This window comes from Antennarius striatus, chromosome 1 (genome assembly GCF_040054535.1).
Source record: "Antennarius striatus isolate MH-2024 chromosome 1, ASM4005453v1, whole genome shotgun sequence".
NCBI lineage: Eukaryota > Metazoa > Chordata > Actinopteri > Lophiiformes > Antennariidae > Antennarius > Antennarius striatus.
Window position 1 is genome coordinate 2752157 of NC_090776.1, and position 71382 is coordinate 2823538.

General features: G+C 42.6%; 3 protein-coding genes and 1 long non-coding RNA gene across 4 annotated transcripts in view; 3 read left to right on the forward strand and 1 right to left on the reverse strand.

Moving 5' to 3' along the window:
- The first annotated feature begins 13396 nt into the window (after positions 1–13396).
- Positions 13397–27143, forward strand: LOC137600218 (zinc finger protein 408-like). Its single transcript, XM_068321718.1, has 9 exons — positions 13397–13502; positions 14646–14922; positions 17040–17098; positions 17861–18024; positions 20114–20691; positions 21320–21529; positions 22346–22469; positions 24966–25199; positions 25991–27143. The coding sequence occupies exons 2-9, from the start codon at positions 14650–14652 to the stop codon at positions 26623–26625; spliced, it is 2277 nt and encodes a 758-aa protein (XP_068177819.1). The 5' UTR covers positions 13397–13502; positions 14646–14649; the 3' UTR covers positions 26626–27143.
- Positions 25122–29554, reverse strand: LOC137600221 (uncharacterized). The gene is made up of 3 exons (XR_011036915.1): positions 29514–29554; positions 25945–26143; positions 25122–25239 (listed from the first exon to the last, which is right to left on the reverse strand). It is a non-coding gene; the product is annotated as an uncharacterized lncRNA (long non-coding RNA).
- Positions 29555–32471: 2917 nt separating this feature from the next.
- On the forward strand, positions 32472–38649 carry LOC137595400 (alpha-2Db adrenergic receptor-like). Its single transcript, XM_068315483.1, has 3 exons — positions 32472–32627; positions 32740–33574; positions 36884–38649. Exons 2-3 carry the CDS (start codon positions 33257–33259, stop codon positions 38024–38026), a joined length of 1461 nt encoding a protein of 486 aa, XP_068171584.1. The 5' UTR covers positions 32472–32627; positions 32740–33256; the 3' UTR covers positions 38027–38649.
- A 32287-nt stretch (positions 38650–70936) lies between these two features.
- The window catches only part of ctsd (cathepsin D), a 4969-nt gene continuing 4523 nt past the window's right edge, over positions 70937–71382 (forward strand). Inside the window, exon 1 of the mRNA XM_068313982.1 lies at positions 70937–71096. Within this exon, the coding sequence (XP_068170083.1) occupies positions 71035–71096 (62 nt within the window). The 5' untranslated portion in view covers positions 70937–71034. The remainder of the gene's footprint in view (positions 71097–71382) is intronic.

Consider the following 71382-nt stretch of genomic DNA (forward strand, 5'->3'; position numbering starts at 1 on the left):
GGTGAGCTAGAACAGTTAGCTAGTTCAGGTTAGCTAGTTCAGGTGAGTTACAACAGGTTAGCTAGTTCAGGTGAGCCAGAACAGTTAGCTAGTTCAGGTGAGCTAGAACAGTTAGCTAGTTCTGGTTAGCTAGTTCAGGTTAGCTAGTTCAGGTTAGCTAGTTCAGGTGAGCTAGAACAGGTTAGCTACTTCAGGTTAGCTAGTTCAGGTGAGCTAGAACAGGTTAGCTAGTTCAAGTTAGCTAGTTCAGGTGAGCTAGAACAGGTTAGCTACTTCAGGTGAGCTAGAACAGGTTAGCTAGTTCAGGTGAGCTAGTTCAGGTGAGCTAGAACAGTTAGCTAGTTCAGGTGAGCTAGTTCAGGTTAGCTACAACAGTTAGCTAGTTCAGGTGAGCTAGAACAGGTTAGCTAGTTCAGGTTAGCTAGTTCAGGTGAGCTAGAACAGGTTAGCTAGTTCAGGTTAGCTAGTTCAGGTGAGCTAGAACAGGTTAGCTAGAACAGGTTAGCTAGTTCAGGTTAGCTAGTTCAGGTTGGCTAGTTCAGGTGAGCTAGAACAGGTTAGCTACTTCAGGTGAGCTAGAACAGGTTAGCTAGTTCAGGTTAGCTAGTTCAGGTGAGCTACAACAGGTTAACTACTTCAGGTTAGCTACAACAGGTTAGCTAGTTCAGGTGAGCTAGTTCAGGTGAGCTAGTTCAGGTTAGCTAGTTCAGGTGAGCTAGAACAGGTTAGCTACTTCAGGTTAGCTAGTTCAGGTGAGCTAGAACAGGTTAGCTAGTTCAGGTGAGCTAGTTCAGGTGAGCTAGAATAGTTAGCTAGTTCAGGTTAGCTACTTCAGGTGAGCTAGAACAGGTTAACTAGTTTAGGTTAGCTAGTTCAGGTGAGCTAGAACAGGTTAACTACTTCAGGTTAGCTACAACAGGTTAGCTAGTTCAGGTGAGCTAGTTCAGGTGAGCTAGAACATTTAGCTAGTTCAGGTTAGGTAGTTCAGGTGAGCTAGAACAGGTTAGCTAGTTCAGGTTAGCTAGTTCAGGTTAGCTAGTTCAGGTGAGCTAGAACAGGTTAGCTAGTTCAGGTTAGCTAGAACAGGTTAGCTAGTTCAGGTTAGCTAGTTCAGGTTAGCTAGTTCAGGTGAGCTAGAACAGGTTAGCTACTTCAGGTGAGCTAGAACAGGTTAGCTAGTTCAGGTGAGCTAGTTCAGGTGAGCTAGAACAGTTAGCTAGTTCAGGTTAGCTAGTTCAGGTGAGCTAGAACAGGTTAGCTAGTTCAGGTTAGCTAGTTCAGGTGAGATAGAACAGGTTAGCTACTTCAGGTTAGCTAGAACAGGTTAGCTAGTTCAGGTGAGCTAGTTCAGGTTAGCTAGTTCCGGTGAGCTAGAACAAGTTAGCTAGTTCAGGTGAGCTAGAACAGTTAGCTACTTCAGGTTAGCTAGAACAGGTTAGCTAGTTCAGGTGAGCTAGGTCAGGTGAGCTAGAACAGTTAGCTAGTTCAGGTGAGCTAGTTCAGGTTAGCTACAACAGTTAGCTAGTTCAGGTTAGCTAGTTCAGGTGAGCTAGAACAGGTTAACTACTTCAGGTTAGCTACAACGGGTTAGCTAGTTCAGGTGAGCTAGTTCAGGTGAGCTAGAACATTTAGCTAGTTCAGGTTAGGTAGTTCAGGTGAGCTAGAACAGGTTAGCTAGTTCAGGTTAGCTAGTTCAGGTTAGCTTGTTCAGGTGAGCTAGAACAGGTTAGCTAGTTCAGGTTAGCTAGAACAGGTTAGCTAGTTCAGGTTAGCTAGTTCAGGTTAGCTAGTTCAGGTGAGCTAGAACAGGTTAGCTACTTCAGGTGAGCTAGAACAGGTTAGCTAGTTCAGGTGAGCTAGTTCAGGTGAGCTAGAACAGTTAGCTAGTTCAGGTTAGCTAGTTCAGGTGAGCTAGAACAGGTTAGCTAGTTCAGGTTAGCTAGTTCAGGTGAGATAGAACAGGTTAGCTACTTCAGGTTAGCTAGAACAGGTTAGCTAGTTCAGGTGAGCTAGTTCAGGTTAGCTAGTTCCGGTGAGCTAGAACAAGTTAGCTAGGTCAGGTGAGCTAGAACAGTTAGCTAGTTCAGGTTAGCTAGTTCAGGTGAGCTACAACAGGTTAGCTAGTTCAGGTGAGCCAGAACAGTTAGCTAGTTCAGGTGAGCTAGAACAGTTAGCTAGTTCTGGTTAGCTAGTTCAGGTTAGCTAGTTCAGGTTAGCTAGTTCAGGTGAGCTAGAACAGGTTAGCTACTTCAGGTTACCTAGTTCAGGTGAGCTAGAACAGGTTAGCTAGTTCAAGTTAGCTAGTTCAGGTGAGCTAGAACAGGTTAGCTACTTCAGGTTAGCTAGAACAGGTTAGCTAGTTCAGGTGAGCTAGTTCAGGTTAGCTACAACAGTTAGCTAGTTCAGGTGAGCTAGAACAGGTTAGCTAGTTCAGGTTAGCTAGTTCAGGTGTGCTAGAACAGGTTAGCTAGTTCAGGTTAGCTAGTTCAGGTTAGCTAGTTCAGGTGAGCTAGAACAGGTTAGCTACTTCAGGTGAGCTAGAACAGGTTAGCTAGTTCAGGTTAGCTAGTTCAGGTGAGCTAGAACAGGTTAACTACTTCAGGTTAGCTACAACAGGTTAGCTAGTTCAGGTGAGCTAGTTCAGGTGAGCTAGAACAGTTAGCTAGTTCAGGTTAGCTAGTTCAGGTGAGCTAGAACAGGTTAGCTAGTTCAGGTTAGCTAGTTCAGGTTAGCTAGTTCAGGTGAGATAGAACAGGTTAGCTACTTCAGGTTAGCTAGAACAGGTTAGCTAGTTCAGGTGAGCTAGTTCAGGTTAGCTAGTTCCGGTGAGCTAGAACAAGTTAGCTAGTTCAGGTGAGCTAGAACAGTTAGCTAGTTCAGGTTAGCTAGTTCAGGTGAGTTACAACAGGTTAGCTAGTTCAGGTGAGCCAGAACAGTTAGCTAGTTCAGGTGAGCTAGAACAGTTAGCTAGTTCTGGTTAGCTAGTTCAGGTTAGCTAGTTCAGGTTAGCTAGTTCAGGTGAGCTAGAACAGGTTAGCTACTTCAGGTTAGCTAGTTCAGGTGAGCTAGAACAGGTTAGCTAGTTCAAGTTAGCTAGTTCAGGTGAGCTAGAACAGGTTAGCTACTTCAGGTGAGCTAGAACAGGTTAGCTAGTTCAGGTGAGCTAGTTCAGGTGAGCTAGAACAGTTAGCTAGTTCAGGTGAGCTAGTTCAGGTTAGCTACAACAGTTAGCTAGTTCAGGTGAGCTAGAACAGGTTAGCTAGTTCAGGTTAGCTAGTTCAGGTGAGCTAGAACAGGTTAGCTAGTTCAGGTTAGCTAGTTCAGGTGAGCTAGAACAGGTTAGCTAGAACAGGTTAGCTAGTTCAGGTTAGCTAGTTCAGGTTGGCTAGTTCAGGTGAGCTAGAACAGGTTAGCTACTTCAGGTGAGCTAGAACAGGTTAGCTAGTTCAGGTTAGCTAGTTCAGGTGAGCTAGAACAGGTTAACTACTTCAGGTTAGCTACAACAGGTTAGCTAGTTCAGGTGAGCTAGTTCAGGTGAGCTAGTTCAGGTTAGCTAGTTCAGGTGAGCTAGAACAGGTTAGCTACTTCAGGTTAGCTAGTTCAGGTGAGCTAGAACAGGTTAGCTAGTTCAGGTGAGCTAGTTCAGGTGAGCTAGAATAGTTAGCTAGTTCAGGTTAGCTACTTCAGGTGAGCTAGAACAGGTTAACTAGTTCAGGTTAGCTAGTTCAGGTGAGCTAGAACAGGTGAACTACTTCAGGTTAGCTACAACAGGTTAGCTAGTTCAGGTGAGCTAGTTCAGGTGAGCTAGAACATTTAGCTAGTTCAGGTTAGGTAGTTCAGGTGAGCTAGAACAGGTTAGCTAGTTCAGGTTAGCTAGTTCAGGTTAGCTAGTTCAGGTGAGCTAGAACAGGTTAGCTAGTTCAGGTTAGCTAGAACAGGTTAGCTAGTTCAGGTTAGCTAGTTCAGGTTAGCTAGTTCAGGTGAGCTAGAACAGGTTAGCTACTTCAGGTGAGCTAGAACAGGTTAGCTAGTTCAGGTGAGCTAGTTCAGGTGAGCTAGAACAGTTAGCTAGTTCAGGTTAGCTAGTTCAGGTGAGCTAGAACAGGTTAGCTAGTTCAGGTTAGCTAGTTCAGGTGAGATAGAACAGGTTAGCTACTTCAGGTTAGCTAGAACAGGTTAGCTAGTTCAGGTGAGCTAGTTCAGGTTAGCTAGTTCCGGTGAGCTAGAACAAGTTAGCTAGTTCAGGTGAGCTAGAACAGTTAGCTAGTTCAGGTTAGCTAGTTCAGGTGAGCTAGAACAGGTTAGCTACTTCAGGTTAGCTAGAACAGGTTAGCTAGTTCAGGTGAGCTAGGTCAGGTGAGCTAGAACAGTTAGCTAGTTCAGGTGAGCTAGTTCAGGTTAGCTACAACAGTTAGCTAGTTCAGGTTAGCTAGTTCAGGTGAGCTAGAACAGGTTAACTACTTCAGGTTAGCTACAACGGGTTAGCTAGTTCAGGTGAGCTAGTTCAGGTGAGCTAGAACAGGTTAGCTAGTTCAGGTTAGCTAGTTCAGGTTAGCTAGTTCAGGTGAGCTAGAACAGGTTAGCTAGTTCAGGTTAGCTAGAACAGGTTAGCTAGTTCAGGTTAGCTAGTTCAGGTTAGCTAGTTCAGGTGAGCTAGAACAGGTTAGCTACTTCAGGTGAGCTAGAACAGGTTAGCTAGTTCAAGCGAGCTAGTTCAGGTGAGCTAGAACATTTAGCTAGTTCAGGTTAGCTAGTTCAGGTGAGCTAGAACAGGTTAGCTAGTTCAGGTTAGCTAGTTCAGGTGAGATAGAACAGGTTAGCTACTTCAGGTTAGCTAGAACAGGTTAGCTAGTTCAGGTGAGCTAGTTCAGGTTAGCTAGTTCCGGTGAGCTAGAACAAGTTAGCTAGTTCAGGTGAGCTAGAACAGTTAGCTAGTTCAGGTTAGCTAGTTCAGGTGAGCTACAACAGGTTAGCTAGTTCAGGTGAGCCAGAACAGTTAGCTAGTTCAGGTGAGCTAGAACAGTTAGCTAGTTCTGGTTAGCTAGTTCAGGTTAGCTAGTTCAGGTTAGCTAGTTCAGGTGAGCTAGAACAGGTTAGCTACTTCAGGTTAGCTAGTTCAGGTGAGCTAGAACAGGTTAGCTAGTTCAAGTTAGCTAGTTCAGGTGAGCTAGAACAGGTTAGCTACTTCAGGTTAGCTAGAACAGGTTAGCTAGTTCAGGTGAGCTAGTTCAGGTGAGCTAGAACAGTTAGCTAGTTCAGGTGAGCTAGTTCAGGTTAGCTACAACAGTTAGCTAGTTCAGGTGAGCTAGAACAGGTTAGCTAGTTCAGGTTAGCTAGTTCAGGTGTGCTAGAACAGGTTAGCTAGTTCAGGTTAGCTAGTTCAGGTTAGCTAGTTCAGGTGAGCTAGAACAGGTTAGCTACTTCAGGTGAGCTAGAACAGGTTAGCTAGTTCAGGTTAGCTAGTTCAGGTGAGCTAGAACAGGTTAACTACTTCAGGTTAGCTACAACAGGTTAGCTAGTTCAGGTGAGCTAGTTCAGGTGAGCTAGAACAGTTAGCTAGTTCAGGTTAGCTAGTTCAGGTGAGCTAGAACAGGTTAGCTAGTTCAGGTTAGCTAGTTCAGGTTAGCTAGTTCAGGTGAGCTAGAACAGGTTAGCTACTTCAGGTGAGCTAGAACAGGTTAGCTAGTTCAGGTTAGCTAGAACAGGTTAGCTAGTTCAGGTTAGCTAGTTCAGGTTAGCTAGTTAAGGTGAGCTAGAACAGGTTAGCTACTTCAGGTGAGCTAGAACAGGTTAGCTAGTTCAGGTGAGCTAGTTCAGGTGAGCTAGAACAGTTAGCTAGTTCAGGTTAGCTACTTCAGGTGAGCTAGAACAGGTTAACTAGTTCAGGTTAGCTAGTTCAGGTGAGCTAGAACAGGTTAACTACTTCAGGTTAGCTACAACAGGTTAGCTAGTTCAGGTGAGCTAGTTCAGGTGAGCTAGAACAGTTAGCTAGTTCAGGTTAGGTAGTTCAGGTGAGCTAGAACAGGTTAGCTAGTTCAGGTTAGCTAGTTCAGGTTAGCTAGTTCAGGTGAGCTAGAACAGGTTAGCTAGTTCAGGTTAGCTAGAACAGGTTAGCTAGTTCAGGTTAGCTAGTTCAGGTTAGCTAGTTCAGGTGAGCTAGAACAGGTTAGCTACTTCAGGTGAGCTAGAACAGGTTAGCTAGTTCAGGTGAGCTAGTTCAGGTGAGCTAGAACAGTTAGCTAGTTCAGGTTAGCTAGTTCAGGTGAGCTAGAACAGGTTAGCTAGTTCTGGTTAGCTAGTTCAGGTTAGCTAGTTCAGGTTAGCTAGTTCAGGTGAGCTAGAACAGGTTAGCTACTTCAGGTTAGCTAGTTCAGGTGAGCTAGAACAGGTTAGCTAGTTCAAGTTAGCTAGTTCAGGTGAGCTAGAACAGGTTAGCTACTTCAGGTTAGCTAGAACAGGTTAGCTAGTTCAGGTGAGCTAGTTCAGGTGAGCTAGAACAGTTAGCTAGTTCAGGTGAGCTAGTTCAGGTTAGCTACAACAGTTAGCTAGTTCAGGTGAGCTAGAACAGGTTAGCTAGTTCAGGTTAGCTAGTTCAGGTGTGCTAGAACAGGTTAGCTAGTTCAGGTTAGCTAGTTCAGGTTAGCTAGTTCAGGTGAGCTAGAACAGGTTAGCTACTTCAGGTGAGCTAGAACAGGTTAGCTAGTTCAGGTTAGCTAGTTCAGGTGAGCTAGAACAGGTTAACTACTTCAGGTTAGCTACAACAGGTTAGCTAGTTCAGGTGAGCTAGTTCAGGTGAGCTAGAACAGTTAGCTAGTTCAGGTTAGCTAGTTCAGGTGAGCTAGAACAGGTTAGCTAGTTCAGGTTAGCTAGTTCAGGTTAGCTAGTTCAGGTGAGCTAGAACAGGTTAGCTACTTCAGGTGAGCTAGAACAGGTTAGCTAGTTCAGGTTAGCTAGAACAGGTTAGCTAGTTCAGGTTAGCTAGTTCAGGTTAGCTAGTTAAGGTGAGCTAGAACAGGTTAGCTACTTCAGGTGAGCTAGAACAGGTTAGCTAGTTCAGGTGAGCTAGTTCAGGTGAGCTAGAACAGTTAGCTAGTTCAGGTTAGCTACTTCAGGTGAGCTAGAACAGGTTAACTAGTTCAGGTTAGCTAGTTCAGGTGAGCTAGAACAGGTTAACTACTTCAGGTTAGCTACAACAGGTTAGCTAGTTCAGGTGAGCTAGTTCAGGTGAGCTAGAACAGTTAGCTAGTTCAGGTTAGGTAGTTCAGGTGAGCTAGAACAGGTTAGCTAGTTCAGGTTAGCTAGTTCAGGTTAGCTAGTTCAGGTGAGCTAGAACAGGTTAGCTAGTTCAGGTTAGCTAGAACAGGTTAGCTAGTTCAGGTTAGCTAGTTCAGGTTAGCTAGTTCAGGTGAGCTAGAACAGGTTAGCTACTTCAGGTGAGCTAGAACAGGTTAGCTAGTTCAGGTGAGCTAGTTCAGGTGAGCTAGAACAGTTAGCTAGTTCAGGTTAGCTAGTTCAGGTGAGCTAGAACAGGTTAGCTAGTTCAGGTTAGCTAGTTCAGGTGAGATAGAACAGGTTAGCTACTTCAGGTTAGCTAGAACAGGTTAGCTAGTTCAGGTGAGCTAGTTCAGGTTAGCTAGTTCCGGTGAGCTAGAACAAGTTAGCTAGTTCAGGTGAGCTAGAACAGTTAGCTAGTTCAGGTTAGCTAGTTCAGATGAGCTACAACAGGTTAGCTAGTTCAGGTGATCCAGAACAGTTAGCTAGTTCAGGTGAGCTAGAACAGTTAGCTAGTTCTGGTTAGCTAGTTCAGGTTAGCTAGTTCAGGTTAGCTAGTTCAGGTGAGCTAGAACAGGTTAGCTACTTCAGGTTAGCTAGTTCAGGTGAGCTAGAACAGGTTAGCTAGTTCAAGTTAGCTAGTTCAGGTGAGCTAGAACAGGTTAGCTACTTCAGGTTAGCTAGAACAGGTTAGCTAGTTCAGGTGAGCTAGTTCAGGTGAGCTAGAACAGTTAGCTAGTTCAGGTGAGCTAGTTCAGGTTAGCTACAACAGTTAGCTAGTTCAGGTGAGCTAGAACAGGTTAGCTAGTTCAGGTTAGCTAGTTCAGGTGAGCTAGAACAGGTTAGCTAGTTCAGGTTAGCTAGTTCAGGTGAGCTAGAACAGGTTAGCTAGAACAGGTTAGCTAGTTCAGGTTAGCTAGAACAGGTTAGCTAGTTCAGGTGAGCTAGTTCAGGTTAGCTAGTTCAGGTGAGCTAGAACAGGTTAGCTAGAACAGTTAGCTAGTTCAGGTTAGCTAGTTCAGGTGAGCTAGAACAGTTTAGCTAGTTCAGGTTAGCTAGTTCAGGTGAGCTAGAACAGGTTAGCTAGAACTGATTAGCTAGTTCAGGTTAGCCACAACAGGTTAGGTAGAACAAGTTAGCTAGTCCAGATTAGTTTGAACAGGTTAGCTAGAACAGATTAGTTCCTTCAGGGATTGCACCCTCCTCTCACTAGAGCTTCTCTTCAACTGTGTCTGCATAGCATCTGCATGGCACCGCCTTCTCAGAGTGAGTATCCAATCACAGGACACGCACAGGTGACCGTGAAGCTAGCTAGAAGGCCTTAGTTTCGCCAACACGTGATCTGATTGGCTATCCCATCTGTTTATTAACTATACGTTCCAGTTCACTCACAGTGCAGGGAGACCTGCATTCTAGATTCTGAAGGTCCTGGGCAGATTTCATTCAACCTGGCAACACAAGCTAGCTGAATTCTGATTGGATAAAACTTCTCTAATTTAAAAATAGAACACTGACCCAGTGTTGGCCTATGTCATATTATATCCAAATGCATAATTCTATATTTATACGTATATTTGAATATATTTATTTCAGAAAAATGCATTCAAATATAATTTAAGGGACAGTTAAGTTAATTTTAAGTGACATATATGTTATTCATAATTGTGAAAAATAGAAGAAAAAATACATTTTAGGTGTGTAGTATCATCCTTAAAATCTCAAAAGCTTAAAATCTGCGCCGCAGCAGCTTCCGCATTCAGTGGTCACGTGGGCGTCATACGTCACTGGGGCCAAACATAGCTTAACAGCCATAAGAAACAATATAATTCTAGACGCGATTAACACCAAACATATCATGGTTACCTGCACGGTGAACGGTTGTGTCAACAGAACAGCAAAAAGACGCGAAGACAAGGACCTGTCGTTCTGTAGAATACCCTCTGGGAAGGTATCACGCTAAAAATGCGAACGCGCTAGCCAGTCAATGGGATTGCCCATATCATGTTAGCATTGAGCTAACCGCCTTTTATTACTATTGGACTGTGTGGAATTAATAACAACCGTAGGTGTCTGAAACACCTTGGCTGTGAGCGTTCTTCTTCAGACATGACACCTCTTATCTATTTATTATAAAGATGCAAAAAGAATCCTGGGGCGGCACAATGTCACAGCAGCTGCACAGCAAGATGGCTCTCGGCTCGAGTCAAAGTCAAAAAGTCAAAGTCAGCTTTATAGTCAAATGTACCATATATGCACGATATACAGTACAGCACAGACAAAACAGGCAGTACAACACAGGCAGTACAACACAGGCAGTACAACACAGGCAGTACAACATGGACATAAGACAGTACAGCACAAAGTATGAGATGAAACACGAAGGAATGGTAAACATCTCTATACACTCTTTAATCCCGTAGGGGAAGTGTCGTGTGCGTAGTCCCTGAGTTGATGGGGGGAGAGAGAGAGGTAGTCAGGTGCTGGGGGGAGGGCAGGGTAGTGTGAGAGTAGAGTTCAAGGCTATGGCAGGGGGCAGAGCAGGGAGGGAGTTGAGCCTCCTGACCGCCTGGTGAAAGAAACTGTCCTTGATCCTGCTGGTTCTGGCCCCAGACTCTGCAGTCTCCTACCTGATGGCAGCAGCCTGAAAAGGCTGTGAGAGGGGATGGGGGGTGGGATCACCTGCAATGCTGATGGCTTTGCAGGTGAGGCGGGTGTTATAAATGTCTGTGAGGAAAGGGAGAGAGACACCAGTGATCTTTTCAGCTGCTCTCACGATGCGCTGCCGGGTCTTACGGCAGGAAACGGTGCAGGCGCCATACCACACGGTGATGCAGCTGGTCAGGATGTTCTCGATGGTGCCTCTGTAGAAGGTCAGCACGATAGGGGGTGGGGCTCTTTCTCTCCTCAGTTTGCGGAGGAAGTAGAGGCGTTGTTGGGCTTTTTTGGCCAGTGATGCGGTGTTGCGGCCCCAAGACGGGCCCCTCGGAGATGTGCACACCCAGGAGCTGCTGACCCTTTCCACTGCAGCACCGTTGATGGCTAGTGGAGCATGCTGGATGTTTGATCTCCCGAAGTCCACAACAATCTCCTTCGTCTTCTCCACATTCAGATGGAGATTGTGGTCCTTGCATCACATATCCAAGGTGGCTCACTTCATTTCTGTAGGCTGTGTCATCGTTGTTGTTGATGAGACCCACCACAGTTGTATCACCTGCAAACTTTATGATGAAGTTGGAGCTGGAAGTTGGTGTGCAGTCGTGGGTCGGCAAAGTGAAGAGGAGGGGGCTCCGTACACAGTCAGTACACAGTACTCAGTCCCGTTCTGTGCTGAGTTTGCGTGGTCTCCCCGTGTCTGCGTGGGTTCTCTACAGGTTCTCCGGCTTCCTCCCACCTCCAAAAACATGCAGCTTTGGTCAATTACAGTATTTTCCGCACTATAAGGTGCACCTAAAAGCCTTTAATTTTCTCAAAAACTGACAGTGCGCTATACAGTCTAGTGCACCTTATATATGAAAAACGGTTTTAAAATAAGCCATTCATTGAAGGTGAGCCTTGTGGTGCAGAAAATACTGTAATACTAAATTGCCCGTAGGTGTGAGTGTGTGTCATTTATTCTCATTTATTTTACAGCAGTTATGAAGTGGTAAAGAGTGAGTAGAAAGTTTTGGACCAATTTTGTTCACACAGTGTAAAAGCATGAACCTTAAATTACTCTTCATCATTTCCGAAGGGCCACCGCCCAGATGACAAATGTGTCATGTTGCTGGTGTCTGCCTCTGAGAGGACTCTGAGTCATCGTGGCGGCAGCGCAGGTAAATGACTCATGGGAATAATACAATTATGTTCAATTTGTTTTGCTCAACGGGGCGGGTTGTGCGTGTCGCCAGCGTTCCCTTGTGACTGAATAAGGCCCCTTAAAGGATCGTCCGGATCACCGAGTGGCTCCTGTGAGCAAAACTGTGGAAGTAACATTTTCCATTCTATCAAATCAGAAACACGACCTGCATGTCAGACGCGCCGGGGTTGAAGAGACGCGTGAGGTGTGAGCTAAATACTAAACACATCAGGAAAAACTACAGCTGCATCCAGAAGACAGTTAGCTTAGCTTAGCATGAAGTCTCGAAGCGAGTGTGAACAGAATCCACCTATCAGCATCTCTGATGACCGACGGGTCAACATTTATTTCATGCTCGTGTCAAGCTGTAAATCTGATTCGTTTAATTGCTGGAGAACGTGCTTCCACCTCCACTTACTCTGAACTGACATCCTCTCACCTCCTCTTTTTATCTCTCTGTGTGTGGGGGGGTGACTTTATCAGGGCCGTGGGAGTTGGGACACCTGCTACCAGCCAATCTTTATCATTCCGATCTGCTCCAGATACCGGGATCCTACTGTACCTCCACACTCCACCAGAACACAGGCTACTTTCACATTACCCGGCTGAAGTGACATAAGATGTTTGTTTTGTTCCAAATATTGGACTCACTCTGATTTGTGGTTCTAGATTGGGTGCGTATATGATTCATAGCGATGCAGCATGAATGAGGACCACCAGACTGAAAATCATTGAAACGTCTGTTGAGAGCCGTCGCCATCGTCCAGCGTCAAGATGATCGCAAACAATGCAGAGCATCGAATGTATGCAGAATGTCTTGCATACATTCTATTACTCGTATGCCCATGTAGGTTTGATAAATGTGACATTTTTCATGCTTTTTTTTTGTCCCTACAAACATGTGAGATAGGTGGAGTGGGGAATCTAAAGCAGACCCTCCCGACATGCGAGCCACCGGTGGTGTTTACTTTGCAGGGCAGCAGTGCACTCCTGTGATTAGTTATGTGCTTCAAACCTTCGGAACATTTTGTCTTTGTCATGAAGTCCTACCGATCACCTCTCATTTGCTTTGAAATGCCCGGCACGTTTGTCAGACATGATTCAGTCAGGCAGTCTTGATCTCAGTGTCACAAATCCAAAAGGGCAATTATAATTTCAGATACCGTGTTCAAGGAAAATATTTACCATTAATTATGTACTGGAAATCCAACCTATTTTTTTATTTTTGTTTTGTCAAACTAACAGACCAGAACAAATCTGTATTTTAAAAGCGTAGTTTTGTTTTTTTTTCCTTCTGGACCATGTGCTTCCTATTTTCCCATAACATTGGCAATGAAAAGCAAATTAAAAGTCTATGTTTGAACATTACATTCTTTTATGTTATTTAGATGTATGTTGATCCTGTTAAACTTGATCCACTCAATCAGAAAATCTGGTGTCACCAAAGGCTGAAAGTTAAGGATGACAGTACCTTTTTTCTTGAACATATTGGTTGTAGATTTAACGTGACATGATTCTTTCTTTCTTTCATTTTTTTTTTTTTTTTGCAGTACAAAGACGGACTTTTTTCCATTCAAATTCAAATTTACCGGCTTCGCAATCCGTGAACGTCAAAAGTTTCTGTGACCTGGATCCTCTTTCATTTTTTATAATGCGAGTATTTTTATTTTGGCAGTTTTATGAAGTGTATGTCTCATCATTGAAATATCAAGGCACCTTTGCATTTTTATTTCAGATGTTTGTGTTATAATCATTTTCTTTGTTTTTAACTTCTGAGTACTTTTGCGGAGTAATATTTTAATTTATATATTATTTCTATTTCTTGTTGCTTTTGTTACATTGAGTAGATTTTGGATCAATGACATAAAACGTTACTTCTTTGGACCTACAAATAAACAATAAGAATACTTTTCCATACATATTAGTCCTACACAAGGGCAGCTGTGGCTGCATATATAGTCTGCCATCACCAAGTATGACTGAGGAGTGAATGAATAATGGATCCGATGTAAAGCGTCTTTGAGTGTCAAGAAAAGTGCTGGATAAATCAAATTCATTATTATTATTATTATTATTATTATTATTATTATTATTATTATTATTATTATTATTATTATTATTATTATTATTATTATTATTATTATTATTATTATTATTATTATTATTATTATTATTATTATTGTTAACGTATACGCACGTTTGAACAAACATACAGTATTAAACCTGTTGCGTTTGACCGGTACCAATGTTCCACAGCTGTCTGTTTCCCGACGGACCGTGAATTGCACGGACTTCCGCTGGTACCTTTACTTGCTGGATAACGATAGCTATCGCAGAGTTTATAGACAATTTATTAAACTGATAGCAATCCATAAAAACATCGACTACATCCAAAGTATGTACACAGTTACTATCATTATTATAGTAATTCGTATAATAATCAAGATTATACATTTTATTACTATAATTATTCATTTTACGAGCGCTAGCTTTGACTCCTGTCGATCATAACAGAAACTGGATTTAGCGAGCATTTAGCTAACCTTTGTTTTTACATGACGCAGCGTAGAGCTAGCATGCTACGTTAGCATTCTACGTTAGCATGCTACGTTAGCATGCTACGTTAGCATTGTGTTGTTGGCCAGAAATGCATTTGCCCTGCGTTAGCGAGCCATTGGTAGCAGGCTGCTTCTTGAATATTTATTTTTAATATTAATTACACATAAACGTAGAATAAGAAGATACAGAACAGAGGACCCACTAAAGGCAAAAGGGGTTAATTAATAGTGCTTCACAGAGACATACACTGAATTAAAATAAGACATTAAGATAATTAAAAAGAAATAATACTTTTAAGAGCATAAGGGGTCATTAAAAGACAAACATTAGAGCAAAATAGCAAATTAAGGGAAAACACTAAATGCAAAGATGAGAAAATTAACATTTAATTGTACACATAATAATACAATAATAATAATAATACACAATAATGTAATGGATTATTACTATTATTTCAGATGTTTCTGTGTAGATACAGCATTTCAGGTTTCATTACTCGATGCCACCTGTATCCCACCACATCGTTTTATGTGACCCTCAAGGGGTATAATAAGTCAGAGTGTACTTTGACCATAAACTACATTTCCCACAATGCATTGATTCAGCCCATTTTAACGTTGATAAAAATGTTTCGAACAAAGTTAATTTCCTAAATTGTATTTTAATGTAAAATTTCTTTATTCACTTGGATAGTTTGATCCTTGATTGATGGACTTTGTGAATTTCATAACCTGACAAATTAAAAATATTTGTTATAACAGAGAAACAACCAAATATTTTTTTCTGTGTGACTGTAATGTTTATAACTTGATTAAGTAATAAATTCAGAGTTATTCAACATTAAGAATTAGTTACTTTTATTTTACATTACATTCATAAGTTACCTGTACATCTGGCCCTTTGAGGCCAGCCGTTATGCTGATTTATGTTACTTTATGATCTTCATTCTGCTTTAACCTGCTTTCCCTTCTCTCTGCAGGTCGATGGCCCGTCCGGCTCCTTCCCCCCCATCTGCTCTTGCCTCAGCTCTGTGCTCATTGCTTCCCCGTGGCTTCGCCGTGGGCCCTTCACGGGTCTGCGAGGGCAGACCGGGCCTCTGGTGGGTCGGCCGCTCATTGGAGGCTGGATCTCTGCTGGGGAGGGACGGTGACACAGGGTGGGCCTCTAAGAATCCCACTGACCTGTTAACTCGTAGCCCGGAGGATGAACTGACGGTGAAGTCTGCAACATGCTGGAGCCACACCGAGGCTGGAAAGGTGAACCGGATTCACGTTTTAAGAGGAGAAACGTTAATGCACGACGTAGCAACAACTACTACTAATATTTTTAATAATATTTTAAGTGCTTTTTTTTTCTTTATTTCACATTTGTAAATATTGTAACTTGTAGCCTCAAGAATGATCAAAAATGGATCCCCAACCTTCGAGCAAACGTGACTTTTATTATTGCAGAATCACATGCGTAGAGCCCTTTATAGCAAAGACTTTTCTTGTCTGATGCAACAGAAAACTCACTTTATTTATATTTATAGAAGCCAGTTTAAATTTAGAATGTTTCAGCAGAGGACTTGATAAGCAGGCAGTGCAATAATGATTCAAATTTGGATTCACGAGGCAGAAGTCAAGCATCAATTCACCCCGAGTTAAGTCCCGAGCATCGTGTGCGACTGATGCAAAGATACGTCTTTTGTTCAGCATTGAGATTCTCCGGCTTGTTTACTTCATTTGTCTCGGTTGCAGACGTGGGGGTGGGGGGTGGGTGGGAGTGGATAAACGCGAGTCACTCCGCGTAATTAAGCGCCAGCTCTGTGGAAAGATAATGAATTGGTTCTTATCGTTTCCACCAAGAGGAGAGGTGAGAGAATGAGTCGCTGCAGCTTCATCGGATCAAAGCGCGCACCAGTGAATATTATAAAGCAGTCAATAAGCATTCAAAGCACAACCGTCCTCTCATCTTCATCTACATTTTTGCACCTAGAGAGCATCTGACCTCATTTTTTCAGGCACGCAGATATTAAAACATCTGGCGCCGGAATTCACAAAAACATCCCGAGGATCAAAATTGCATTAAATTGATCATTAAATTGCAGATTAGCTCCTATTGCTAAAAGATGTTTGTTCATGCTGTGATCCACAGTTTTTTGATCTAAAATGAAATAGTTGCTTTCCTGTGGCAGCGGAATTATCAGAGAAATGAGTTCCGACCGACCTCCTCCAGGTGGACAAATTTGAGAAAACTAAAATCTTCAAAAATAGGTGACAAAAGACAAAAAGAATGTTGGGGAAAAAAATCTTGTGTTTGTAAAAATGTCTTCCATGATCCTCACTGAGGTCAGAGCTCTGCCTTTCAGACCTGCATGAAAAGGGAAACGAGAAATCTGCCTCATGTGTTTTGTTTTGTTGGAAAATTACAGCTAGATCAAAAAAAATTGTTCATATTTAGGAAATGTAAATCTCGTTAGTCCATCCTTTATATTATTTTGTCAGTTTGTCCCCAGTTTGTTGCCGTACCTGCATCTCAATGACTCTGAACTGATTTGTCTTGTTAGCAGATGATCCTCTATGCAGATGACTCACAACTATTTCTCACAGTTTCTCATTCATTCCCACCTGCATGTCTTCCCTGTCTAAAACAAATATCGATGTGTTTCTGTTGAGCACTGTCAGAACGTCGTAAGCATCACACACACACACACACACACACACACACACACACACACACACACACACACACACACACACACACACACACACACACACACACACACACCTACACACACCTCCGCGTGTGATCGAACAGATCTGATCTTAGTCCTCTAAATTACGTAACGCAGCGCTCAGGATTTGTGTCAGTTGTTGTCAGACGCTTTGAGAAAAGAAGAAATAATTAATAATAAACATGTGAATAATAATCACATGTGATTATTTAGATCACCTGTGACAAAATCGAAGCCCAGGGGCCAAATGTGGCCCGCTGCATCATTTAATGTGGCCCCGCAAGGGCATAAAAGGTCACACAATGTAGTAATTCAGCCCATTTTAACTCTGACAAAAAACGTTTTGAACAAAGTTAAGGTCCTAACTTGGGTTTGATGTCATTTTTCTTTATTCATTGATAGTTTGATCCTTGATTGATGGAGTTCTGTGGGTTTAATAACAAATTAAAAGGATTTATGTTAGAACAGAGAAAGAAACAAACATATTTGAAATGTTTGTAACTTGAATAAGTATTTAACATTAAGGACTAGTTAAATTTATTTTACATTACATTGAGTTACATTTAGTTACATTTATTAGTTACATCTGACCCTTTCATGACAGCCATTGGCAAAAGATCCATCTATAATTAACGTTTTTTCTGTTTTGGGCTGTAGCTACTGAAGGAGATCGCCGCAAATAAAGAGGATTTACCCCAAACGACCGTCTGGATGAAGTAAGTTTTTGCCCCCAACAGAAAGACATGCATTTGCCAGTGTTGGCCTGTTTTGTCTTAGAGTTGAACTTCAGTCTCTATTCTTACCGATCTTGATCCTGAAGAAAACCACCAATGATTCTAGATGGTGGGTTTGGTTTTTAATGCGAATGGAGAGTTCTTAGTCCACAAAATCTTCCTGGAGCTTCACAGCAAAGCCCGATTCAAGTTTCAGGACGTCATCCATGTCCTCAGGAGACCCCAGAAAAGATCTTCTCAGGCTGAAAGTCTTCATCAGCTAAAAAGCGATGCCCGACGAGATCAAGGGAAACTCTAACCCTCCGTACACTTCAGTCCTCCAACAACTAACGGAACTCGCGGCACTTCCTGTCTGCTGTGTGATGCAGGTAAACACTCAGGTGTGCAGAGATCGCTGCTGCTGTTTGATCTCATCCAGAAGTCCATTTATTCTTCTTTTGAGCTTTTCTCAGCCGCTTTAATCTCAGAGGCTACAGTCAAGAATTCATAAAAAAGGATGGAAATGACACGTCTGCAAAATAATTTGCAATCTCTCGGCTTCTGGGCGCCCATATATGGAGAGTTATTACAGTTCTTGGTACCTCATTACTGGATAGTGTCCCGTTTCTCCGCATCTGAGATTTTTTTAACCCTTTGGCTGCTTGTTATGTCAAAGGTGCAGGACTGATTAAATGCAAATTCTAATGCAACGTATTTAGACTGAGTACATCTTCCTCTCTGTATTTGTGCTCCCTTCTCCCTCAGATTTGCCTGTCAGGTGCAAAACCAATCCCAGGAGAATGTGTCGGTGCAGCGCGCACAAGGAGAGGCGTGTCTGCGTGTGTGTCGGGACGTCGCCCCGGGAACGGAGCTGCTTTTGTCCGCGGAGAAGACAGACGGACATGACGGACGGGCTGCTGGGGGTTCAGGTAACACTAAGTTTCCGCCCCAGGGCAGGGGCAGGGATGGGGATGTGAGCACGTAGCGTTCAGGTTCCTTGAAATGAACATAAATTTTGGAACTGATTATTGATCAGATGATGGTATCAGATCATCTCTGATCGTGAATGTGTGTGTTCAGCGTATTAAAATAACCAAACGCTGAGTCACAGCAGCGCTCTGTGAACAGCAGGCGGCCGGATCTCACGTCGTTTCCCCAAATTGAAGATGTTTTGGGCTAATTGTTTTCTCCGCTTCGGATACCGAGAAGTTTTTACGTAAATGTTCTCCCCTCACACGTTTGACGCAGTTTGGATTTGTGATCTTTAATTTATGAAACGTATTCTCTAATAATAATGAAGTTAACGATGCAGTGTTAGCTGCATTAATGTCTGGCAGACAGGAGGAGTTCATTCACCCACACTCTCCACCTGGAGGCGCTAGAGGGACGTTTAACTCGACGACAGATAACCCCAGGAGACCTTCTTTACCTCCAGGCATCAGGATTAAAGTCTGAGTTACAGTGAAGAAATAAGAAATAGATTCTAACGCCGGCTTCTCTGAAAGGACCAGAGCTTCATCAGCCGGAATGAAGATGAAGAAGAAGAAGAAGAAGGCTGGAGATGAATAATGAGACGATTAATAATTTCATCCTCCAATTCAAACCGGAATCCATCAGTTAATGGAAAAAGAAAAAAACCCCCACTCATAAACAAGGGAACAAAATGTTTTAGTTATGTAGAAATAATTTGAGAATCTTTAATATACCTGGATTACGGAGCGTTTATCCGCCGTGATGGATGGGACAGTGAGGGACGTTCATGTAGAAAATACCCAGCAGCAACAGACTGCGGCTGGATATCTTCTTAAACTCTGCCCTTGTAGAGTGCCGAGTTAAAAATATTGAGCGTATAAATCATGAATGCATCTCCAAAAAACAATTATGAAACCGAAATGAAAGATAATAAGATAAGAAGCAATTGATCCCTGTGGGGAAATTACGTTGTTTTGTGAGGCAAATGTGAATTAGATTCAAAAAAGGATAAGGAAGGAAGCGGACGTTTAAACAGCAGGTGAAAATTTTAAAATAATGGAAACTAGAATAAAAAGAATGAGCCAAAACAAAGCAATTAAATAGAGCTAAAGAGAATATTAATATTACATTGAAATCCTTCCAGAGGAAAAACAGAAACGCCGTTTTTTTTCTTTTACTGAATTAGTTTAGAAGTCGGTACAAGCTGTACGTACAGATCACGTAGACAATGTTAGCTTTAATAAATCGATGAGGGGGAAAAACGGTTAAAAACACACTCATCATCTGCACGCCCACCTTCTGATTGAAGCCTTAAAGGACATTTATGCTCATCGACACATGATAAATATTAACGGACGCGACAAATAAAAGTGAAGAACCTCCACATGTCGGCCTGCAGACCCCTGGAGGTCAACTCCGCCTCTGCTTCCACTTCCTGTTAATCTACTTTTACGTCATGGCCTCTTCATTCCGTTGTTGACTCTTCGCTGCCATCTTGTGGAAAAGTGACTCCCAACGGAAAGGACGAGTGGAAGGATGAGGGCTGACATGGAACGAGCTGCAGCTCCGTGGATGTCGATGCTAATCCAGAAGAAGGAGGGCAGTTTTAGTTTTTTGGGTTTTTTTTAAAGATGAATCACGTTTAGCCAAAGTTACTGGAGTTAGGATTTTGTTTGGCGTCTGCAAAAGATTGAGATTCTGCAATTATCTGATGGTTTGCATCCCTTCTTTATTTTTTAAAATCTGTTAACAGTTATGGAAAAAAATAAAATCACCGTTTCATCTTCCAATGCAGCTGACTGAATGAACATTTCACAATCTCTAGGACAACAACAATAACAGCAGATGATGATAATGATGATGGTGATGATGGTGATGGTGTCCTCTGGTGGTGTATCTGAGCCAGCCGAGTCATTCCGCAGCAATAAAAATCCACATAAAAGCACGTTCTGACATTTTCAGAGCCATCAATCAATTTACGATTTCAATCTGTGGCACTTTATTTATTTATTTATTTATTCATTTATTTATTGTCATGTCGAACAGATGAGAAGCTGGAACACAAAAAGCACGAAGAGGCCGTCGTTACCGACAAATTGATTCGTGAAGAAAAGGAAGAGGGGAGGCGGGACGATCAGAAGAGCGAACGCGATGAAGAGGAAGTCGGGAAACCAGTCGGATGCATCCAGGGGGGTCACGTGACCAAACGCTTGGGGAAGAGGAGAGGCGAGGAAATCACGGGCGGGATGGCGAACGCGTCCGACAATCAGACGCCAGCGGGCGGCGTTCCGTCCACGGACGCCGCGTCCGTCCGCTGCAGCTCCCGTCTGGCTGCCAAACCGCGACGCGTTCACTGCCAGGCCGGCCGGGTAAAGCAGCTACCCGCCTGTCGCGGCCCCCCCACCAGAGTGATCCACACCTCCATCCGTTCTCAGACTGCTTCTGCGACCGGGGGCGATGCTGAAGTCAGAGAGAGGCGGTACCGCTGTTCCCTCTGCGGGAAGAAGTTCCTCCAGATCGGCCACTTGAAGAAACACCAGTTCAGCCACACGGAGGAGAAACCCTTCAGCTGTCAGGAGTGTGGGAAAAACTACACGTCTGCAGAGAGCTTCAGGGCGCACCAGGTAAGGAGGTCACGCAGGTGTGGGAGGAGCTTTCCTGACACCCTTCATTCCTCCCAGAGCTGCAGGGCCGCCACGTAAAATAAAATTTTGTGGATTAAGAAACTTTAAAGTTTCCGTCAGCGCAGGAGTCACGATGTAAATAATTTTTTTGGGTTGAACTAATCCTTTAAGCTTTTCCCAATATCTCGCTTTTATTTATTTATGTGTCTCATTTTAAACTGTCTTAAAACTAAATAAACACAAAGTTCATTTTTTAAACAATAATTTTATCATTTGAAGTGCCGCTGTCCGACAAACTCTGATGAGGAGACACTTTTCTTTTTATTACCATCCAACATGAAGAACACGTTCCATTCTCAATTCTTTTCTGATTATCTCTCTCTTCTTTTTTAGCAAAAGTCTCCCTCGTTTTTCAGTCCTGATGCTGAATAGCGACTCGTCAGAAAAAGCTTTTGACAAACCAACAATGGGTGTGAGGGCACTGGCAGTTTTTTTTCTCCCTTTTCTGGCTTCCTCCCTCTCGGCTGCTCGTTCAGTTTTCGTGCAGAGTAGCAATTTGTTCATCCCGAAAGAATAGAAACAATAGATGGTAATAGCACATCTCAAATAATGCTGCTTGTATTTATAGATGAGTCACCGGGGGGAGCGCCCGTTCTCCTGCCCCCACTGCGAGAAGACGTACGGCCTGAAGCGGGACCTGAAGGAGCACCTGGTGCTGCACACCGGGGAGAAACCCTACGTCTGTGAGCTCTGTGGGAAAGCCTTCGCTCGTCGGCCGTCCCTCCGCATCCACCGCCTCCTTCACTGCAGCAGGGTGGTGTACACCCAGGCCCCGAAGGTAGGGCTGGTCTGGACTGGTTAGTACTGGTCAGCACTGGTCAGTACTGGTCTGTACTGGTCAATGCTGGTCAGTACTGGTCAACACTGTTTAATAATGGTCAATACTGGTCAGTACTGCTTAATACTGGTTAGTACTGGTCAACACTGGTCAATACTGGTCAATACTTGTCAGCACTGGTTAATACTGGTCAATACTGGTCTGTATCGGTCAATACTGGTTAAAACTGGTCAATACTGGTCTCTACTGTTCAGGTCTGGTCAATACTGGTCAGTAATGGTCAATACTGTTGTTTGACTTGTCCAGTCGGTGTGTACCTGTACCGACAGGTGAGCATGTGCATCCTTTGGCTAGAAGGGAAGAGCATCATTTTCATCGGGTTGCTTTTCTATTTCTTGACACGTCTTATATATTAAAATTTTATTATATATATTTTTAAAAAATTAAATTAATTTTTTTTAAAATTCAAATAACCTTTTGTTGTTGTTGTTGTTGTTGTTGACCGGTGAATTTTAACTCGTCATCAGTCGTATAAAAAAATCCTTGAAGTATCGTTTCCTCAAAAAAATTGGTTTTCTGAATAAAAACGTTTTGAACAGAACCTCAACTCGCAAAGTTATGTTTCCATCTCTGTAAACTTCTGCCCCAATTTAATAAATCTTACACGTACGATTTTTTTTAAATTCTCATGCAGGTCTTGCTTTTTCTCCTTGAACAGCAGTTTGAACAGTTTGAGAATTAAACTGGGGATAAAGAAAAAAAAAAGAAGAAGAAAACAAACGCCGTGCAGCATGTAATTGCGTTCTGCTCTTGCAGGTGCAGTGTAGCGTCTGCCCCAAGCTACTGGCCAACTCCGGCTCACTGAGGAACCACATGAAGGTCCACACGGGTGAAAAACCTCACATTTGCCAACACTGCGGGAAGCGCTTCAGTCAGAAAGGTACCAGCAAACGTTTAACGCCAGCCAGCCGTTAAACCGTCAGCTTGACTTCCTGAAAGTCATTTTACAACCCAGTATTTGTGGAAAATAAATGAATATATTACATTACGTTGATCTTACATCAAAATCTTATTGTGTTGTCGAAGATCTTTAAATAAAAAAAACTTTCAAATTTGAATAGCTGACGGCGATAATCTCCAGGTGTTAAGTATTAGAAGCGAACAGCTGGTGATCATCAATCTCACTCCAGCCCGGCCTCCGGCCCGCGGCGGCTTTTCTTCTCATTCAGCGTCTGAGACTCATTCGTCTCAAGTTTCCCCAACAAGAGAGTCAAATAATTGAAGGGTGTGATGAATCAGCCATTTATCCGCTGAGATGAATTGTAATTCAGCCTCTTGTCTGGGATCAGTGTTCTTACTGGATAAGCGCCTCCATGTGTTCTAGAGAACTGGGTCAGTTTATCCGGAGCAGCTCGGATGTTGTTTTTCATGTATTGTGTCCCTCAGGGGTCAAAATTCGGACCAGCTCATTTTGAAAGTGGACGGCGGCGAAACGTCTGAAAATAAAATTTGGTTTTCTCCAAAAAAATAAAAAATATAATGTTAACGAAAAGCCCCGGAACAAACAGCGCTAACTGTAGGCTGATCAATTCAATCAGAACTAGCATTTCCAGGTGATCGGTGCTGAATTGTATCAACGATATACGTGAATGTCGGTTTGTAGACAGTTTATATTTTTTGACGTATGTATTTTTTCGCGTATTTTACAGCCGGAGGAAATCATTATGGTCTTTCAAAACCGCTGTTGGAGCTCATTTGTAACAAAAGCCTTCAACATTCTGAAGAACTCTATTTTATTTATGATGCTGCCCTCAGTCCCACACGGCTCTGTTGTAAATGTGTGTTGCGGTTTTTTAATCATGCATGGATTTACGTTTTATGAATCTTTTACTCCACGTACCGATCAGCCTGTTTTATCTTTGCGTCTTTATTTGTTGCGAAGCACTTTTGTATCATTGGTTTTAATAAGTGCTATACAAATAAAACTTTATTATTACGCTGGTTTTCCCTGAAGCATAAGTAAAATAATTTCTTCTGACATTAGTGGAGGCGTTCTTTATTGCAGATGCGCTGGGTTGCCTCCACTATGCGAGCTACAGGGATCCATGAAGGAGATGTATTCCTGACCTTGGGGACGCATATGAAGTGCATCGCTATCGTTAGCTAACTGCAGTCACTCAGCCAGACTTCTGGCCGCTGCTTTACTGCTTCACCTCACGCCATGATGGCCATTATTTCTTCTATTCCTGGTCAGACTCATGGATGCTCTCAGGCTCATTATTGTAAGAGTTTGTTGTGCGAACATACCAACACATTTACAGCAGCTTCTGTGTCAAAATGAGCATTGGATTCAATATTTTCTCATCAATAAAACTCATTTATGTGACGTCAGGTCTTTTTCCAGGTGTGTCTATAAATATCTGCAGGTATTTTGATGTATTTGTTGTTCAAAAGCGACGTTTTACCACACAGTGATTCAACTCTCACCGGCAAGTTCCCTCTTTTAAAGATAAGCAACTCATTTTTCAAACTAGTGAAGCATTCAGGAGAGCAAAATAGTTCTCTAGTTATCGCCCAAGGGTCGCTTTACAATATTAATTGGAAACGCCACGCTGTTCTCTGTCTGCACAAACCAAGGTTTTGCCAGTTTATTACTTGAAAGATGCCCAAAATTTTGTTTCTTTCCTGATAAGATAACTTTTACCCTCTAGATGCAAACGCAGAATCGTTTCTTATGTTTACATTTTTCATTTACTATAAGGCGCACCTTAAAGCCTTTAATTTTCTCAAAACCCGACAGTGCGCCGTACAATCCAGTTTTCCTTATATATGAAAAAAGCTTTAAAATAGGCCATTCATTGAAGGTGCGCCTTATAGTCCAGTGCGCCTTATAGTGCGAAAAATACTGTATTTTTCTTAATATTGCACTAAAAGCCTAGGATTACGGACCCATGTTTGTGACCCATCGTTTATTATAGCATTTTATCCGTTAGATTTAACTTGATTCTGCCTTTTCCTACCACAAAAAAACCCCCCAGAATATAATCAATTTGTTCCAACATTTGAGTATCATCTATTCCAGAAATCGAACAAATCGGATTTTAGATCATTTGACGAAGCTGGGAGTGTTGTTTCCTAAACCAACGATACCCCCGAGACGAACGCACGAAGATGAAATTGGTATCGATCCTGTCTTCTTGACCTTCTGCGAAAAAAGTCAACGTTTTTTCTTAAATGTCGAAGTATTCCTTTAATTACGCGATGCTTCCGTAAATCGCTGTCGTTGCCGCTTTGGTCCGTAAAACCACGATCCGTGTCGTCATTTGTTGAAGCTCTAATCTTCACACATTGTCGGGGAAGATTGAATATTCCCTGAAACTCAAGCTGCAACCGCAACCTCCATCAACAAAGTCCAATCTCTTCCTGTTTGTCTCAGGAAATCTGGAGTGTCATCTGAGGATTCACAACGGGGAGAAACCGTATTCCTGCTCCGAGTGCGATCAGAGTTTCTCCCAGAAGCCAGAGCTCAGCCGGCACATGTTCACCCACACGGGTGGAGGTTTCCTCTGCAGCTACTGCGGGAAATCACTGAGGGATCCACACAGCCTGAAGTCCCACGAGAGGCTGCACACCGGAGACCGACCCCATCGCTGTCCTGTCTGCGGAAAAGGTCAGGACGCCGCATTGAAATTTATTAGTCGCGTAAACCCCTGGGAGACGGAAAGCATCGAATCAGACATGTCTTGAAATCTGGGAAAAAAATAGAACATTTTAAGAAAATAAATTTAAATTTACTGAATTAAAATTAAAATTTACTGAAGTAAACAAACAAGGAGAACGCGTGGTTGTCATAATAAAACACAGAGGCGGAGTCTGACCAGCGAGAGTTACTGGAAACAAACCAGGTGTTCCCAGTTAAATTTCCCGTGACCAATTTTTTCCTGTAATTTTGATCTTTTTTTTTTAAAGAATAAAAAAATATTCAGCATGAAATTAAGATAATTAGAAGCCATTCGGGGGCAAGAAGCACATGTGGATCAGTTCCCGTCCAACCAGCCTCACTGGTCCCTCTTTGTGGGCTCCAGATGTTCTGTTACCCACAAACCACCTCAGAGACGTATTGTGTTATTGTCACGTTAGCGGCGAGACACTCACATCATGTCGCTGACACGTTTTCTTCTTTTAATTTATTGGATTATTTATTTTAAACGTTGACAGGATTTCATATCAGTGGATTTTTGGACTCCTACTCTCTATTTCACAATTGTTTTGTCATTTAGCGCCGTATAAATAAAAAAAATTGAATCTAGTGACGCTATTTCTTGTGATGATGAAGATAATGAAGCGATGATGGTAGCTAATGTAGCTAATGTTAGCACGTCTGCACCTGAAGGGAGGTTTTTTGATGACTTTACCTGAGTTTGACTTCCAGACAGGTTTGAATGTTGGTTTCCTCCTCAGGCTACACCTTAGCCACCAAGCTAAGGCGACACATCAAGTCCGCTCACCTGATGGAGAAACCCTACAGTTGTCACTGTGGCGCCTCCTACACCGTCAGACAAAGCCTCCTGAGGCACCAGGCTCGACACAGGCCTGAAGGGGGCGCTCAGGAGCCTGGGGGAGGACATGGAGAGGAGACCAAGAAAGATTTAGGTTTAGGCTGCGGTCACCTGAAGCCGACCAGAGGCCGACCCAAGAAGAACTCAGCCCCTCGAGGGGAAGGAGACGAGGAGACGGGGCGGGTAAAGCCGAGAAGGGGACGGGGAAAGAGGGAGGAAAGGGATTCGAGGCGGGGCGGGAGGAAAACAGGAAGGGGCGGGGCCGAGGAAGAGGCTTCAGGTGAGCTTCAACACGCCGTCCTCTACGTCCACGCGGACGACCTTTCCGCGCCGAGCTGCGGCCCCCTGCTGCTCTCCTCGGAGACCCCGCTGCCGGCGGCGACGGAGGAGGAGCTGGTGGAGGTGGTGATGTCGGAGGGCGCGGAGCAGTGCATTGTGGTCCACGGGGAGGAGACGGTGGGAGAGCTGCTGATATTACAGGAGGAGGGGGGCGGAGTTTGCTCGGTGGCGCAGACGGTGGAAATCAACACGTTGTAGAGTGAAGTCATTTCATTACCTGCGTTGACTTTATGTGTTTTTGTTCAAATGGTCCTCCTTCAACTCACCTCAGCTACGTTTCTTTCACTTTATTACTATTCGTATTCCCAGGTTGCCTTTGAACAGCCGCCGCAGAACAGACGTGAACTCATTAGACTTAATTAGCTCCTGGAGGGAAGAGCAAAACCAATAGCAACGGTGATGTTTCCCAGTCGCACGCTCCAGAAGCACAAGTCCTCCTCGTTAATTAGATGCCGACGTGGTTTATTGTATCCCGGTTTAATTGCTGTGAGCACGTCTTCAGTGACGGTCGGATGTCAAACACGACATCCGACGATGTTCATAAGGAAATTGGAACGCTTCGATTCCACTGGAAATATCCCAACAATGTCGATCATGAAGTTGAAGTTCCCCTCCAGACACATTTTAATGTCTAACAGGACGGAGACGTGGTCACCGCCACAGAAGATGATTTTTATACATAACTGTACCAAGTATGAGCACATATTAAAAGTATATTTTACACAAAATGAAAATTTTGTCATTCTTCTACCCCAGGCTGACGGGAAAAAATTTTTTTAGTTCATAAATAATTCTTGGAGCTTCACAGTTTCCTAAACAATCGAAGAAGAAGGACTCCTGACTCTACGTACAGGAGAACCTGGAGATACATATCTTCATTTAAAATAACTGAAATCATTTTAATCCATCAGCCTTGTAAAAAAAGCCGCAAACTATCTAAATTACGATAAAAACATACATTTCTATCAACCAATAGACATGCAGACTTTACCTGTGTATAATTAATTATATATAAGTTACGTAAAAAATGATTAAAAAAATGAAATGAAACGCAAAAGTCACAAAAACACACAAGCTACGTCTTTACTCCACCAACGAGAACGAGATCCGGCCTCACTGATGTTGTGAACAGAGCGACAACTCGTATCTCAAATGACTTGTATCTCAAACAACTTGTAAGTCGAGGTTCTACGCTACGTCTGACTGCACCTTCCACGAAGAGATTTTTAAAAAAATACCCCGAAGCCAACATCTCAACAGGACAGTCAGGGATGAGGGCTGGATTTTCACCATTCTGAGTCGATTTATGCTCATTTCTGTACTTGAAACGGGTCAGCATCTGTTGTCAGTTGTTTAGGAGAGTGCTACAACTATGTTTTGCTGTGATGTTCCAAAAATGTTGGGTTGGAGTAAAATTTAAGACCATTCCGGCAAAAAACAACCTGCTGAACAAGCGCGGTTTGCAGAATTTGCCTGATGGTGAAATGTTATAGAAGAACAAAAGCTAACTGTACCAAACTGCAGAGTTTACTCTTTTTGTTTTAAACCCTCCCTCGTCGACCTGGAGCGATCCTTTCACGTATGAACCCAGGCGGTACAAAGAAACCAAGAGCTTCATTATCAGCCTGATGTTATTTAGCGCGGCAGTAATGGTTAGGCTTAGTCACGTTGTTAAAAACGGAACGCAAGATTGAAGAGCTGCTAGACGCCTGACTCACGGAGGGAGGACGTAACGCAGAAACACTTTTCTCAAGCGTGAGCAACTCATGCTGCTCGTACACAAAAGACAATGTTTGTGGCTTATTTTGTCCATCTTCCAGTCAAAGAACAGAAAGTTGCAGTAGAAGTTTGTGCAAAATAAAGCTTTAATATCTGAAATCACAAATTGGCCTGTCAGGGTAGAATCTGAATTTTTATGTCTTTTCAATATTGATGGAAAAACCTCTGAATAATGTGCTGCCATCGGATTCTATCGGCGTTGCTTTGGGTATAAGGGCCTCCACTAATAAAAAAATTCAATGTCATGCCTGCCGATGGAACGTCAGATGAAGCTTCTCCATTGGTTTCTTGAACCAGTGTGCAAGTTCTTGAGTTTGGCCAGTCTGGTAGCCAAAACGAAGTAGCTTCTGTCGTCAAACTGCGGCAAATTGGACATCCTTTACATCTGTGGTGTCTCCAGAAGATGCAAAAACTTCTACAGTCTTGCTTTGAAACTGAGATTTTTCCAGATTACACAAATAAGCAGCATGTGCACCCAACGGGGTAAAGAGTCCAGAGACGCTGTCACCATCACACACCCAACGGGGTAAAGAATCCAGAGACGCTGTCACCATCACACACCCAACGGGGTAAAGAGTCCAGAGACGCTGTCACCATCACACACCCAACGGGGTAAAGAATCCAGAGACGCTGTCACCATCACACACCCAACGGGGTAAAGAATCCAGAGACACTGTCACCATCACACACCCAACGGGGTAGAGTCCAAAGACGGCAGAAAATTTCCAGTCCTAAAGTCCTAAAGATCAGCAAAAGTTGCATCAAATTCAAACATGGTAGCCTCGAACGTCCTCGAACCGCTGACCCATCTGGAGTGAAACGTTTTCTGGACTGTCTTTTCGGGATCTGATGACGGATCGTTTTTGCATCTCCCCGTCAGAAAACTATCGAATTTCCCTCAGGAAACCCCCCAGACGTCCAGCCGTACCGTCGACTTGCGTGATGAACTGAACCTCTTCCTCTTCCTGGTTTATATTCTGCCGCTGAGCCTCCGCGGTAGTTGATATTCAAACGCTGTGTTCCTCGTGTGGTTTCATTAGCATTGTTCTCTTAATTTCCCCATTGGGGCTCTGAGAGTTAAAACAGCGAGAACCTCCTGTGACATGTGGAACATTTTTTGATAGCCTGAGAGAAACAGGCTCGTTGTCACACGTTTTCCACGCCTGCCCTTCACTTTCTGTTCAACTGGGTTTAGTCTTTGTGTTTATCTCCTGTCTTTACGATCCTCATTCCTCTCCGTCTCTCTGCGAACTTCTTCCTACCTCCCCCCCACACCCCCTTCCATCAGAGGGTTAGATATGACTCACCCAGAGGGTCCACAGACGTCAGCCCTCTCCTCACTCCCCAGGCAGTTAAGTGAAAGAAAATGGAGTGTGGGCTTTTTTCCTTTTTTTTTACCCAGGCGGGGTCTGAGCTCCCATTTTTAAGTAGTTGCCGCAGAGCTGTCAAACTGGATTCAGGCTGTTTTCCTAAACTGCTGCTGCAGCAGCTCAGTCGCCACCGTTTTCTCATTTGAAATAGTTTTCTTTATTTTGCTGCAACCCATCACCGACCCTGAACACCTTCACGTTTTGATTTATTCACACGGCAAAGACTATCTATCCCGAAAGGGGCATTTCCGTCAGAGGGTTAAGATCCCATGTGAGTCAAACCACATCATTCCGTGGCTACGGAAGTCTGCTCCGGCCTTTTGGGACACACTTTCTGGTGTGTCTGGAGGCCCCAAAGCAACTAGAACATCTGAGGAAGGTGTGCAGGATGTAGCTCCACATGACTTCCATCACGTCTGAGTGTTTGTCTGTTTTTAATAACTTTTTTTTTTTTTTTTTTTTTTTTTAAATGGAACGCTGCAGCGCTTCAAACTCCAGACATGTTTTGTTGACTGAAAAACACAACCCCACTTTATTCGGCTGAGAGACGAGTAGATAATGACATAATTATATATTATATTTTCCAAACATACCATGAAAGTGTCTGGAAACATTTTATTTCTGTCTTTTTGGCCCAGCAGTAAATTTAGATGATAAAAAGAAAAGAGTGGAGATGACGATAGAGTTAACGTCCCTCATGTAAATCTGATTTATTTGCTAATGTAAATGCAATAATTCTATGTACAGACTCCTGAAACTTTGATCAGCTTTTCAGTCTTCTACGACTATCTCCTCCACCAGCAGACTAGCGCGCATCTCTACGGCAACCCAGTCTGCTTGTGTTTCAAACGCGTGACGCATCCTTACACAGGTGTGTTGGCGCCACCTGGGGAGCAGCCCCGCCTCCTGCACATCCCACACACGAGCTAAGATTAGCTGAGGTGGATCTCCTGGTTCAAATCCCCAAATTAAATGGAGCTGGTGGTAGGGAGGGGCTACCCAGCAAAGTATTTACTTAATCAATATCATTCATTCATTTATTATTTTCAGTACTGCTTTGTTAGCTTTCGTGGGTCGCAGTCCACCTGGAGCGCTTGTTTTTTGGAGGTGGGAGTAAACCGGAGAACCCGGAGAAAAACCCACGCAGATACGGTGGAGAACTTTTAAAAGATTAGTTCACCAAACTTTTTAAAAGCTATTCATAAAAACAAAAAGTTTGGTGAAGTTTCGGCAAAATGAAAGTATGGGATCCCTGACATCCAAAACAGTTAAAAAAGTAAAAAAGATTAAAAAAATTTTTAAATGATCATTATTTAATTCTTTTAGAATCATTTTTATTTTGACCTTTTGTAGATATTTTTAGATAATGAATCTGATTTTGAGAAACTAACTTAAACGATCATTACTTTAAGATCATTATTTTAAGATCATTATTTTAAGATCGTTATTTTTAATGAGAGGATAATATTTAATCATCTCAGTATTTTTAGATATAGATGTTTGAGATATGATGGAATGACTTTCTAGACACTGACTCATCATTATGGTAAATAATAATCTTTGATTTATTAACACTCCAATGAGATTTTAATGCTAAAGTTATCGTTGATTTGAGATATTGATTTGTTATTAAGATTTTATGATTTTTATTATAATAATTTTATTATTTGTATTTCTGGCTCAGTAATAATTCTAAGATACTAACTCATTCTAGATGTAGAAGGATTGTCATGACTTTATGAAAACTCGGTTTTAATTTGGAATTCACGTTAAGAAAGTAACTCAGAATCCCTCTCAGCGTTCTGAGAAACTTTCTCATTCTCGTCGCTCAACGTCTGATTTTCATCGGAGTGGAAATCTTTCCAGTGGTGACAGTTTTCCCCCACGTCATTTTCTCCGACCCGAAAACCCTGAATGAGATTCAAGTTTGAACAAACAAACGGCGGCAGACGTGTCCGGTGTGAACGTGTCCGGTGTGAACGTGTCCGGTGTGAACGTGTCCGGCGTGAACGTGTCCGGTCTCCAGCGGTTCTGGTTCTGACGTGACTCGTTTCAACACCACCTCTCCAAAGCCGCCGAGGCAAACGATTAGACTTCCTTCGGCGGCTTTCTCTCAGTCCCCCTCTCCTAGTACCTCCGTCTCCCGTCCTCCTCTCATCGCCTCTTTTTCTTCCCTTCTTTCCTCTCTACCTTTTGCTTTCTTCTTTTTACCTCCTCCCTCATTTCCTCCTGCATTCCTTCTCTGGAATCATTTCTCTCCTCCTTTCTCTCTTTCTCTCCTCCTCCTCTCACTGCTGCACTGGATTCATCCTGTCGTCCTTTTGCTTGTAATTCTTTCCTCTGCATTTCTTCAATCATCTGTTCTTCATCCCATCTGTCATATGTTTTCTCTCTCTTCCATCCCTTCTTCTCTTTCTGACTTCATATCTCCCTGTCCATCCTCTCATCTTCTATTATTTGTCTCCCCCTCTTTCTTTCATCCTCTCATTCTCGTCTCATTTCTCCTTTTTCTTCTGCCTGATTCTGCCTCACCTTCTTCTCATCCATTTTAACCCTTTTCTTTCTTCACTCTCTTCTTTCATTCCTCTTCCTTTCTTCGTCTCATCCTCTCATTCCGTCTCTCCTTTTCCTTCAGCCTTCTCACCTCACCTTCATCTCCCCCTTTTTTCCTCCCATCTTTTTACTTACCTCCCTCCACTCATCTCGTTCCCTTCCCTCATCCGTCTTCTTCACTTTCCCTTCTCCCTCATCTGTCTATCTCCTCTTTCTCTTCCTCCCACCGTTTCTCACCGTACCTCCTCTCCTCCCTCTCTCTCTCTCACTTCATCCACCTCTCCATCCTTCCCTGTCTTTCCATTCTAATTTCCTGCTCCTCTTCTGCTCCTTCAAAAATCTCTTTCTCTCCACTCCACACATCTCCTCCTCTTTCTCTTCATCTCTCCTCTCTATTAGTCTCTCTCCTCCTCCTCCTCTGTATTCCAGCAGTAGAGAATCAGCGAACATCATCGGCGGCGGCAGTGTCGCTCAGCACGGCAACGACTCGCATGAAAAGTGAGGACCTGTTTTTTCTTTTTCATCACCTCCTCCTCCTCCAGTCTCTTTTCTTCCAGTGGTTTATTTTGCCTCCTCTCTCCTCTACTTTCATCCCGTCTTCCCGCCACAGTGTTCGGCTTTGGAGCGCAGCATCATGAGGGTACCATGCATTCCAAATAGGGTATCTCTTCTTGCTCCAACTAGAGCATGCAGCAATATGTTTTCCCATTTTTGGGGAAAGAAGTAGGCCAGTCGGTTGGTAGCGTGAATTCAGGATGCCGTCCTCCGGGCTCCGACGTTCTTATCAATGGATATTTGATCAGGTATGACTTTGTTTTTGAAATCCTAACTTAAAACCATGTAAAGAATTCCTTCAGTGTTGCACCGACGTCGAGATATTTTTTGACTCAACGTGAAGAGATGTTGACTGTGGTGCCGGACGGATTTTTCCATTTTTATCTCATTCTTCAAATTCTGATATTTTGAATCTGTTTTCATCCCCCAAAAAACCCCCAAAGAGACAGCTTTGGTTTCTCTTTTTTTTTCTTTCTTTTTAAAAAAAATTATATTGTTTTGTGACCGGATGACATGAAGACATTAAAGTCAAGCCAACAAACCGGGATCAAAATGCCAGTTATATAACCAGGATGGACTATTCGGATGTGTTCACGTCCGTTTTGGCCACGGTGCCGGCCTCTTTCCCGCAAAACTGCTCCCTGGAAAATCAGACGTCTGCTTCCTCGCCGAGGTCTCCTCTACCTCCGCACTCGCAGGTGGCGTCGGTGTTCATCGTGCTGGTGGTCACAGTCATCATCCTGGGGACGGTGGTGGGCAACGTGCTGGTGGTGGTGGCCGTGTTCACCAGCCGAGCCCTGAGGGCGCCCCAAAACCTCTTCCTGGTGTCGTTGGCTTCTGCGGACATACTGGTGGCGACGCTGGTCATCCCGTTCTCCTTAGCCAATGAGGTGAGGCCATTTGAACAGGACATGCCGAAGCAAGTGTAGAGCAAATTGTGCTTGCACATCCCAGCTCATCAGGTAGTGTGTCTCAAATTGGCTCCGCCCCTAACCCCTCCCACCAAATTTTGAGAAATTGTAGTCAGAATCTTTTGAGAAATCATATGGAACAACCAATCAACGTGACCCATTGAAGTTAGATCATCTCGCGAGGGGATGGAGGTCGCCCTGATAACCCCGCCCCCCCACCCCCACGTGGCCAGGTTTCACTTCCCATGTGGCATTGAGACACACAAGGCATGACAAAATGTCAGCATGTGATGATCAGGGATGGAACGGTCTTTAATTTGCACTCATTCGCTCAATCAGTGTTTGATGTCAGAAACATATTTCAAGGATGTTGGGCGACAAATGACCGGAAAAGTTGTGGAACGCTCAATAAATACCGGGTGACAGGAGATAACATCCTGATGGAGGAGGAGAGAGGCTTCTATGAAAGGCTCAATCATTCACCAGCAAGAGTAAGCTGACGTTTTTTGACACCGTGACAAAGTGTTCGGACAAATCGTCCGAGTTAACGTAACGAGGCGTTTGTGGGTTTTACTCTCCGTCATCTGTAACGGTGTTGAAAGATCCCGAGGAATCTGTAATGGAAGAGACCCAAAAAAACAACAGAAGTCAGTTTGTGAATAAGGATGAATGATTATTTAACGGCTGGAAATCCAATGGGAACAGACTGATTGGGTGCCGTTCAGTTGGGAAGCCCTGGCTAAGGGTTTATGTAGTTCCAGGCATCAAATTCCGACCTGGAGAGGTACTCGCTGTAGTCTTTTCTGGATCCATTCCAGAATCTAAAGTTCTCTTCCTGTCAGCGAGTCCAACATTTCAAACAAGTCTCGTCCAGATTCATCAGCTAATTTTTATGTAAACCCACTAAATAGAGACAAACGTAGAAGCACGACCTCCTCGTTAGAGACTATGAGTTGACATCTACTCAGTATTTCCAGATCGGACTGCCTTGAATTTAAAAACCATTGCCGTCAGCGTCTCAAATCTGATTCCACTTGACGTCCACCCCGACCTCCTTCCTCGCTCCATCAGACGTTCCTCCTTCTTCACATCTCTGTTTCTTTGGATTGATCCAGGTTGCTCCTCCTGTTTGTCTAACAACTTTTGTATCGATCCAGATTTTGACTCACGGCAGAGGCCGTCGTCTGGTCGGCCCTGCTTCACATCTCACCTGTAATTAAAGCTTTAAAGGTTGAAACTGTCTGCAGGAACGCCAGCCCGTTAAAGCTGGGACTTGAACTTCATTTGCTTCACATTTCTGTATATTAATGACCTGTTCATGAACTGCTGATAGGAGCATTAGACCCAGACGCTGGTTGCTGTAATTTTGAATGTCAACCATCGAGGTAACGAGTAGAAAATGTGATGAGGAAGAAGAACCAGGCTGGAAATATCCCGGAATCAGACCCAGATTGGATTTGTCAAATTAAATAGAGTCTATATTCACTTCAAATCAAAAGTCAGATTAAAAAGATGGAACACGTGTGGAACATGTAGAAGAAAAGCCTTAGAGACGAGTGATCTGACTGGAACATAAAAGGAGAGGAAATCTTTCATGTAAAGAAGAGCAAATTGATTCAAAGCTTTCAAAAACCCCCCCAAAAAAACAACTTCAAGAATTTTAAAATCAATGCTTTTAAAACGAGATTCCTTTGACTTTTACGTCAGTCTTTATCGCCGGTGCAGATGCCGCTGGTGGAGAGGCGCTGACAGATGTCGTTAACGTCCTCGTTCTGTATGAAAGCTGCTCCTGTGAAGACATTCACATCCCAATCCCATCACTCCTGGCTCGGGATGCACACCTCCGTACGGAAGGAGCTGCCGCCACCCCACAAAAGACCATCATGAAAAATGTTGCACGCCCTCTTTCTCTCTCCTCTTCGCCGTCTATCATCTGCTTTACAAGTGATTCCGCCGAGCGTCGGCCGGTGAAAGAAACGCTGACTGCAGCCGGCTTCAAAGCGGTGGTGAATGGGTTCCAGTCCCAGCCTCGTTGTCAGGCTGAAGATGGAATGATCCTCTTTCATTCGTGGATCTGATTTCTCGCGAACACATGAAGAAGTTCACGTTGAATCGAGACAATCAGCACTACAAGGACCTGTAATGTTCAAAAAAGCAGAACAACTTCCTGAATCTGATTCCCTCCAAAATTTAAAGGGTTCTTTTTCTCTACACCCCCAATCCTTATTCTCCTTCTCCTTCTTCTCCTTCTCCTTCTTCTTCTTTGTCTTCTTCTTCTCCTTCGGGTGTGTCCCCTTAGGCGTTGCCACAGTGTGTCGTCCTTTTCTATGTCAGCCTATCTTCTTTATCCTCCAACGGACCTCATGTCTTCTTCACTAGACCCATCCACCTTCTCTTTGGTCTTCCTCTTGTCCTCTTTCCAGGTAGCTCCATCATCGTCACCCTTCAACATCCTCATCTCCTCTGGATGTGTCCAAGCCATCAGAGTTTGCTCTCTCCAACTTTGTCTCAAGAACATCTCACCTTTTCTGTTCCTCTGATGAGGTAATTTCTGTTCCAGCCTGGTCACTCCTAGAGAACCTCAACATCTTCATTTCCTTCACCTCCCAAACTTCTTCCAAATCTCTCAAGCGCTTTCTGCTTCATTGACAAAGAAGTGGGAGAAGTTATCTCATGGTAGAGATGGTGGTGAAAGAAAACTTCTGCCTAGCTTGCTTTGACTGGTTCTCATCCATAATTTCGTGGGTTCTTTCCAGTCTTCCCATCAAGTTCCATCAAAATCCGTCAAGTAGTTTTTATGTAATTCTGACAAAACCGACGAATTACCCATCGCTGGTGGAAATGTGACCTTTGTTCGAGGAAAACTTGATGCCAACGCGGCGACATAACCAAGCAGCTGTTGAGAGAACATTTACAGCTTTTATGCCTGTCAGTCAGAGAAGTACAAGTGATGAAGATGCAAATGTTGGACCTTTTGTTCTCAGACCGTCCTTCTGTGCAGCGAACACAACGTGGCGGCTATTTCTGTTCCCAACAGCTGCTAAAAGATGTTCGCCTCAAATCATTTCTGAGAGGGCCGATGTGACACCGGAGGGTCGAGCGAAATTCATTTCCAACATGGCTGTAATGAGATATTGACTGGTTTTCTATTTCAAATTCCCCTTTAGGTGTTTCTGTCGAGGCCTGAAGCTGCCTGGAGAATAAAACACCTTTTCTTTTTCCTCTGCAGGTCATTACCGCTGCCTAATGAATCATTAACATATCTTAATTGGTTTCTCTTCTACTCAGGTCATGGGTTATTGGTACTTTGGTTCCACTTGGTGCTCCTTCTATCTGGCTCTGGATGTCCTCTTTTGCACTTCCTCCATCGTCCACCTGTGCGCCATCAGCCTCGACCGCTACTGGTCCGTCACCAAAGCCGTCAGCTACAACCGCAAGCGGACGCCCAAACGGATTAAAGCGATGATTAGCATCGTCTGGCTCATATCCATCATCATCTCCTCGCCGCCGCTCCTCATGACTCAGAAAGACGAGCACTCGGAGAACGAGGAGGAGGACGCCACGCGGCGGCAGGAGTGCCTCCTCATCAATCAGACGTGGTACATCCTCTCCTCCTGCCTAGTGTCCTTCTTCGCGCCGGGAGTAATCATGATCCTCGTTTATTGTAAGATCTACCGTGTCGCCAAGCAGCGAGCCTCCACCGTCTTTGTGGCAAAGAACGTGTTGGAACGCCAACCGTCGCAATCCGAGACTTGCTTTGTGGGCAACGCCAAAAAGGCTGGCGGTGGCGGCGTTGGAGGCGATGAATCCCAGTACGAGCCGGATAGCCTGCGGCCGGGAAACCGACTCAGCTCGTCCAACGTCGACAGCACCAGCAGCAGCCACAGGAGAGGAGAGCTGGACGAGATCGACCTGGAGGAGAGGAGCTGCGAAGCCAAAACCAAAACATCCTTCTCCACGGCGCTCCGGTTCCACCGGAGAGCCGGCGGGAGCGCGATAGCGGAGGAAGGGAAGGACCCTGAGGGAGCGCCGAACAGGTTGAAGCCTCCCCCTCCTTCCTGCGCCTCCATATCGTGGGCGTCGTCTGACCAGTGCTCGCATCACTTCCTCCTGCCCTCGCCGGTGCCTCTTCGCAGCCGGCAGGCGTCGCTTTCCAAAAACAAGGTGGCACAGATGAGGGAGAAGCGCTTCACCTTCGTTCTGGCCGTGGTGATGGGGGTGTTCGTCCTCTGCTGGTTCCCCTTTTTCTTCACGTACAGCCTTCAAGCCGTCTGCAGAGAGAACTGCACCATCCCCGACACGCTCTTCAACCTGTTCTTTTGGATCGGATACTGCAACAGCTGCCTGAACCCCATCATTTACACCATCTTCAACCGAGACTTCAGGAGGGCCTTCAAGAAGATCTTGTTTGAGACTCATAAACGGACATAAGGTGTGAATGTACGTGTGCAAGACGACGGTTCAATAGAACGATGACGGTTGACGGTGACTAGACGACAAAACTGCGACTAAATCTAAAAGAGACGAAAGGTCTTAGTCTTGACAATAATGCCAGGGTAAAACTCAGGTCCGAATTAATGCCCCCACCTGTTTATAGGTGCAAAAGAACAATGGAACCATCCAGTATCCGGCTCCTCTGGAGGTTCCTCAAGATATCTGGAGCTCAGAGTCTCACAGAAATCAATAGTAGAAGCGTTCTTCACCAATCATCAAATTTTACACGGGTTAAAAATCCTGATTGCCATCTCCGAGTTGGGAATCGCCAATAGTCTTGTTTGGGGCTCGACGGCATTGACGGAAATGTTAATAATTACCTCAGAGAACACAAAAATGTCAACGCTTCACGGATGAAGAAAAAAAAAAGTGTTTACTTTGACAAGAATGAAATTAAAAATGGGAGAAACTTCAATAAAAACAACAACACAATAATGACTGATAACGATAAAAGCGATTAAGGACATGTGACTCAGACTGTGGAACCCGACACACCGTCAAACAGACACGAGTGTGCACACAGTTTTAATCCTGTTTTCCACTGTGCTGTCATACTGACATTAAAGGGCTTGTCTTACAGCTGGAGTATTGATTTATTATTCAACTACTTACTAATTCATTAATTTCTATTCCTAACAAGCCAGAGGACGATGATGACACACCGATGCTCTGACAGCAGGGGCTTAAAAGACGATTATTCCAACTGGACGACTCTCCGTGATTGAGATCCGGTTCTAAACCCCAAGTTGACCTAGAAAAGACCAGAACCCAGAACGCTTCATGACAAAGCAGAAATGGTGTCTTGATTTAAGGCGAAACGTCCTCGGGGGGGTTAAATTTGAGGAGACACTGAGACGATAATCAGGTGACATGCTTTTATCTTTTAAAAACACAAACCAGACGTGAGTGTTGGCGGCGGTGGAAGCGGTGACAAATCCAAGGCCACGAGCGATGTTACATCACTCCGGTTGCCATGCAACAGAGTTTTGACAGCTTCTTTAAAGTGGTCGTCGTAATAATGAAGAGGGCGATGCAAAAAGGCCAAAAAGCCAAGACAGGGCGTCCTCCTTCAGGTCTCCTTTTTGTCGGTGACAGTTATGTTCACCGTTACGGGTGAGTAATCAGGAAGATCTACCGTCTACGAAGCCCCTCCCACTCCTCCTCCCGGGGGGGTTGGGGTCACCCGGCGCCGGCTCGGATGAGTCTTTCTGGGTCTTCCAGTTCAGAATGCCTTCGCTCCGTTTATTCCAAATATATTTTGTCTTACGTCGTTCATTCATTCCAGGAAGAGCGACATAAGTCGAAAAAGGATGTAAGTTGAATTAACTTTATTTAAGCTTACAATTTTATTTTTTTTAATATAGTACAGTTATCCCTCGTTAGTCGCGGTTGCTGCGTTCCAGGACCACACAAAAACAAATTCCACGATATAGCGACAAACTCTTTATTTTACTATTTACGGTAATTTAAACGTTTATGACCCCCCCCCCCATACTGATATTGCATTATCTTCTATCTGTATTAACTTTTCCCACACTTTTATCGACTGTTTATCGCACTTTTGTATTAAAGAAAAGTTTTTAACACATGGAAGTGCGCTGCGTTCCGTGAGTCTCGGATTTCAGCCAATAGCATTCGTGTATGGTATCATGTGACTACCTACTAAAAATGCGCTATGTAGTGAAACCGGGCATCTATAAGCGAGGGATTACTGTAAAGTAATCTGATAATATAATATATGATATTATATGTTTTATTTTTATTTATTGTACATTGAAATGCTTTTAATGGATTACTTGTGATTTTTTGATTCCAATATTTGAGGCGGACGGTCGTACAGTCGAGTAAAATGACGTAAATTTTCTGTTTTTTCTTCTTTCTTTGGAAAACCGATGTATAATCGAGAACGACGTAACAAAACCGAGGTTTACCCGTCTTGATACCTCCACCAGCTCGTCAGTTTGGGCTTAAAAATGGTCCGACGACCACAGATGGGGCCGGCATACAGAGCAGCTTATTACGACGCCACAGACTTCATTATGTATAAAACTCTGGCTGATAAGGGCGATTTTATTCTTTATTTTACTAAAAAAAGTTGCTAAAAAAATTGGGGGGTGCTGGATGTGTTGAGTTGTTAACACAAAAGGTGATACGACCCCCTGTGCAGAAGGTGAGGAGGGGGGACAAACCGAACCCAGGTGGTGATGACCTCTGACGGGCCTGCAGCCGCCGACACACCAATCGGAGCGGCGGGAGACGGCGAGGGGCTGACGAGGCGTCACATTCTCCCCCGGAAAATTGACAGCGACGTAACGCGGTCCCCCCCGCCCCCCTCTACAATACGAGAGCTTGAATTAGTCGTGCTTCCACAAACACTGGTGGAAAATCAACCCAGTGTGACTGTTAGAAGCGGCGCAGCTGCAGACCGCAGAAATAATGGCCTCGCTCGAAACAATGTCAAACATGCACTCGTGTGAAAAACCAATTTGCATATTTTTAGCTCTTTTCTGTTGTTTGCCGTGCAAATAAGCCTCATTTTTAGTCAGTTGTTCAACAATTCTGATGAAACACTCGACGCAATTAAAGGATAAATGCGGTTTGAGGTGAAAAGATGAGGAGTTTGTTCCGTCGTCCCGATCTAGATGGCGTGAAGTTGTTGGAAATTTTTTCATTTTTTAAAAAAAAGTCACAGATTTAAATGAAAATGCTTTTTTTTTTTTTTTTTTTTTCACCACTTTAGCAAAGAACAGAAAGACATTTGAACAACTTTTGATGAATTGGATGATTCGTGCCGCGTTGAGTGCAGGCAGATGAATAAAAACCGCAGAAGAAGAAAGACTTCAGCGTGGAAGAAAACATCAACTCCCAGAAGCATCTCTGCTCCACAAAGGCCGGCTGTCTCCGACCACGTGCAACTCTGTTGGGGAGGGCGGGGGTATTATAAGCTGTTTTGTATGCAAATATAAACCATTGTGATTCTCGCATGACGGAAAACAACAAATATTTGGTTTTGCAAAAGTTCTTCGACCGAAACGCTAAAATAAATGAGTGAATAAACTTTTTTTTTTAAAAAGTTAATTCAGGAAGTAAAATTCTTACATTTGCATGCATTTGTAGACATAAATGTACATAAATGGAGAAGGAGAGGCTCTGTGCATCATGGGAAGTCCTCCTACTCCACCGCTTTGGGCTCTTTCTTTACCACCATATGTTCAGACCCCAGCAGCTCACAAACAGACCATCAGCCTCTGTTTCACTGATATTTCATCAGTCTTTCTGAAAAGCTGGCGTTTCGGAACATCTGCTGAACAAAATGTTCGTCTACGTTTATGAATATTAAAATAGCGCAACATAAAAAGATGTTGTTTTTAAAAAAAAAATTTTAGTAACTACAGCTCCCAGGAGGCTTTTGGGCTCCATTGAAGTTGTGTACTGCTTCTATAAGCGTTTTATGTACATAAGGTAGCTCGGTTTTGTTAGAGTTAGATCATTTTTCCAATTTATCGCGGCCGCATGAGAGCCAGGAAAAAAATAATGACAGTTTCGGGGTCAGATGGGTGGGTTTTAAAAATCCTGACTAATTTTGAAATCAGCCGCCGTCGCGCACACGGGGAGAAGGTTGGCCATTAGTTTTTTCTCTCTAATCGCAAATGTCAACTCGACAAGATTTTAAAATGATGCTGTCAGACTTTCCCGGCATGTCAGGAGGAAGCGGATGAGAGCAAAATGAACATTGATGTCCCAATTCCCTAGAAAACACCCCCCCCCAAAACAAAACAAAGCAGACAATCTGGATGAGCGAGGATGAGAGATGAGGTCAAGACGGGTTGTCGATTCTTCTCCAGAAACAGGGATGTAAACGCTGTCCAACATCCAGAAAAAGTACCCAAGGTTCTCCTTGGGATTGGAGGTGTTCCCAAGCCAGATTATGTAATAAGCAAGTTTGCTCTCGGAACGCCGTCCAGATACCCGGACGGCTCAATCTGTCCGGAAGGGAAAGTTTTAGAGGCTGATTGGGATCCAAAGTCCAAGAAACAAGTCAAGGAAAAGTTCCTGCTTCCTGTCCGACTGTCCGATGGCGGGTTTTAGCTCGTCCGACCCTCAAAACGCCTCAGCATCCCAGAGGAGGTGGAAAGGACCAAGACGACGGTTCGTCTGGTCGTCAGACGTTCTATCACATCAAAACTGAACTATAAATTAGAATTTAAGGCTTCTATATGATCTGTAGGTGCAGCAAGAGTCAAGAAATCTTTAAATGAGTTCAAATCTGGGATAAAAAGCATGAAAATACACTGAATTAATGACACATTTCGAGAGCTTTACATCCTTTAGCTCTTGCAGAAACCCTGAAAACCTCATTTACACTTTGTACCAAATTCCAGTTGTTTGTAACCACTTTCCCGCCGCACAGGAGACAGAAAATCAGATTCCAAGGGTTTTTCAATCTTGTTAGACTCCGTCTCGAGTCGACAAAGGTTAGAAATTCAGCATTTGATGTCGGCGTGTGGAGAGTCTTGACTTTGACAGTCGGTATAAAACACGAGATGAAAAAGAGAGAAGACAACCGCGCAAAAAGAGAAACCTGATTCTAAACTCAAATGACAGGAAGTCTGTGATCCATTTCTGCCCGTTTTCCTCCTCCTCTGTGTCTTATTTTTAATTTTACCTCTCTTAACGTTCCACCTTTGGTCTCCCGTCGTCTCCCAGCTTTTCTTTTGTTGTGCCAGTTATTTCATTCTGTCGTCTATATTTAATTTTTCTTTCCCTAAGAAGAAAAAAAAAAACCTGACTGCAGAGAAATCAAGGAAGTAAAAAACCCCAAAGAGAAACCACTTTTCATTTTCCCTCCATAATCACTTATTAGAATAAATAGCAGGAGGCTGTTTATTCATTTCCCAGCATCCCCAGTGCGCATTTACCACAATACATCCAATAATTTGACTTTTACCCAAGGACTCGGAGCGTTTTCTCACATTGTTAACGGGTGACAGGTGGAGGTTCCTCCCCTGAATTGAGTCGACAAGTAAGACGGCAACCGCTTTGAAATTCATATTACCCAGATTATCAAATAAGTCATCGTCCCAGTTTTTTCCTGGCAGAGCTTTTATGCCAACAAGGCGACGCTGACAGCTGAAGGAGGGCATGTTGGTAAATAGTTTACGGTTGAGGAGGAGGGTGGGGTGGGGAAGATTTCAAGTGTTTCACCTCAGCGTGACCTCGCGGTTACGAACGCGACCTGAACGACGCGTGGATGTAACAGGATCGTGATGATGATGATGATGATGATGATGATCGGAGAGGTGGAGTTAACGGTTCCATCGCAGGAGGCAGGAACGTGCAGCTTCTCAAAATGATTGGATTAAAAAATAGAAATAAAAATAATACGGAAAATTATCTTTTATGCGTGGATTTGGGGTTCGATGAAAAAAGTACAGGATTTTTTGCACTATAAAGCGAACCCAAAGGCTTTAATTCTCTTAAAGAATGACGGTGTGCCTTATAATCCAGTATGCCTCATATATGAGAAAAGTTTTAATAGGCCATTCCTTGAAGATGCGCCTTATAGTCCGGTGCACCTTATAGTCCAGTGCGCCTTATAGTCCGGTGCGCCTTGAAGTCCAGTGCGCCTTATAGTCCAGTGCGCCTTATAGTCCAGTGCGCCTTATAGTCTGGTGCGCCTTATAGTCCAGTGCGCCTTATGGTCCGGTGCGCCTTGTAGTCCAGTGCGCCTTGTAGTCCAGTGCGCCTTATGGTCCAGTGCGCCTTATGGTCCAATGCGCCTTGTAGTCCAGTGCGCCTTATAGTCCAGTGCGCCTTATGGTCCAATGCGCCTTGTAGTCCAGTGCGCCTTATGGTCCAATGCGCCTTGTAGTCCAGTGCACCTTATAGTCCAGTGCGCCTTATAGTCCAGCACGCCTTGAAGTCCGGTGAGCATTATAGTCCGGTGCGTCTTATGGTCCGGTGCGCCTTGTAGTCCAGTGCACCTTATAGTCCAGTGCGCCTTATGGTCCAGTGCGCCTTATAGTCCAGTGCGCCTTATAGTCCAGTGCGCCTTATAGTCCGGTGCGCCTTATAGTCCGGTGCGCCTTATAGTCCAGCGCGCCTTGAAGTCCGGTGAGCATTATAGTCCGGTGCGCCTTATAGTCCGGTGCGCCTTGTAGTCCGGTGTGCCTTGTAGTCCAGTGCACCTTATAGTGCGGGAAATGCTGTAATGTGTTTGATTTAAGTTGCAGACCTCACGGCTTAAAGTCCTCCAACCGACGGCGTTCGTGATGACGAGGCTCATGTTCGGATACACAACCCCAACCTCCGCAAAGTTTACTGGAAAACATTTCAGGGGGAAATATGGCCGGATAAATTTCACCAACTTTTATTTTTTGGAAATCCATGACGGAGGACCTCCTCGGAAAAGGTATCAATAATCAAAATATCCAGGATGGATACCAGATGCGTCCTGATCTCCATCCATCCATTTCCTACATCCCGTCTGGGCTCTGGTTGCAGACCAAGCTGAATATTCCACACGTTCTTCTACCCGGCAACACTTTCCTGTTCCTCTAGTGGGATCCCAAGGTCAATCCAAAGGTCAAACCATATAATCCCTCCAACGAGTTCTGGGTCCCGGGAGGCTCCTCCCAGTCAAACGTGCCCAGAATTCCTCCAATGGGGGGGGGGGGGCACCCAGGAGGCTTCCTAATCCCATTCCCGCACCTCCTAAACTTCAGACACAAAGGAGCAGCGGCTCTGCCTCAACTCCTCATCCTCTCTGCTTTTTGATTCCTCTTCTCATCTGTGGTTAAAATGTGGATGGGTGAAAAATGAGACACATGGATATGTGAGGAGGCGTGACCCAGGACCCTGATGGAGCCCAGAAGGATATAACGTGATTGATACGGTCATGTGACAGGAAACTGATGAACGTGACAGGCTGTGAGTTAGTGTGTCTTTGCTGTTCTTGTGTTGGAATGTTTTGGACGTCATCCAGATGAGTTCAAATCCCATCCACGGTTTTTTTTTTTTCTCTTTTTATCCCTCAGGGTCCTGCAGGTGGAAACATCCTGGAGGGATGTCAGGATTCAGCCAATCAGCTTCTCAGCAGGGTGGTGGAGATGGTGATGCAGGAGGAGATGAGGAGGTGACGGAGCTAAAACAGTCTTATTTTAGTCATCTGTAGTAATATCTGGAAAGAATATTCTGCTTAAACGTTTTATTTATTCATTGATACATTTTTTAAAATCCATAATAAATAAGACATTTTTTAAACAATCACAGCCGGATCTCTCCTCAGACCTCATTTCTTACAGAATAAACTAACGTTTCAGAAGCTTTTGCGATGAAATTTCATCACACGCCAGAAGCAGGCAAAGTGATGAAGAGAGGTTTTGAAAGACGCCTCATCCTCCAGCTCACTTTTATCTCTTTGTGTTGCCCTCCCTTCTCCATCGTTCACATTATCTAACAATCCCCTTCAGAACGCCTACCCTGAAGAACCTTTTCTCTTCTGCACCTGAGTTGTTTGTTCTTCTGCTTCTCTGCCAAACATCCTCCAATCGGTTGCAGGACGGCTGTTTGCATAAATCAGGTCGGATGCAGCTATTGTTTACCTAAGGTGTCCTAATGAAGTGCTGCCACCTCCGCCAAGGAATAACATACTCGTCCACGCTTGTTTTTCCAACAGGATTATGCAAACATAATCTGAGACACTGAATGCGTTTCCACGGGCCGGAAGAGGATGGGCCGCCTTCCGAGAAACGATCCGTTCTGTATTGATGTGAATCCAGATAATCGAGAACATCCTGGAAACGTTTTACGTCATCTTCAGGATTCCAAGATCCCCCCCAAGATCTGATTTGTTGTGCAGTTACATGATATTAGGTCCGCCAGGTTGGAGGTTGAGCAAGAGGGTAATCTCCTCTTCTTGTAAAAAATATTTGATTATGGAAACAGGGAATAATATTTGAACTCATGGGTACCAGCAGATGTCTGCAGGTATGTCATTGAAAGCCAATCGGAAGCTGAGAACAGGAAGACTATCTAAATGCTCTTGAGTTTACTTTGATTTGGGCGGAACGGAGATCAGTTACAGTGGTGCCTCTACTTACGAAATTAATCGGTTCCGGAAGAAATTACGTAAGTAGAGACGCGTTTTCCAAGCAAATGACCTAATCAGTTCCAAGCCCCCAAAAATTCTGACATAAATGTTATATAAAGCATAAAAATGCATCAAAACATGTAACAAATACATGTTACGATTAGATTATGACACAATAAATGAGAGTTGTTCATAATGTAAAAAACAAAGAATAGAGTAAAGAATAATGATGACGGTCATTTACCTTTTAACTGCTGTCCTCATTGTTTTTTGCCCTCTTTGGTTCATGCCCTCTTGCCCCACCATGAACAACAGAGTGAATTCCAGTCCTCCTTCTGAACTTCTCCAACCACCCACGCAATGCCTTAAACTCCTTAAACTTCCTTTTGTTTTAATAACGTGGTGATTGTAGATGCATTACGGCCATATTCTTTGGAGAGATCAACCAAACGCATCCGTTTTTCATGCTTTTCTATTATCTCTTGCTTTGTTTGTACGGACAAAAAAACTCTTTTCTCCTTCTTTTCTTTTCCTCTTTTCTCCGTCACTTTCTTGGGGTCCATAGGGAATACTCTAAAAGTTAATATATTTACGTAAAACTATCAGAACACCTCACGGGTCGAGGGCTTAATGCCGAAGACACTGCATAAACACCGATCTAGCTCCACACAGAGGTGGAGTGGCATCTCTCTTAGCCAATGGGATGCCAGGAAGATACGTAATAGGTAATAGCCAATGGCAGAGCAGCTATGAGAATGTTGCGTTCAGGAACCTGAGGGAGATTCGAGAATCAGCCGATACTGTGTTTTTACATTACGTAAGTCGAAATTTCTTTCGTAAGCAGAGGCAATATTTTCCTGCTGAGAAATTTTGTAAGTAAAAAATTTCGTAAGTAGAGGTACCACTTGGAAGCCAGGTAACATTAGATGGTGGAGCTAACCAGGACATTTTGGCATAATTGGGAAAAGTAAGGGCAGCATTTCTAAGATTGGGAAACATCTGGAGGACGACGCAGATAACTAGAAACACCAAGATTAAGCTATACAACATCTATGTGCCACCTGGCTTGGACATGTATTAAGGAGACCATCTGATGACATGACCAAAGTGCCACTGCATTGGACACCAGAAGGAAAACGCAAAAGAGGAAGGCCCCAAACAACCTGGAGACGAACAACTGAAGGAGAAATTATTTTGAAAAACGACATATAATCGAGAACGACATATCTCAAAACAACAAAAGCTGAGATTTACCTGTATAATCAGTTAGAGTTTTGGATCATTGATTTAAAAAAAGAACAAATGAAGTAAAACCGACCAATTGGTGCCAATAAAACCGAAGACATGAATAACAAGCAACAGACGTGAACTTCAGTGACAAAAAAAAAGGTTAAAAAATGTGTTGAGAACAAACCAACAATTTTTCCTCTCCTCTACAAAATTCTGTGGAAATCAGTTTGGCAGTTTGTGCGAGTATTTATAATGAAAAACGCCGCATCTGGATCAACAACATTTACTGAGCTCATCTTCAGCCAAAAGTTTTGTGTAAATGTGTTTTGGTGTGAATTTGAAACAAACTGAGTCCCGAGCTTGTTTAAATCTGCTTAGATGTCCTCCCTAATATTTAGAGGACCTCTCCTGCATAATTGCCTTGTATTGGCAATCTCTCACACCCTCCAGGGCGTCTTTCCAGAGGACAAATCAAGACGGAGCGCCATATGGGCGGATGCTGGAACGCTGGTCGGCCTCCAGGAGGTTAACTGGCGAACAGTCGCCGTGTTCCATCACTAATGCTGCAGCTCTGACAAGACTATGTCTTAACCGGCTCTCCATCCCAGTTTTTTTTATCCGCTAGAACCCACCTTTCTAAGTCGGGAGGTCAGTCTCGCTCTAATGAGGTTGACGCCGGGCCGTTTGTCAAATGAGCACCAGCTGAGCCTCCACCCGGCTTCCCAACGGTGTCTTCGCTGAACATCGAGCCAGGATCTCTACTGTTTTGTTGTCAAGTCTTGTTTTTTTGAAGCACCTATCAAGGCAGATGGCTGATTGATGAATGGACTCATCATAGCAGCAGAGGCGCACAAAGTGCCTTTCCAATTTTCGAGCCTTCTTCCACAACAAAGTGTAGTAAATACAGCCTTTCAGTTTTGGCTTCTTTTTGTTTTTTATCTCATCGTTGAAGCGTGGCAGCTTTCAGACTTCATTTTCTATCATATCATCGTATTGATGGCAAAATCTGCACCATCACTGTCCTGCTTCTGGAGTCTATTTGAAGTGGTTTTAAAGAATGATTGACACAAACGCACTCTTTCATTATTCTTTTTTTCCCCCCAGCAACTCCCTCCACCTATCTTTTTGGGTGTTATATTAGCACTAAATTCTAAATATTGCTAAAAAGAAAGCAAAAAAGGGAAGTGGGGGCCCATCTGTTGCCAGACCGCTCCTTTTACAGTGACTTCAGACAGCGGCTTCAAAAGCAACAAAATGGAAAAGGAAACTAGTTCTGTCAAAGCGAAAGTAGGTCAAGAGGAAATGCAGTATGAAGTAGAATGAAGTGAAAGCGACATAAGAAGGATTTTCAAATAAATTCCGCTGTGAAAATGTGGAAAAATAACTTGGAACTGAATAAATTAAGAGCCTAAAAAACGACAAGTTGAACAGGTCCTGGTTGTAACCGACAAATCGAGTTCTTCTGAGCCGTTGAAAACTCGGCGGCGCTCCCACAATCAAATCGTTCTCGAGACGCATCTCTATCTCGCCACGAACAGTCACCCACACCCACAGACACACAAAAACATCCTTTGTGGAGATAATAAAGATTTATGACAGCAAGTCTTGCGTCGTTTGAATGTGAATAAACAGATTTGTCAGATCTTTTCAGGATCTGTTTGTTTGTTGGGTGGAAAGTATTTAACTTGGGCTGATACGAATATCTGTCATCGTCGATCTCGTGAGTACCGGATGACAAACAAACATCTTTAGAAACATTTTTTTTTTCCTGATCCGTCTCGATGGTTTTGTGCGTCACCGTGTTGATTACACACTATATCGCCTCGTAGGTAATGGACGAGAGGCTCCTGCTCTCCACAGAGTGGGATGTAAAGATTAATGGAACCCTCCCCGGCTCAGCTGTAATGTGCACTAGACTCTCATCCACGAGTAAAGTGCACGCTCCCTTCTGCCCGGTGACACAGGGAGAAAATAGTTCCTCCATGAAATTGCCTCCAACAAGGACTGTAGGGTATTTTGAGTGTTATGATTTTTTGCAAAGAGGGTTTGCTGTTGAGATCGGTGGCTTTTTTTGGGGGGAACCTTTATATTATATTCAAGACAAGGCAGATAAACGACAACTCAAACCACGACAATGTAGGTGGATTAACGTTTGTGATGAATTTTGGAGCTAATTATCACTTCTTTCGAGTTGAGTTTGTCGATGGAACTGACCCCACGGCGACCCCTCCAGGCTGAAGGATGATGATCACGTTTCCCAGGCAACTCTAGTGAATCTCCATGGTAGCTTTGTTACCATGAGACGGTTCATGAGGCTGGACTTTGTCAGAAGCGGAGAACGTCAACAAGAGCGATTGATCCATCCTGAATGGACCTGGAACACCAATGGGATCCCCGCCATGGTGGGGGGTCCGGGTTGCAAGGGAGGCTTTGAGAAAGGGTAGATGGGAAAAATGAGAGGTAGGTACTGATCCACCAGATAGTGTCTTCAAGGAGAGTCAAAGCAATGATTCCTGAATGACCTCATCAATGAAGAGGAAAGCAATAAAACAACTGGATGAGGAGGGGGGAGAAATGAAGCTTCCGACTTTGGATCCAAAATGGAATGAAACACATTTTTAGCAGTGAGACGTCCTTGATGTCGCTCCAACACCTTCAAATGTTCTGGGAGTGTTCTTCTTTTCCTTTCGGCTTTTCCCTTCAGGGGTCGCCACAGCGAATCAATTGCCTCCATCTAACCCTGTCTTCAGCATCCTCTTCTCTCACACCAACTACCTTCATGTCCTCTTTCACTACATCCATAAACCTCCTCTTTGGTCTTCCTTTAGGCCTCCTGCCTGGCAGTTCAAAACTCAGCATCCTTCTACCAATATATTCACTATCTCTCCTCTGGACATGTCCAAACCATCTCAGTCTGGCCTCTCTGACTTTATCTCCAAAACCTCTAACACTTTCCTCCACCCTATCCATCCTGCCTGTACACGCTTCTTCACCTCTTTTCCACACGCTCCATTGCTCTGGACTGTTGACCCTAAGTACTTAAAATCCTCCACCTTCTTATTCTCTTCTCTTTGTAACCTTTAAATGTTCTGGGGGTAGTGGGGCAAAATATCTGTGAAGGGTGGTTCTCAGATAACAACCGTGCTCCTGACCCGGCTGCCCCAACGTTCTCAGGAGGAAGAGCTTCCCACCTGGTTCCATTTTGGAGTTGAAAACATAACACTTTTCCTGGATTTGGGATTATCTATAATTACTCTAGCATTTTAAATCAATGCTTTTTGATTTTTGGCTGTTTGGGGTCTTTATATTGTAGGTCGCGCTTTGATAATGGCGATAATTTGAGACGTATTTGAGATATTTTAGTCAGACTTTATTCCTCCTGTCAGTTGATGGATTTCTCGCTGCGTGGCGGCTGATGGATCCAGAAGAAACTTTGGCTCCTGGCCATCCCAAACCTCCACCTCCTCATCTTTCAAAAAATGAAGGGAGGATGGCCGGAAGCAAGACAGATGAAACCAACCTTTTCCCCTCATTCCTCCCCCCCTGAAAAAAAAAAAAGATGGAGACCCGGCTCAATGGGATTAAAAGAGCAGACAGCGAGGAGGAGCCCCCATCGCTCCGGTGAACCAACATAGTATAGAAAATCTGAAACACTTGATGCTAATTACTGAGGCAGTTCGAGAGTTGCTGTCGGCGAAATGTTACCATGGAAACACATCCTCGAAACATCTTCACACATCATCTACAGTATGGTTTTACATTTACATTAATGTCCAGCTTGAATGATACAAAGGCAACCCAGCCTTTGTGTTTTCTAACCCGACTCGCCAGTGTTTGCGTCGCTCGCTTGTCGGCGACGGTTAATTCCTTTATCTTTGGTAAAGTTGGGGAGACAAGCGATTGAAGCAAAGATAATTGTTTGCTACAACAGATGACGTGAGATTATAAGCTTGTCAGGAAGTATTTTAGGGGGCATTGTAAAAGAAGGGTATCATATGAGCCCAAACGGCGACAAGATAAAACTCTAGACACTGCAGATGGCAGTGGTGGTGGTGGTGGTGGTGGTGGTGGATGACCCTGCTGGTACCGATGAAGTTGGTGAATCTATGAAGATGCAGGAAGATGTTGGAATAACAATGAAGCTGAAGAAAGAGATGCTTCTAGTAAGGGTTGAATCATTTTAAATGCAGAGATGGACATTTTGCCAACGAATCAAATGGGAATTGGATCATTTCTGCCTCCGACTGGGGTTAAATTATTCATAATCATTGCGCTGAAATGATGTCAGAGGTTGACAGCTGAAAGGTCACATGAGGCGAGCGCGCAGAAAATGAGGAACGGTGGCGCCGGAGGAGACGGGATTATTGGCATTGAACAGGTCGTGAAGGAGGCGTGTTGATGGCGTCCTCGTCGCTCCGTGTTCATCGGGGCGCCGCAGAGTCATTTAGACTGATTGGAAAAGCATTCAACAGATCAACAGTTCACATGCATTGATGAATCAAGAAACGACCGCTTCCTCGACAGTCAAAACCACGGCGTGGGAAGACCGCCGCGGCGTTACATCACCATCAGGTCGTCATTAACATTTACGTCCATCCAGTCCAGTCAAACACTGTGTTTTGGTCTTTCTATCCTTATTTCCCATCAGATTTTTTTAAAAATGATTAAGAATCTAACTTTGCGGAAAGTGTCTGATGACTTTGACAGCTACTAAATGTCCATCAAATCTTTTTCTTGAATATTTTACATGACATTTTAGTTTCTCAGCGATAATTAGGCCCGTTGATGCGGTCAAGAGTTTTTAATGACATCACCATCAAAAGTTTGTCTGAATCTGGTTTCCATTCATGACATGAAGGCTTTTCTTTCCAAGAGTTGTTTTGTCTTCTTCCTGTCTTTGATTTTTCTTTCTTTTTCTCAGTTGTGTTGTAGAACCCCCCCCCACACACACACAAAACAAACACAAGACATCATTTCTCCTCATTCATTAGTCCTTGGGATAAACTGTACACACCTGCCACAGTTCAAAGTCTTGTTTGACTGTATTTGTTCATAATTACTTCGACTTTAAAGATCCTTTCAATTTTTTGTTTCTTTTTAATTTGACAATGTTATTTCAAGCCAGATAAGTTTTGGAGTTGGAATAACTTTCTGACTTTGTAAAGTTTGCTGGATGTCCAGCTGATCCCAATGGTCATTGAACCATTGATGTCTTGGTAGATTGATACAACCACGGTTACTGTTGTGATGTCACTTGTTGCTCGTTGTTGTGTACATCTTCCTAAATTCAAACTATATCTCGCTGTACAAAAACAACTTCCTTGAGGCTGTCTTCTCTGGCCTTTGCTCTTCAGCTGCTTCAGCAGATGATGCGGTGTAAAACCTCAGCATATTTGGGCTGCCAAACGTTTCTCCAATTCCACAAATAAATGTAAAAATAACACAAATATTTATCTTGAACAACAAGTCAAACCATCCCAAAATGATGGATTTAGATTCTGACTTATTTTACATCCAGGATATAAAAATGAAATGATAAAATCCCCGATTGGAGGTGGAAAGCAGATGCTGCAGCAACACAGGTGACAGGAATGAGTGGACTGAGTGGGAATGAATTCAGGATGCAGTAAACAGGAAGGAAAACTGGGAACTGGCAGCACCTCGTGCTTTACCACATGTTGGCGAATCGATTCAGCATCAGCTGAGACCGTATCTCGTTCTTTACCACGTGTTGGCGGGTGGATACAGCATCAGCTGAGACCGTATCTCATTCTTTACCACATATTGGCGGATGGATACAGCATCAGTTGAGATCGTATCTCGTTCTTCACCACATATTGGCGGATGGATACAACATCAGTGAGACCGGATCTCGTTCTTTACCACATGTTGGCGGATGGATACAACATCAGTGAGACAGTATCTCGTTCTTTACCACATGTTGGCGGGTGGATACAACATCAGCTGAGACCGTATCTTGTTCTTTACCACATATTGGCGGATGGATACAGCATCAGTTGAGACCGTATCTCGTCCTTTACCACATATCGGCGGATGGATACAACATCAGTGAGACAGGATCTCGTTCTTTACCACATGTTGGCGGGTGGATACAACATCCGCTGAGACCGTATCTTGTTCTTTACCACATATTGGTGGATGGATACAACATCAGTGAGACCGGATCTCGTTCTTTACCACATGTTGGCGGATGGATACAACATCAGTGACACAGTATCTCGTTGGTGAAGTAAAGACGTAGCTCGTGTGTTCTTGTGACTTTTGCGTTTCTTTTCATTCTTTATTATTGTTTACCAGGGGAGAGGTCATAGTTTTAATAATCAAAACTCTACGACAGTTTGGTAGAAGATCAGACGTGTCTATTGGTTGATTCTTTTTTTTTTTCTTTTTAATAATTTAGGGGATTTTTACCAATTATTTTAATTATTTTAAATTGAAAAAAATTAGTTTGAGTTACGAGCTCAGTCACAAAATGGATTAAACCCGTAACTCAAGGTACTACTGTAGCTGCAAGTATTAGCATTAGAGGAGGAAGGAAGATCACAAATGTGCATCAGCATTTATGACCTGTTTATGTTTTCCATATATTTCCATATATGTTCCATAAATATTTAATGTAATTTTTTGGGGGGTTGAACTGTTCCTTTACAATCTTTACCGACACCAGCCATGGTGTTAACAGAATGAACTGATGGAAGACTCACATCTCAGCAGGAAACCTTGTCCATGCTTTAATCTAAAAGCCTGACTCAGAAAGCTGCTGCAGATGTCTGCGACGCCTCGCCTGCTAAGCGTGGAATGTTGAGCAGGTGAAATGAATGTCTGATTACTCAGATTGTCCTTGACAAGTCCGACGACTGTCACCAGAGTCTAAACTGAGCCTTGAGACACAGCATCCACATTTTATGCTCCACATGTTGGAAACAAAGTCAGAAAACTTCCAACTCTCGCTTCTTTTAAGTCAGGGCTCAGAACTTTTCTCTGTATATTTCATAACCTTGGGATGACTTTTTTTTAATTCTTACCCTGCATATCAAATTTAATTCTAGTTTTGCCTTGCATTTTAGCTTGCAATGGAGATTATTACTGTTTCATTTCTTTATTTCCTCTGTTTCTTTTGTCTTTTTACTTCACCTAATTTGTCTTCAGACGCCCCAAACTTCCGTGTTGAAAAGAGGGAAAACTCCTGCTTCACCTGACTCGTGATCAGCCGACTGTTTGAAGGTGAAAAACGATCCGGGATGTGAAAGCTATCGCTCACTGCGGCGTAACTAAATGAGACAGACTCAAAGAAAATGACTTAGAAATAACAACACTCCATCACCACAAATAAACCCCTAAAGGTAGAGATCAGTTTATTTCGTCTTTGAGTAGCTCTCTTGACCTCTTCCGTGAGCAGAAGGTTCATATTCTCAGCACATCTGAAAGTATAATCATTTGGAGGGCAAAGCCTATCAGCAGCTGCTCAACTAACCCAGCATTGGCACCAGAACACCTTTCATCTGCCTCCATACACATATTAATGCGAATAAAGTAATGGCCAGAATAATTATACGTCTCCCTCTCAGATCTAATGAAGCTGCACTTTGCAGCATAGAATCATTAAGTCTCCTTTTACAACTAACACTCCGGAACACAGATCTCTGGCTCTGCAAGCATGTGGTGAAGGTTTACGAGAGAGCTAAAGCTAATGAGCTACTTAGCTGCAATGCTAAATTCGACCCCGGACAATTCCAGCACGTCAGACTTGTAGGAAACCTGTGATGTTCAGTTGTTTTCTACACCGGTTTGATCTTGCAACAGGGGATTTAAAGTCTATTCCAGCAAGATTTTACTGCGATAAGTTCCAGATAAATTCCAGAAAATGAATAGAACGCAGATGAAAACAGGACATTACATATAAACATAACGAAATAAGAGTATCTGTACTTAATAACACAACAAAGTTAATAATGGAGTACCTCAGGGTTCTGTGCATGGACCACTTTTACTCATTCGTAAACGCAGTTAATAACACAAGAAAGTTAACAACAGAGTTCCTCAGGGTTCTGTGCCGCGGCCATTTTTTATTCATTCTATGTTAAGTTAAGATAATAAAACAGCGTTCTATTTGTTTTATTCTATATGCCGATGATACACAACTATACTCACCAATGAAACTGTGTGTGACCGACTAGAAAAAAACAATTTTCTGGAAATTAACGTCATGTACGAGGTCGTAAACAGCTCACAAACACATCACCTGATGATGTAACCATCACTGACGTCATTAGCCTGACCTCCAGCTCCTCCATGAGGAATCTGGGAGCTACGCTTGTTCCGAATATCCGTTTTAATTCACACACAAAACACTTTTCGTCTTTCACTTACTACTCTGGTACATTTTGTCTCCAAACCAAGCTGAACAATTAATCCATGTATTTGTTACTTCCAGGCTGGATTACTGTAATTCCCTATTATCAGGCTGTACCAGGAAGTGTCTAAAGACCCTCCAGCTGATCTAGAATGCAGCAGTGTGTTCTGACCAGAACAACTAACAGAGCCCATATCTCTAACATATTAGCTCCTCTGCACCGAATCCTGAACGGAATTTAAAATCCTTCTTCTCATGTACCGAACTCTTCATCAGTAATGAGCTCATAGCACCCTGTTAACCCATCTAGAACCCTAACCCTAACCCTAGCCTATCCCAGCTGACTTTTTTTTTTTTTGCAGGAAAGACCACTTCTGCGCTTGATCTACGGTTTTTTTTGAGCTGAACAGAACTCGTCATCATCATGGACCGATGACATCATCCCCTGACATCACGGATGCAGCTTTAATAGTAATGATCACACAGAAAATGTAAAAACCTTACCTCAAAACGTAATACTGTCACCTATGACAGGGTTTTAGACTGCTGGGGGGATTTCCCATCATGCACTGAGCTCCTCTCCTTCTGTCTCATTAATTCATGTTCCTTACTAGACTTGTCCCCGGAGTCTCTGCGCATCCGCATCCTGCAGTTTACTGTGGTTATTATAAACAGTAAATGCAGTCCTCCATCATTACAGCTCCCTTTTTCCCCAGGACCTCTCCCCCTCTTTCTCCACACTTCCTCCCCCCCATCTCTTGTAAACTAACTGCTGCCCTTGCCGGATAATAAACGACACAGCTCAGAACTTTTTGTTGTGATTCGGTGTCATACAAAAGAATTTAACGACCCGACTTAGAATAATGAATCCAGCAAGTTTTGTAAAAAAAATAAATAAAATTTCTGAGGAAGTTTATGATTAATTGACAAGAAGGGTTCAGAAAGATGTCCGTCCCCCCCCCCCCCCAAAAAAAATAGAGAGAATAATCCTCACTCCTTCATCCAGGTCCACTCCGATCATTCCTCGCCCCTCAACCAAATTTAATTTGATCATTTCTACTAGTTGCTGTCAGACAGAGAGATAAATCAGCCCAACCCCGGAGGGGAACAGCTAAAAAAATCATTTTAAAAGCAATTTATCTGTTTCAACAACTGACAATCTGTCAAATCCATCAAATGTTTCTCTCCTGCGATCAGCGTCGTAAATTATAAGACGTCCTGGTTTGGCGATCAGCAGCGTCCCCAACCAATGTCAGCTACCTTCACCCTGGCAGGTGTAGAAGGTGGATGGAGATTACAGATGCAAACGCATTACCACTGGGAAACCAAAACAACAGAAGGTTACCGGTAATAAACACCTGCAACTTTAATCTATTTTCATGAGACTGAGCCTCGTAATGTAAGAATGTCAGAGCTTTCCGTTTCCACCATACATCACACTGTTTGGCTCAGATTTAATGGAATTTCCAATGTAAGGCTATTTCTCAGGCTGGTAATGGATGCCGTCAGAGAAATCACAACCTTATTAGTACGTCCCGCGACAAAGCAGAGAGCCGAGGCAGCCAAGGTGAACCGAAGAGGCTTACAGGATGCTTAGCTCTGCATTACCTCCCAGCTCTGGGACTAAAACGACTTTTTACATCCACCTGAAAGCCGGCGATGTGAGCCTCTGCTCTTAATGCTCCATTTATGCTGCTCTAGCTGTGCTGTGAATTGCAGCTTTATTTAACTGCAAATGCACATGATGATGGAAATACCCCCCACCCCCACCCCACCCCAGCGAGATCCCCAGATCCAGACAGATATCTGAGAAATGTTTGTGCAGATTTCCAAACAGTTTTTCTACTGAATAAATGTTGATGTGTGATTACAGCATTGGGAGAATCGTTTGTAAAAACGTCTCAGAAGCCGGACTGGAAGCAGCGCTAACACACTCACACACTCACACACTCATCGGGGTCTTAAAGGTGTGTGGCTATAATTGGTTTATTCAATTTCTTTTTCTTTTATTTACCCTTTTCTTTAGGTGCATTTGGACCTCGGTGATTTTTACGTTGCTCCGCTGTGGTAGAGGTGACAGACGATTCACAACAGCAACAGTAGTTTTCTTCTTGCGGGAGCATCGATGTCCTTGGACTCAAATGCAGTCAGATAAGCATTCTACTGTATAATAAATACAGGATAAATAATATCTGTAGATTCATAAAGTTACACAAAATGTGAATGTACGTATTTACTGGTTAAACTGTGATCAGCCGTCGTTCTCGATTATACAGTTTGCCCTCATTCCTCCAGGTTAATGCGTTCCAGGAACCACATGAGATTAATAGAGCAATGAACTATTTATCTTATTATTTATGGTAATTTAAACATTTTTAACCCTTCCCATACTGATATTAAACCACCTTCTATCTGTATTACCTTTTCCCTCACTCTTATAATCTGTATATAGCACTTTTGTGTCTCACAGAAGTCCGAGACTAACAGAACGTAGTGCACTTCTGGATGCCGTCAGCCAATAGAATGCGCATATGGTATCACGTGATTACAAAAATCCGTGAAGAGGTGAAGTGGGGAGCGTTGATGTGCGAATGCGCGAGGGCAAACTGTAGATCAGTTTTAAAAAAAACCCCAATTACTCGACTTAAATAAAATAAAAATTCCGGTATTTTTATAACCTTAAAAAAGGCTTTTATTTTATCATCCATTCATTTATTTCATCATTCATTCATAAATAAAGCATATAAAACATTCATAATCTTACTTCAGAATTAACAAAGAATCTACGCTGGTATAATTTCAATTATTTTCATTTATTTATCATTGGTTGTTTGGATCAGCAAATTAATTTTGATTTTTTTAAAAACTGATGGATGCAGTGATATTTCAGAAATGAAGCTGGGTTTATTGGACTAAGAGAGGAAGTGAAGATTACATAATTTTGTTGAAAACCTGTAAATTCTTAGTTCTGGTTAACTGGACACAACTCTGACTTGTTGAGTTCATCAAGCCTGAACCTGACTGACAGGTTCATCTAATCCTGACCAAAGGTGTTTAAGGTGCTGATTGGCTGTTGCTCCTCTTTGACTCTCATGTGAAGAGTGTGAACATGGGAGCCTCAAAACAACTCTCAAGTGACCTGAAAGAAAAGATTTGTCAGCATCAGGGTTTAGGAGGAAGATACAAAAAGTCCTCAGAGGTTCCAGCTGTCAGGTTCCACGGTGAGGAACATAGTGAGGAACTGGAGGAACACAAACACAAGTCTGGTTAAGGCCAGAAGTGGCAGGCCAAGAAAAGTATCAGAGAGACAAAGGTGAAGGATAGAACGGTCAAAGATGCCCCAAAGATGAGTTGTTGGGTCGAAACAAGGGGCGACAGAGGAAAAAACAAAACAAACACTCAAATCTGGTGGTGTTCCCATCATGCAGTGGGGCTGTGTGTCCAGTGCAGCTACTGGGAATGCTGGTCATGTTGAGGGTCTCATTGGGTTCCAGTCAGAGTCAAAAGATTCTTGAACAATGTTCACCAGTCAGTCACAAAGTAGAAGTTAGTTCACCAAGACAAGAACCCAAAACACTGATCAGAGTCTACTGAAGCGCTCATGTAGGGGAACAAGTAGAACGTTCTGGAACGGCCATCCCAGTCCCCACACCTCGTTACTTTAGCGTATTGGCGTTATCACTGTCTGGTAGAGGTAGAGACAATCTCAGACGCACCAGACACTTCTTCCATTTTTTACCGCTCCAAAATGTGAGGTAAAAATGATGTAGAGGGACATCGTGGTCAGTCAAATCCAATGCAAAATGAAACTAAATGCGAAATGAAACTACCTCCCTACATATTGATGTGAGTTCTTTCTGTTGGTGTGCCCAAATTTTTGCATCTAATTTTGTTTTGATGTATTTTGCATATTTTCCATTAGTCCAATAAACCCAGTTTCACTACTGAAACATCCACCAGTTGCTTCACCAATGACATCCAAACACTAGTTAGTTCAACTCCATCAATGTTCATACAAGCAACAAGCAAAACCCTGGATCTGAAGGAAGTCCAAAGTCCTCTTTTGCCAGTCAGATGCTTGACCTAACTCTATCTGAGGTTGCGGGCAGGAGTTCGCAGGAGGACAAGGAGGTGCTGCAACACGTTGAGGAGCGATTTAGTGAATTTTGACCTGCATTGTTTGCAGGATGAGGATCCAGCTGAGGTTTTTTAGGACAGAGGTGATGTGGGAGTGTGTGAGGAAATAAGCAGCTGAGTTCTGTTAACCAGTTGTTCACCAAGCGGCGTGTCTTTCTCTGAATATTGATCAGGAATTTCATCCCGATGAGTAGAACTTGTCTGGTCCTCATCTGGTTCCTCCTTGACCTGCAAACCCTTCCAGACACACTCCAGACGTGCCAGTTTTCCTTTTTCAGAAGAAGCTGACTGGTTTGGACCGGAAAAGAAATTTGGTCTGGGGAAAAAAAAAAAAAAAAAAAGGATTCCTGTACATCCGGTCGCCATGGAAACAAGATGTGGATTCAAAAAGTGTGTACCTATCTGTCTGCAGCTGCGAACGTATGCGTGGTGCGTCTTTGTCTCTGCCTGTCAATCACTTTTTCAGTTTTATCATCGCGTTTATATTTTGGTGAATCTGTAGGTCGATCCATACACGGGCCTGCTTTTCATGGCGTTCTCGATTGAGTTGTTGTTTTTTTTTTAACTACATTAAACGTCCATATCTGAGGAGATGCAGGTGAGAAATAAACTATGGAACACCTAGAAGGTATTTGATTTATGCCCTCACCCGTTCAATCCCGCATCCCTGAAAGAAGACTCGACGTATGGAAATCACTTAAATAATAATCACCTGATGCAAAGCGAGTGTGTAACCTGGTGTGTGTGTGTGTGTGTGTGTGTGTGTGCGTCTCCATCTGACAACGATGTGAAGTCAATTATCATGGCCCGAGACTCTCGGGGTGTTGGCATGGAGACCAATTAGCTCTAATTTTTGACACTCAGCTGTCATATGGCGCAGATGCAGGAAAATACCAATTAATTTACAGAAGACACTTTGTGGTCCTTGGTTCCAGGCTGTCATGTTCGGTTAGCGGTAATGAAGAGAAATATTTATATCACAAAGAAAACACCGAGAACACAACCTGATCCGTGATGTAATCAACCACAGGATGAAATGCTGCTCCATTAGCTCCAATAACCAATCACCCGTGATTACTTCTGTAATTATCACAAAGAGGTAATTCAATCTTGATCTCAGGAGGAGTTGATCTTTTTTTTTATTTTTGAGGTGGATTTGGGTCAAGATGCAGATGCTGAGTCACTTTTTAAAAGATTATTTCCACATTTTGAACGCTAATAAAAGGCATATCAATATAGAAATACTATGATATGGATGTCTTATAATAGATGGATCCAGATCCACCATCAGTATGTAGTAATAGTGAGTAAAGTAACTTACTCAATTCAATTCAAAAAACTTGAACTTGTCCCCAGGGAGCAATTGAAGGCACATAAAGCTGGATTGGTGCACAAAAAGGACCTGCAGAGTGCAAAGGGCAAAAAACAGATTTAATACATAGAAAACCAACACTAACACTGAAATACACAATATTTTATTGTATTTTAGTGTTGGTTATAAAAATATCATACCATGGTATTTTTATATCCTCAAATAAAAATACCATTATATGGATTATTTATGATGGATGATCCAGATTCACCGTCAGTATGTAGTAATGGTAAGTAAAGTAACATATTCAATTGAAAAAAACTTTATTTGTCCCCAAAGGGCAATTGAAGGCACATAAAGCTGGATTGGTGCACAAAAAGGAACTGCAGAGTGCAAAGGGCAAAAAACGGATTTAATACACAGAAAACCGACACTAACACTAAAATACACAATAAACATATGTACAATATAAATAAATATGTGAAATGGTGTAATTAATATATGAAGACTTTGGAAATTGTAAAACTATATATTATTATTATTATTATTATTATTATTATTATTATTATTTGATTATAATAACTGATTATATCTTTGTCTATAGAATCTAGAAAAATCCAAACGTTCCTTAACCTTTACACGATGAGCAGCTCTACTTTTTTTTTACAGGAATATTAGATCCTCGGCAGAGATATATGCTCTGCAGTTCCATTGTTGGATTTTTAATGAAGCTTCTTGAAATTCACACTTTTTGCATGCAGGTTAGAGGAAACTGCGGAGGATGGGAAGGATGCCACACATCTGCTCATCTCAGACGATGCTGATGCTTTCTCAGAACCACCAGGGATCCAGTTCTAGGTTGGTTACCGGTAGAGATAAAGCACTTCAACTGAGAAAAATGTTGGTGATGAAGGAAAACCCAGGATCGTTCCACCGGCAGCCGTTCAGGCATCTCACGACCCTCCTCCAGCCTCACTTCGGCTCGTTTTCTGTCTCGGTTTGTAAAAACATCTCCAGCAGAGATCCGTAGAACCTGCCTTCTGCTGCCGTGTGATTTCCTTCCACGGGATGTTCTCCTAGCTTCAGTGAAATATCTTCCGTCAGCGGAGTGTTTTTTGACAAGAACACAAACACAAGGCTGAACTCATGTTTGCTGTTTGCTCACCGACATCGGATGAGTCTGTTCGCATAAATCATCTGGCTAAGCAGGCGGTTCAGCGTGATTTAATCAGAGCGGAGACATCACACCTGACATTATGTTGTCAGACGGATGCTAAAAGTATGTGAATATGTTATCTGACATGCATCTCGTATATACAGTAATTCCTTTGTGCATTCGCACATCAACACTCGTGACTTCACCTCTTTGCGGATTTTTAGTAGCTAGTCACGTGATACCGTACTCGCATTCTATTGGCTGCAACTTCCGGAAGTGCGCTATGTTCCGTGAGTCTCGGAATGGAAACACAAAAGTGCTTTAATACAGACAGAAGGTGGTTTAATATCAGTATGGGGAGGTTCCATGAATGTTTAAATTACCGTAAATAATAACATAAATAGTTTGTCACAATATCACGGAATTCGTGATTTGCGTGTGGTTATAATGAAACATGATCTTCATTGTCTGCAGCAAGAAAATGACCCTAAAATCAGCCAACAATCCAGAAACACAGAAACAAACCATCTGTCTGTGTTCACACACCTTCAAAAACATTCCTCCAATAGTTGTAATATCTTTATCAGAAGGATTAAGATATTAATTAAGAGAAGGACTCACTTGGAAATATTCCATATGTTGTGTTTTCCCATTTTAAGAAAAACAGGGTTCTAATGGCAAATTCCATATAAACATATAAAGCTTATTATATATTTATTTTATTATTATATATCTATGGATATGTCTGAAGTAATGGAAAAGATCTGATGCATTGAAAGAAAAAACATATTTCTGTATTACATTTTTTTTACACTTTTATGAGACAGCCCTTTTGTGAGCCGATAAGGTAATGTGTGGAGCCATTTTAATAGGTCCTCGAGGGGTTAACCTAACTTTTGTTGGTTGCATAATTTGCACCTCTGCTCAAGCACCTCCCACTTTCCTATTTAAGCTCCGCCCCTTCTTAGCACATACACGCCTACTTAAATTGTTTGCACAGATGCCATTAAAAGATGGCGTCCCTCAACCTCTCAGTTCCAGCAATCTCCTTGGTCACATGATGATGTTATCATTCAGCTAAGACATGCTATACCCGCGGTACAGTGACTAGCATGCTAACTATCTATTAGCATGTTGACAAATTAATGAATGAGTCCAAGTCTGACGCTACTTCCTGCTCTTTTAAGCACATAAAAAAACAATTTGACATTAGAGACTAAACCAGGAAATAACCCGGCTCACTTTAAGAAGGAGATTTACGTTGTGCCCTAATCTCCTTGGACATTTTGGTGGAGTGTGAGTTTATTTAGAGTCTTTACATGTCGGTGTGGAACACAGCAGGCCCCCACAGGCTGGATTCACGGCGAGTAACAAGTGAAGTAAATGAACTTTTCAGCTGTGAATAAAGCCCTGCATAAAAACACCCTAAAAGAGGCTGATTTTTGAAGGGGTTCGCGTTCGTAGAGGTGGTTCAGGAATATATTAATGAAAGGAAAATGAGGCGTGTAGTGGCATCTCGTGTTTGACTCGCTGTTGGGCTTTTCAGACAGGAAGTTAAAGGAAAGCGTTTCACTGAATAGACTCAAATCCCAGCAAAGCAGAAATGCTTTTTTTCTGTAGACTTCTGTTGTGGATCGGGAACCAACAAAGTCACAATTTAAACACTTCTGGAGAGAAGTTCAAGAGCAAGAAAGGTGGAGCACTTTCACACGATGATGACACATCCAATGAATTTAAAGTGAGTGCAGACGCGGTTAGCATGGACGAGCGAAAATGCTTCTTGCAGAAGGTGTGACGGCGACGTCTCGTCTATATTTACCCCCTCATTGAAGGAGATCGGTGCTAGTCGACGGGATCAGGACGGGAACACACACAGACAAGATTCCCCCCACATAATAAGATGGATTTTTAATTAGATGCTGTGTGGCAGGCAAATTATCCCCTAGCCTTGGATCTGTTTCCTTTAATAGAGCTCAGCGTATTAGCTGGCAGTTTGTATGTATGACTAGCGCTGCTAATGGTGCTTTTCTTTCATTTATTTATTTATTTATTTTTAGCTAAAGTGCTAACAAGGCCTTGCATTGGAGGTTTGGAGGCAATATTCTGATGGAGTCGGTGACGAAAAGAGAAAAAAGCAAAGCTCGATTATCATCAGCGCATTAAAGGAAAATACACTCACGAAAAAAGCGTTCAGGTGTTTAGTGTTTAGGTGTTTTTCTCCTGGTGTTTATCCAGTATTATTTGTTAAGTAATGCCTGAGCAGTGGATATATGCAATTTCCTCCGGGATTAATAAAGTATCTATCTATCTATCTATCTATCTAGACTTAATGCGCCTCGCGGTAGATGGAGAGCCTTTTATTGGTTTCTCACATTTATATTTAGAATCGGGTGAAAAAACCTTTGGCAACAACAGCCAACTGGACGAACCCACAGCTGTGGTCAGTCATGGTCTACAAACTGGATGGGGGGTAAGGGGTTAGTGAGGGGTTTTTACCTCCAATCAGGGTCGGGGGAGCCGAAAAAAAGATTACATTTTGAGGGGTTTGCATTACGACTGCAGATTTTTTATTTATCTTTATTTATGTATTTATTTATGCATTTATTTATTATTATCTACTTTTATTTATTTTTTATACACATTTTTTATTTATTTCTATACATTTTTTATTTATTTTTTATACGTTATTTAATATTTTTTAATTATTTATATATATATATTAGATATTTTTATGTATTTATTATTCATTATTCATTATTTATTATTTATTATTTATTGTTTATTATTTGTTATTTGTTATTTATTATTTATTATTTATTATTTATTATTTATTATTTATTATTTATTATTTATTATTTATTATTTATTATTTATTATTTATTATTTATTATTTATTATTTATTTATTCATTTATGATTTATTATTTCACAGAAATTGTATGAAATTAATCTTTTGCTAATTGGAAGATATAAAACATAATCCATATATTTAGTATAATAATCGGGAATTAGATGGCATTTCTTAATCTGGCATGAAGCAAACTCAAATAAAGCCTTTTTTTTTGCTCCAATAATTCCTGAAATTGTGCTAAAATGACATTTTTACTAGAGAATATTAGGTCTGATTATAGCTGAGTAAATCATGGAGCACAGTCAGTTTGACATTCTAAACAAAGATCAATACCAGGAGAACATTCAGTCCCATTTCTGTCCCTGAATGAACATTTGAACTCCTGTTTGCTCCTGGATCAATGACTCCCCACATTGACTGATCCATGAGTGTTTTCTTCCATTTCCACACGGAACACCAAACCACCTGCTTCCAGACATCACAGCAGCGCTGCAGGGTTACTGTAACACTGATTGCATTGTGTGAATTTGAGCTCTCCCTCAGCTCTTTGGAGGAGTTCTTTAAATTTTCTTCTTCTTTTTTTATTTTTACAGTGGGTCATGAATAATTTATGAGTCTTTATCTAAAGTTTAAGTTATTCAGCATCAGACACATTGATGAGATGAGGATGGTGTGCTTTATTAAAGCAGAGAGGAGAAGCAAAGAGAGGGGTTGAGCTGTAAAAGAAGTTCTTTAATGAAAATGTGTCGTGCAGCATATAGGGAACGATTATCTCCATTGCTTTTGTACAAGAATCCCACATGTGATGCATTCTGGGGGTTCTGGCTCTTCCACAGGAGCATTAGAGGAGCCGATTCCTTAAAAACTAAAGCAAATCTAAACCGTTTAAACTTATACCAATAAAAAGTCTTCTGTCCAATAAACGCATCAACCAGCGTATGAATGTCAAACATTCCCATTCTGTGTGCTGTTTCTCTTGATCTCTGACCTCACACCTCATCTCCCATGCTGCACGCCAAAGCTATCAGCTCTGAAGCTACCAGGAAAGCTCCAAGAGCATGTTTCCAAATCAATGCGTGAACTTAGCGGCGTCTGGAGACTTTGATTTACACCGGATGAGAACCGGATTATGCTTGTTTTCACGTTTTTAAAACAAGTCCCAGGTGGGTTTTTTGGGGAGAATGTTGAGTCATTTTTGCTGCGAGGCGCTGGGTTGATCGGGTCAGGTCAGGTCACCAAACTGGGACAAGCAAACATCTCTATATATTATATTATATTACCCAACATGCATTAAATCCATTAAAAACCCATCTGTCATCCGTCTGGTTCCCATCACTGTAAATGAGTCCCTTCCTCTTGCTTTGTTCCCTTTTGTTGTTTCACTTGATATTTACAGAACGTTTCCCTCCTCATCAGCATGTAAATTCCTTTTTTTTTTTTTTTTTTTTAGTTGCTGTTCCTGCAGTTTGTACATCTGATTTACCCCGGCGCATCACGCTGCATTAAACATCCTCTTTTGTTGCTGACTAAAACGCCTCTCCGCCTCTCATTGCGTTGACACGGCTTTGTTTCAGCTTTGTCACGATGATTCAATCAATTTCGTCCCTTTTTTTTTTTTTTGTGTTTTTTTGCTTGAAGTGTAAAGATAAACACGTCTGCTTTGCGTAGATAATGCCACGTCATGGTATTGTATGTAAATCAACTTTTGTGTGAAATGTGCTCCACATCCAGATTCTCTTATATCAGTTGATGGGAAAGCAAAGGGGAATAAATCACCAGGGTTTGTATGCATGACCACAAACTGTTCATTAATATATAGAGAATTTATCTCCCTGAATGAATCCAGAATAATCAATCTCATTAGTAGATGCTGATCTTTGCATTAAATTCCAACTTTAACCACATGATTCAATATGTTTGGACTTTTTCATGACCTAACACAGACAAAAAAACATTAAGCTGTAAATAATAATAATAATAATGAATTAATAAATATATTATATATATGTATATATTGTATATATATATATATATATATATATATATATATATATATATATATATATATATATATATATATATATATATATATATATATATATATGTATGTCCAAAAGTTTGGACAAACCTTGTCATTCAAAGAGTTTTCTTTATTTTCATGACTATGAAACTTGTAGATTCACACTGAAGGCATCAAAACTATGAATTAACACATGTGGAATTATATACTTAACAAAAAAGTGTGAAACAACCGAAAATATGTCTAATATTCTAGGTTCTTCAAAGTAACCACCTTTTGCTCTGATTACTGCTTCGCACACTCTTGGCGTTCTCTTGATGAGCTTCAAGAGGTAGTCACCGGAAATGATCTGCCAACAGTCCTGAAGGGGTTCCCAGAGATGCTTAGCACTTGTTGGCCCTTTTGCCTTCACTCTGCGGTCCAGCTCACCCCAAACCATCTCGATTGGGTTCAGGTCCGGTGACTGTGGAGGCCAGGTCATCTGGCGCAGCACCCCATCACTCTCCCTCTTGGTCAAATAGCCCTTACACAGCCTGGAGGGGTGTTTGGGGTCATCGTCCTGTTGAAAAATAAATGATGGTCCAACTAAACACAAACCGGATGGAATAGCATGCCGCTGTAAGATGCTGTGGTAGCCATGCTGGTTCAGTATGCCCTCAATTTTGAACAAATGCCCAACAGTGTCACCAGCAAAGCACCCCCACACCATCACACCTCCTCCTCCGTGCTTCACGGTGGGAACCAAGTATGTAGAGTCCATCGTTCACCTTTTCTGCGTCGCACAAAGACACGGTGGTTGGAACCAAAGATCTCAAATTTGGACTCATCAGACCAAAGCACAGATTTCCACCGGTCTAATGTCCATTCCTTGTGTTCTTTAGCCCAAACAAGTCTCTTCTGCTTGTTGCCTGTCCTTAGCAGTGGTTTCCTAGCAGCTATTCTACCATGAAGGCCTGATTCACACAGTCTCCTCTTAACAGTTGTTCTAGAGATGTGTCTGCTGCTAGAACTCTGTGTGGCATTGACCTGGTCTCTAATCTGAGCTGCTGTTAACCTGCGATTTCTGAGGCTGGTGACTCGGATGAACTTATCCTCCGCAGCAGAGGTGACTCTTGGTCTTCCTTTCCTGGGGCGGTCGTCACGTGAGCCACTTTCTTTGTAGCGCTTGATGGTTTTTGCGACTGCACTTGGGGACACTTTCAAAGTTTTCCCAAATTTTCGGACTGACTGACCTTCATTTCTTAAAGTAATGATGGCCACTCGTTTTTCTTTACTTAGCTGCTTTTTTCTTGCCATAATACAAATTCTAACAGCCTATTCAGTAGGACTATCAGCTGTGTATCCACCTGACTTCTGAACAACACAACTGATGGTCCCAACCCCATTTATAAGGCAAGAAATCCCACCTATTGAACCTGACAGGGCACACCTGTGAAGTGGAACCAATTTCAGGTGACTACCTCTTGAAGCTCATCAAGAGAATGCAGAGTGTGTGCAAAGCAGTAAGCAGAGCAAAAGGTGGCTACTAAGAAGAAACTAGAATATAAGGTGTATTTTCAGTTGTTTTACACTTTTTTGTTAAGTATATATTTCCACATGTGTTAATTAATAGTTTTGATGCCTTTAGTGTGAATCTACAATGTCAATAGTCATGAAAAGAAAGTATATATATATTCTGACACCAAGGGTTAAAAAGCCCATTTTAATTCCTGCTCTCCTTCATTTAAATCTGACGATTCGTGAGTTTTTGTTTCGACACATCATTAGGATGTGACTGTAAATGTCATGCTTATAGAATAACGACAGCATCTGCATTTAGATTGCCTCCCCCATAGGCCTGGTTTTTCTGCCACGGGGGCTCCAAATCTCTGGGGGAAAATTAAAAGTGACTGGTGATCCAGCCAGACTCACAGCCTGGCACCATTTCTCTCCGCTTTCATCTCCCTATCATGGTCGTAATAAATAATTAAACTCACACTTTTGTCCTGTCATCGGTAGTTACCGCTGAGAAATAGCGACCTGTCTGTCTGTCTGTCTGTCTGTCTGTCTGTCTGTCTGTCTGTCCCGGCGTAAGACCGTTTGGAAACACGTGTGAGGGGATTACAGATGGGTGTCCTCTGTTGACGTTTCATACATTTGAATCAATACGATAACAGATTTGATCACCTTTGCTTCAGCTGCAGCTGCTCCAGTCTGGTTTGTTTTTCCAGGTTAGGAAACTTTTTTTTTTTATTGTTTAATATTCATCGTTCATGCATTTTTTATCATACTTGGGTTTTGTAACCTTCCTGTTTTTTTCCTCATTTTACAAAAAATCTACTTGCAGCTCTGTCAGGCTTCAAACACCCTGTGGATGTTCGTTGTCGGTATATATACCACACGTAGAAATAACCAGTCTGTCATTATAATCTTATAATGGCTCCTCTTGAGGCTTTGAGAGGTTTGATTGTTTACGGAGAGGGAGAATCCTGGATGTTGGTGCTGAGATTTGTCGGATTAGGCAGCCACTAGCTGTTCATTCCTTGTCATTACAAGGCAACAAAAAACTACCAGAGCTGATTTCATTGACTGGTTTAACTAAAGTAAAACAGCATGCATGAAATTGGGAAGGAAATCTGTAAATTACATGCAGAAGATACAGATAAAAAGGAGGGGAATATGACTGCAGAAGTTAAAATAAAGCTCGCCTTTGAGGGTTTTATGTTTTTATTTTTAGGTCTTAGAGGAATAAATTGAACTTTCTTGCTCACCTGTGTAATGGAAAACGTCCTATTTCCTTTGTGTGTTCTCATCGCACTCATACAGCTTAGAATTGGTTTTCAAGGTTCGAACGCGTGGCGTGACAAGAACTGATAACCACAAAAATTGTGCAAAAACATTTGTTTCACTTTTTGTTTCAGTATCTCATAGCAGTATATTGTTTGTCACACAAAGAATATTCTATAAATGATCACTCACTGATTTATAACCCAATTGCCTTCTCATTCAAATTTCATTTTAATAACTTAATTCTTTGCTACAGCAGTGTAATAAGTGACTCAGACACAATTCCTTTTCATAGACTTCATTGCACACCAGACAGTTTGAATGTCATGAAAAATCCATTTTTGTGCACATAAAACGTAAAATATACTGTTATTACCTCGTTAAAAAAGTGTACGGTTTCACCTGTGTCCATTTATTTGCTGTTTTGTTTTTTGTTTTTTTGTCATTTAAACTCCTTCTTGTCTTTTACGTACTGGTAACAATAACTTTCCAAAGGACATATGAAAAAAGTAAAAACGTGCAGGTGACAACTTTTTGCTTTTTAATCATTAAATTTAAAAAAGACGTTTAATTTTTCGCCATTGTGTGTTTTATGAACCTGGAGACCGAAACTAAACAGATAATAACACAAAAGAAAGTTTTACAAAAGCTTAACCTGTGTTAATGTCTATATTCCATGCTTTATATGACAGATTCTGCCCGTGAGTGCACACGTTGGATCCTACTATGGCAAGTTAAGCCCCGCCTATCTACCTACATATAGCCAATCCAATCAATCAAGATAATGCGTACTAGCCAATCAGAGACCCAAGTATCACGAGATGCGTTTTCGCCATAGTAGGATTGCAAATTTGACATCCACTCCGTTCAGCGAAGAGAGGAAGTGACGTAGCCACTGACAGGATTTAGTCTCACGTGAGCTCTCGTCCGGTCACCTGATAGAAGTCACTGTTTTAAGGAAGTGCGCCGTCATTGTTTTTATCATTTAATTGGTGCCTGACTGTTACAATGAAGCTCTTATTCCCGCTTGTTCTGGCGGCTTTAGCCGTAGCGAGTGACGCACTAGTCCGGTAAGAAACATTTAAATTAGACGGTGGTTGTCGGTGCTAAAAGCTAGCATGAATAACATTGTGTAAAGTCTAATTAGTAAGTCAAGACAGAAACGGTGATGGGTGGACGTCTAAAAATGAACAAATCCGTTAAATTAGCAGCGGAATGACCTGAATTAAGCTAACTTTCGCTAGCTTAGCTTAACTTTTGCTAGCTTTTATCTATAAAATGACTCCTCGTCTGTGGCGTTCACCTTGTGACCCGTTGTTTTCGACTGAACCGCATCCTGCTCTAACTTCAGCAGCC

What these genes read in the sequence shown, in the direction of transcription:
- LOC137595400 (XM_068315483.1), top strand. Translation starts at nt 33,257, where the DNA reads ATGGACTATTCGGATGTGTTCACGTCCGTTTTGGCCACGGTGCCGGCC. An exon ending in CGTTCTCCTTAGCCAATGAG is followed by an intron (nt 33,575 to 36,883) that starts GTGAGGCCATTT and finishes TCTTCTACTCAG; the next exon opens with GTCATGGGTTATTGGTACTT.
- LOC137600218 (XM_068321718.1), top strand. Translation starts at nt 14,650, where the DNA reads ATGGCCCGTCCGGCTCCTTCCCCCCCATCTGCTCTTGCCTCAGCTCTG. An exon ending in TGTACACCCAGGCCCCGAAG is followed by an intron (nt 21,530 to 22,345) that starts GTAGGGCTGGTC and finishes CTGCTCTTGCAG; the next exon opens with GTGCAGTGTAGCGTCTGCCC. An exon ending in CTGTCCTGTCTGCGGAAAAG is followed by an intron (nt 25,200 to 25,990) that starts GTCAGGACGCCG and finishes TTTCCTCCTCAG; the next exon opens with GCTACACCTTAGCCACCAAG.